The sequence below is a fragment of the Brassica napus genome, chromosome C3 (assembly GCF_020379485.1).
Source record: "Brassica napus cultivar Da-Ae chromosome C3, Da-Ae, whole genome shotgun sequence".
Taxonomy (NCBI): domain Eukaryota; kingdom Viridiplantae; phylum Streptophyta; class Magnoliopsida; order Brassicales; family Brassicaceae; genus Brassica; species Brassica napus.
In genome coordinates, this window is record NC_063446.1 from 47,413,262 (window position 1) to 47,485,350 (window position 72,089).

General features: G+C 40.0%; 3 protein-coding genes and 1 long non-coding RNA gene across 4 annotated transcripts; 2 read left to right on the forward strand and 2 right to left on the reverse strand.

Annotated features, from left to right (window-relative positions):
* The first annotated feature begins 24,007 nt into the window (after positions 1-24,007).
* On the forward strand, positions 24,008-27,452 carry LOC111207408. The gene is made up of 4 exons (XR_007321383.1): positions 24,008-24,603; positions 24,675-25,452; positions 26,770-26,855; positions 27,232-27,452. It is a non-coding gene; the product is annotated as an uncharacterized LOC111207408 (long non-coding RNA).
* On the reverse strand, positions 25,878-26,820 carry LOC111205725. The gene is made up of 3 exons (XM_048752952.1): positions 26,705-26,820; positions 26,538-26,622; positions 25,878-26,454 (listed from the first exon to the last, which is right to left on the reverse strand). Exons 1-3 carry the CDS (start codon positions 26,748-26,750, stop codon positions 26,238-26,240), a joined length of 348 nt encoding a protein of 115 aa, XP_048608909.1. The 5' UTR covers positions 26,751-26,820; the 3' UTR covers positions 25,878-26,237.
* Positions 27,453-29,126: 1,674 nt separating the features above from the next.
* LOC106406909 (actin-12) lies at positions 29,127-31,252 on the reverse strand. The gene is made up of 5 exons (XM_013847653.3): positions 31,116-31,252; positions 30,875-30,944; positions 30,383-30,776; positions 29,516-30,129; positions 29,127-29,393 (listed from the first exon to the last, which is right to left on the reverse strand). Exons 2-5 carry the CDS (start codon positions 30,932-30,934, stop codon positions 29,328-29,330), a joined length of 1,134 nt encoding a protein of 377 aa, XP_013703107.1. The 5' UTR covers positions 30,935-30,944; positions 31,116-31,252; the 3' UTR covers positions 29,127-29,327.
* Positions 31,253-57,724: 26,472 nt separating this feature from the next.
* On the forward strand, positions 57,725-58,433 carry LOC125583123 (uncharacterized mitochondrial protein AtMg00810-like). Its single transcript, XM_048749697.1, has 2 exons — positions 57,725-57,809; positions 57,919-58,433. The coding sequence occupies exons 1-2, from the start codon at positions 57,725-57,727 to the stop codon at positions 58,431-58,433; spliced, it is 600 nt and encodes a 199-aa protein (XP_048605654.1).
* The last annotated feature ends 13,656 nt before the right edge of the window (positions 58,434-72,089 follow it).

Genomic DNA, 72,089 nt, shown 5'->3' on the forward strand with positions numbered 1-72,089 from the left:
GTATAATGGCCATACATGAGTTTGGCACAAATACTCGACATTGGGTTCGTATGGTCATACCTACTACTGGTCTTGTACTTGTCTCCTAAAATCAAGTACTTACAACGATCAAGCCAAGTAACAAGTACCTTAAGTTGAAAACTTGCAAGCTGATATACTATGGATTTTACCGGTCTTTAGCCATAGTATAAGTCCTTTTTAGAGTCTTTATGTTATGTTTGAAATCTATTTTAGATTTTCTTTTCCAGTTTCATGCATGTTATGGAGCAATGTGGAGATTATGGAGCCTTTTAGAGCTTAAGGATGAGGAAACTCGTAAATGTTCAAGAAATCAAAAGTCAGAGTCGAGATTTAGAAGAAGCGTCGATCGACACCTCTTCCTTGGTGTCGCCCGACACCCGCGCGAGTTGACAGACCGACTTAGGCCCATAACCTCTCACAAATTACAAGATTTCCCCTGACCGACGTTATTATCTACTATATATATTTTTAGCCATTATTTAGGCTAAACACACATCTTTACCACACCTTAAATACACCATAGTATTAGGGTTTTTATTTAGAAGCTTTTGGAGAGAAGGTCAAAGACTTTTTCAGAGATTTGTATTGGAAGTCTAGTATTTCTTACTCTATCTATATATGCTATTCATTAAGCTTATCTTTATGTTTTGGTTAATTATGTCTGACTATTCACCTTGTAAGATTTAGGGATAATTATGGTTTTTATGGATTATTGAAACATAGAACTGCTAGGGTGATTTAATTGGATCCTTCACAAAATTGATACAACTACTTGTATTTTAGAGTAGCTAACTGAAATCCTGAACTTATGATAATTGACAACTGCAAAAGTAGATTCATTACCTGAATATAATTATGATGAACTAGGTTGTTAGGCGCACGCGAAAGATGGTTTAATTACTTAGTGAACATATCAATCAAAGCGTTAATGCTTTTCTAAGAAGTATCAATCGTCACTCTATAGTATCGATCAACACTCTATAGTATCGATCGACATTCTATAGTATTGATCGACACTCGCTCCTTATTCACATGCGAGAGCTGGAATATGAATTAGACGTCTGATTAGCCTCGCAGCGAGAGCTGGATATCTTACTATTTCATTTGAGTTCTAGGACGGTACATCACACACCCTTAGCATCTATAACTCATAATTCTGATTGTCTAAAACCCAAATTCTAGTGTCTTTCCCATATTAACTTACAACCGGCTATTTACTTGTTAACATTGGCATAGTTTTACAGTCTCAAAATCTTGGTTCACTTAATTTTAAAAATTAGCTGGCCATGCTTATTTTTGCTTGGCTTATAGTTGTTAGTTGCGATGTTTCACCTTGAAAAATCAAGTACTCGACATTGTCAAATGGGTAACAAGCCGTCAGATCTTATTATTTTGCAAGTATAAGTAAAGTATCAAGTATCTTTATATTTTTTACTTGTCTCGTTACTTTCTTTGTTACCTATTATTCGTTACTCATTCTATAAATTCTTGTTATCCATTAAAAAATATTATATGTTAAAAATATTTTATATTTTACTTATATTGTAACTGAAACAGATAAAAATATGAGATTTGATATAAGAAACCCCAATAGTAAAAAAGAGAGCAAAATTCATATACTTACTTTTGTACGAGATTTTATTTTTATTTTACTTACTTGCAAGTAATAAGTATTTTAGAAGCAACTACTTGATATTGGCAAGTAAAAAGCCGATATTAACTAACTTACAAGTATTAACTTTTATGTCAAGTACTTGAAATAACAAGTATTTTCTTTATCAAGTACCAAGCTCAAGCCCTAAATAAAATTATTCGAACGAGCCAAGCCGAACGAGCCAAGCCAAATACCAAGCTTCCAAAATTAGCAAGTAATTGCCTTATTCCCATTCCTTACTGGATACATGTTATATGATTCATGGATATCCAAATGGTTTTAAACATAAGATGAATCAAGTGTCACAGAAGCATACATATGATTTTTCAGAAGGAACTAGATCAATAAATCATGTGATTGTATACCATGCTCTTACATAGTTTTGTGTCAAATGGGATAAACAATCTCTCAAAGGTTCAGATTGAAGGAGTCATTGCATACTTTAACTAACAACTTCCACCTCCGAGTGCTCAAGTGAATTATGTGACTTCTTCTACTGGTGGAACCACATTAACACTCCCAAGTATAGCTTTATGTAACTCTACATTGCATTTCATTGGCATGTAATAGCCAAGAGAAATATGATTTTCACAGGATACACAGTGGAGCTAAATATCATGTCTCAAATGATAGACCCTTATTTACTTAACTTTCTGATCCAATGAACACATTTTTCACCTTACCAACATGATTTGGAGTGAAATTGCAGGGATATGCAACATTAGATTAAAGGATTTTCTGATATTAACTAATGTTTTGTATATACATGTTTTCAGACTAAATCTACCTAGGGTAAGCCAGTTGACCAAGGATTTAGGACGTCGAGTTACATTTGACATGGATTCTTATATGATACATGCACATACCAAGGAATTGGCGATTGGGAAGAGTGATCAGTTATTCAACCTTTACGTCTTTAATATAGCTGATAATAAAGGTTCTAACTCACTTCAACAACAATTTGCAGTAAGTTCAAATGTTGTTGTTGATGACAATATATGACATAATAGACTAGACCATCCATCAATTTCTAAAACCGATGTAGTAATAGATTACATGGATTCAGCAAAAGAATAAAAGATAATGCCTTTTGATCTTTTACACATTGATGTATGGGATACTTTCTCTACATCAATTGTGGAAGGTTATATCCATTTCCTTACTATTGTAGATGAAGTGCTACCTGGGTTTGTATTATTCGCACCAAAAGGAGGTCTTATATGTCTTTCCTGACTTTCAAAAGAAGATCAAGACTCAGGTCACTGTAGTGCGGTCAGATAATGCTCAGTAACTGAAACTTGTGGATCTGATTAAGAGGAAAGAGATTTTTCAATTCCACTCTTACCCTGAAACTCATGCACATAATGATGTGTTTGAGGGGAAACATCAACACATCCTTACTGTTCCTTATTCTCTTAAGTTAAAGCCTCAGGTGCCACTGGAATTATGGGAAAATATGTTCTTACTTTAGTTGTTATTATCCTCTGACTACCAACACAATTATGGAAAGAAAAGTCTCATTTGAGGTTTTTATCTTCAAAAAAGTGGAGTATAATGGTCTTTGGGTGTTAGGCTGTTTAGCTTAATGTTTAAATTTTTCAAAGAACAAAAACAAGTTCAGCTTCAGTCTAGACCTTGCATCTTCTTTGTTTATCATGCATGATATAATGGCTATACGGTCATGGATATGAAAAATAATAAGTCATACATATCAAGAGATTTGATATTTCATGAGACATCTTCTCTCATGCCAAATGTCATTTTATTTCCTATTCAGACTCATTCTTACCTCCACATGAGTCTACTTCTATGAATAGATATAGCAACGATATAATTCCTGTAGTAGAGATCGCTGCCCCAAATCTTGGTCAACCCTCTACGACCGTGAATGTACAATATTTCTTCATGATTCTATTCCTAATTCAGTTGGGATAATACTAAGCTGTTGTCTAAGCTGACAATTTATCTTCATGGCTATTATTGCAATATCTTTGATTTCGACACGAACATTCAACATCCTTTATCTGCATATATGTCCCTTGATAATCTGTGTCATTATTACATAGCATATATTTCTGTAGTTAACTTACATCCAAAGCCTAAATATTTCAAGAAAAGTAATACATTTGATAAGTGGTTAAAGGCAATGAATAAGGAACATCTTGATCTGGAAACAACCAACACATGATCTATATGGTCCTTTCCTTCAGACAAAAATGCCATGGGATGAATATGAGTCGATAAAGTGATATTAATGCAGATGGGAGCTTAGAAATATATAAGACATGTCTGTTAGCCAAAAGATATACACATTAATAAGGTATAGACTTTGTTGATATCTTCTCTCATATGGCAAAAATAAATACGATAAAAATACTCATAGTTATTTCTGCAGAAAATAACTGGAATCGAAGCCAACTTGACATCTCCAAAACTTTTTTGTATGGAGATTTGTTGGGGTCAAAAACGGTTATCTCGAAATCAACGTCTAAAAATTGCGCTTCTGTACGAAAGCTTTTTCAACACACTCTCGAAAAAAGTTCCAAAGCAGAAGACTCGAGAGAAATGGATCACATAACCAAACGAGCAGTCCAACTCGCCGAACAGGCGAGTTGGATCGAGCACACCGTCCAACTCTCCCCTTCGACGAGTTGGACCGAACGCACCGTCCAACTCGCCGAACGGGCGAGTTGGCTCGAACGCGCCGTCCGACTCCTCCCGACTCGCTGTAAGACGATGCTGACTGGACCTTATGCCTTTCACCTAACCTCGACGGATCAATTCCTCGTTTCGTATTGATCGAAGTTACCATTGGAGCCTTATAATAAGAACCGCGAAGACTCATTTTCCCAAATGAAGTCCATGTTTATCATATAAACGACAATGGTTAACTTAACACCACAATTGTCAAAACTATACAAGAAGTGTGGACTTCCTCGTTAAATAGGCATCGCGTCAAGAAACGTTCTTTCAAAGAACTCGTAAAAATGTCTAAGTCGAAAAACGGCCCAAAGAGGCCTAGAACACGGCTGAAGGTCCACTTGCGATTTCATACGAAATTTAGCCCGACAATGCTATGACGGTGTATCTTTGCCTACAGAGGAAGATAAATCTCGCGAAATCGGAAGATATATGTCAAGTTTCCAAGATAACGATGAAGATCGAGAAGTAAATGAATATTTCCGCGAAGCGATAAACTTGACCTAGGGCCAAAAAGGGGAACGTGAACCGATCCAGAAGGCATATATAAGGGGAGCTAAAGCAAAAGGCACAAGAGGAGAAGATTTAGACTTAGAAAAACTCTGCTAGTTTAGAAAAACTTAGAATTTAGGCGGTTTGATTTTTACTTAGACTCTTTTCGTCCTTGTTCTAAGATTAACTTGGCTAGCGAAACACTGTCCGTCTTGTCTTTCGAAAAACCTGTAACTTTTCTCTTGTCAATCAATAATACGCCTCTGTGCAACTTACTTTCGATATTCTGTTATCTTTGTCTCTTTCGTTTTCGTGTGTTTACGCATATAATCCGAGACCTCTGGGAAATTTAGTGTTTCCTATCTTTTCTTATTTTACGGAAAATCGACAGTGCGAATTTCGGTTCCCACTGTTTGGCGCTGAAAGGAGGTGGGGGGGATCGGATTCTCTAACTAAAAAAACATCGAACGTCTGAGACACGATATGCCTAATCAAACAAGCAACGAGGTCATCTCCTTCAAGGAAAGAGCAACGGCCAATCCGGTCAAACCTCTCAACGATCTCCTTGTGAAGCTCGGCCGATATCATCTTCAAAAACACCCTCGCAAAATTGGTAATCAATCCATCCAAAATCGCCCAAGATCTGAACCCGGTAGTAGGACTCTCGGGGGAAGCTACCATGACTCTCGGCACAATCATCCTCTCGGTTAAGGCCGACATCATGACGAAAATCGTGGAGTTCTTTTCATCGATCGGCCCGCATCGTATAACGTGATCGTAGGAACTCCATGGCTGAATTCAATGCAAGCAGTCCCGTCAACAGGCCACATGTGTCTCAAATTCTCAACCCCTCGCGGAATCAAGACCATCTAGGGAGATCGGAGAATCTCGCGAGTCTGCTTCACTGCAGAATTAAAGTGAAAAAACCCATCAGCGGAGGTTCCGCCTAAAAAGAAAAAGAAATCGCCAGCCGTTGACAACGCCCTAGAACAAGACGAAACTGAAATCTTTTGGCAGTCACGAGTAGCCGAAGCTTTGGAAGGAAAACGCGAGCTGGCCTGCGAGCCCGTTGTCTCGGTATGCTGATATCACTCAAATTACCCTAAAGAGTGAATTTACTCTCTCAAATAAGAGGTCAATTGCAGTACTTAGGGATCGAATCCACAAGGAGCTAGGGAACCTAATAAATCTAATGGAATTTGTTAAGTAGGATGTTTTAATGATTAAAATGTAAATTTGCAGGGTAAATCTAATGGAATTTGTTAAGTAGGATGCGCGCTTCACTATCGATCGATATTCTGATGTGAATTCCCTAAGTACTGCAATTTAACCTCTTAATAGAATCCACAAGGAGGTAGGGAACCTAATAAATCACATCAGAACATCGATTGATAGCGAAGCGCGCAGAAAGCCCGTTTGGTCACAACCGACTTGAAGCCCAAGTCTTCACCAATTTACAAGATTACCTTTGACGAGTTTTAACCTAATTATATAAGTTTTGCCACCATGTTAGAGGCAAAGTGTGCTTTCTTGTGTTTCTAGTTTTACTATTATCAGCAAAAGGTTTTTAGGATTTTGATAGATTAGAGAGAAGATCCAAAGTTATATTTGTGATTGGAACTCCATTGATATCTATTTACTATTGTAATGAAGTTTTTTTTACCTAATTGCTGTTATGAATTGCTTGGCCATGTCTGAGTAATTTCATTGTTAGATTTTAGGGTTATTATGAGGGATTAGCCCCAACTATAGATTGTTGAGATGTGATAATAATCATTAGGACTGTCAATAATACCTGATTCTAGATTAGCTACCTAGAACTTGACCTAGGATTGTTAGATAAAAGCGATAGCTTTATCCTCATCCTGAAACCATTCTAGTGAGCTTAGTGAGCATCATTCAACCCACGCATAAAGTTTAACTAGAAGCGCGTCGATCGATATACATATTGGATAATCGATCGACGGAGTGAAAGGTGTATCGATCGATATCCCTATAGGATAATCGATCGACACTTGCTATTGATCGAACACACTTGTTTGGGTCATTAGATCTAGTTAATAGACAAGTCCAGAAACACGAGAGCTGATTGACTTGTTGCTTAGTAGTTAAGCTCTACATTATCATGCATGCAACTCATTAGGCACCTGTAGGATTATAATTCCAAGTTTCCTGAATAAAAACCCTAAATCTAGCTATTTCCTTTTACACACCAAAACCTCAGTCAATCAATCGAGCAATTACTTGCTCAACAAAACTGCAAATTTACATTTTAATCATTACAACATCCTACTTAACAAATTCCATTAGATTTATTAGGTTCGCTAGCTCCTTGTGGATTCGATCCCTAAGTACTGCAATTGAACCTCTTATTTGAGAGAGTAAATTCACTCTTTAGGGTAATTTGAGTGATATCAGCATACCGAGACAACGGGCTCGCAGGCCCGCTCGCGTTTTCCTTCCAAAGCTTCGGCTACTCGTGACTGCCAAAAGATTTCAGTTTCGTCTTGTTCTAAGGCGTTGTCAACGGCAGGCGATTTCTTTTTCTTTTTAGGCGGAACCTCCGCCGATGGGTTTTTTCACTTTAATTATGCAGTGAAGCAGACTCGCGAGATTCTCCGATCCCTCTAGATGGTCTCGATTCCGCAAGGGGTTGAGAATTTGAGACACATCTGGCATGTTGATGGGACTGCTTGCATTCAATTCAGCCATGGAGTTCCTACGATCGCGTTATACGATGTGGGCCGATCGATGAAAAGAACTACACGATTTTCGTCATGATGTCGGCCTTAACCGAGAGGATGATTGTGCCGAGAGTCATGGTAGCTTCCCCCGAGAGTCCTACTACCGGGTTCAGATCTTGGGCGATTTGGATGGATTGATTTCCAATTTTGCGAGGGTGTTTTTGAAGATGATATCGGCCGAGCTTCACAAGGAGATCGTTGAGAGGTTTGACCGGATCGGCCGTTGCTGTTTCCTTGAAGGAGATGACCTCGCTGCTTGTTTGATTAGCCATATCGTGTCTCAGACGTTTGATGTTTTTTTAGTTAGAGAATCCGATCCCCCCCTCCTTTCAGCGCCAAACTATGGGAACCGAAATTCGCACTGTCGATTTTCCGTAAAATAAGGAAAGATAGGAAACCCTAAATTTCCCAGAGGTCTCGGATTATATGCGTAAACACACGAAAACGAAAGAGACAAAGATAACAGAATATCGAAAGTAAGTTGGACAAAGGCGTATTATTGATTGACAAGAGTAAAGTTACAGGTTTTTCGAAAGACAAGACGAACAGTGTTTTGCTAGCCAAGTTAATCTTAGAACAAGGACGAAAAGAGTCTAAGTAAAAATCAAACCGCCTAAATTCTAAGTTTTTCTAAACTAGCAGAGTTTTTCTAAGTCTAAATCTTCTCCTCCTATGCCTTTTGCTTTAGCTCCCCTTATATATGCCTTATGGATCGGTTCACGTTCCCCTTTTTGGCCCTAGGTCAAGTTTATCGCTTCGCGGAAATATTCATTTACTTCTCAATCTTCATCGTTATCTTGGAAACTTGACATATATCTTCCGATTTCGCGAGATTTTTCTTCCTCTGTAGGTAAAGATACACCGTCATAACATTGTCGGGCTAAATTTTGTATGAAATTACAAGTGGACCTTTAGCCGTGTTCTAGGCCTCTTTGGGCCGTTTTTCGACTTAGACGTTTTTATGAGTTCTTTGAAAGAACGTTTCTTGACGCGACGTTGATTTAACGAGGAAGTCCACACTTCTCGTATAGTTTTGACAATTGTAGTGTTAAGTTAACCATTGTCGTTTATACGATAAACATGGACTTCATTCGGGAAAATGAGTCTTCGCGGTTCTTATTATAAGGCTCCAACGGTAACTTCGATCAATACGAAACGAGGGATTGATCCGTCGAGGTTAGGTGAAAGGCATAAGGTCTGGTCCGCGTCGTCTTACAGCTAGTCAGGAGGAGTCGGACGGCGCGTTCGAGCCAACTCGCCCGTTCGGCAAGTTGGACGGTGCGTTCGGTCCAACTCGCCGAAGGGGAGGTTGGACGGTGTGCTCGATCCAACTCACCTGTTCGGCGAGTTGGACTGCTCGTTTGGTTCCATGATCCTGTTCTCTCGAGTCTTCTGCCTTGGAACTTTTGTCGAGAGTGTGTTGAAAAAGCTTTCGTGCAGAAGCGCAATTTTTAGACGTTTATTTCGAGATAACCGTTTTTGACCTCAACAAATCTCCATACAAGAAAGTTTTGGAGATGTCAAGTTGGCTTCGATTCCAGTTATTTTCAGAGCTCTGTAGATCCCTTCTACCGACTGATCTATCTCTTCCCTGGTTGAGACTTCATCGTATGTGAGTGTGGTGGATTGTTGTCGACCGATGCTTGGAAGCGGTTGTCGATCGATGCTTGGAAGCGACTGTCGATCGATGCTTGTTGACGACTATCGATCGATATAGGGTGAGAAACGTCGGTTGCACACTGAATTCTGGCTATGTCTTGCCTCATCTCTTCCATGCAAGTAGTTAGCCAACTGATACTATCATTCAATGGATAGTAGACTCCATCAAGCTTCATCTGGAAGTCTTCTTTGTTCTTCTCTTGTTCTACGCAGATTCCATTGAACATCTCATTGATCTAGTCCTTTGTGTAGATCTCTGGTACCAGCTTGGTTTGAGTGAATGAGCTAGCATGCTCTGGAAGATATATGTGGCTGTGCTCATCACTCGAAGCTCTTTCCATTAGCTTTCTGATCTCCTCCTTAGACACATTAATAATGTGTACATCCACATCTCTTGCACATCCCTGATCATCTCTGTAGATTCCATACTCATGTTTCTCTTCCTAGTAGAATTTTCTGGTTCCAAAAAGGTCAAAAGCTCTTCTGCCAATTTCTGGACGTGTGTCGACCAATGTTGGGACGTCAATGTCGATCGATGGTCGAGTAGGGTGTCGAGACCTCTATTTGAAGCGTTTATCTATGCCACCAGCTGTGTCATAGAACTCATTTGTAACCTTATGCTGGTGTTCTGGAATGGTGTGTTGTTGCATGAAGAGGTTGTCTGTAGCCGTCTGAAGGATGTCTGCAATATCCTCTCGGGATACGTGCAGTGTACGTCCATCTATTGCTTTTACGTAGCCATCTGGGTCTCTGAAAATCCAAATTCGTCTGGAGTTAGATACTGGTTATCAAATTTATCTTTTTCGCTTACAGTGATTTTTGGTTTTGGATGAATGTCGATCGATGTTGTATGGTTGATGTCGATCGATGTTGAAGGATTGATGTTGATCGATGGAGGAATAGCTCTGTCGATCGGATGGCGGAAATGTGTTCTTTCCCAAGCAGCTTCTGCTCATTTATGATCTGTTTCATCGCGTCTATGCATGATGAGAAGTTCCTCATATGTGAATCCCTCATGCAGTTCATCAGCTTCTTGATCACGGTATGCTGTCTCTACTGCGTAGCTCTCGTGATGGCGATCATCTGCCCAACTTCTAATTGAGTAATCTCCGTCTCGGGTAGCGTCGACGTTAGTGTCCATCGATGGGTAGTAGGCGATGTCAGTCGATGCTCGAAGGTGGCTTGGTTGATGAGGTTGAGTGTCGATCGATGTTGATATGTTCCTGTTGATCGATGGCGACTTCTTTTTTCTAGAGGAATGATGGAGACGTCTATCTTCCTCGTCCGGAGTCGCTCTTTGCTGTATAGCTCATTCTTTCTCATAATCTTCATCATACTTCCCCGTATGCATGTTGTGTGCTGCCATAGTGGGATTGTAGTAATCGTTTTCCCATTCTCCTTGATTACTGTCGGCCGATTCTTCTTCTGCTCCGTCGGTCAATTTTTGCTGAGCACTGTCGATCGATGTTGCAGTGTGAGTTTCGATCAACGCTGAGTATTCTGTCTCGTACTCAGCTCCACAGTGGCATGCTGCAATAATTCTTGGATCATTTATTCTTCTAGGAGTCGTCTGTGGCTTCTTGACTGGAATAGTGTTGTAGTGGACATGAGGATCTATGAGTGTTAGGCACAACTGGTTGGTTTGCAAGTTGCACACTGCTCCCACTGTTAACAAGAAGGCTCTCCCAAGTAATAGAGAAGATTTCCAGTTTAGCTTGATGTCCAAGACATGGAAATCAACTGGAACTAGGGCATTACCAATCTGCACCTCTAGGTCTCTCACAATTCCTCATGAGTTTCTCTGAGAACAATCCACAAAAGTGAACAATTCCTTGGAAGGCTCCACCTGCAGACCTAGATGATCTGCCATAACTTTAGGTAGGATGCTGACTGATGCTCCTGTGTCGCACAAGGCATGTGGGAATTCAATACTCTTCACCGTGCATGGTATTGCAAATTGCCCAGGATCACTCTTCTTCTTCAATGTAACCCTCTTCCTCATCTGTTCTATAGCTTCACAGAACATTCTCCTAATATCTTCTTCTGTCTCTCTGGTTTTTCTGAAGAACATCCACAATCTGTGGGAAAAATAAGCCTCCTCGAATGGCTTATCCAGAGGAATCCTGAAGACTCTTTTTCGGAAACTGTCCTTTTCCTTTTCATTAGCCCCCCTCTTCAAATGTTTCTCCACTTTTTCCTTTCTTTTCCTTAGGGTTCTTCCCGTAGGAACCCTATCAACTTCCATAGGATCTACTCCATCATCTGAAGGTGTCCTAACGGCCTCTGGTGGGTTTTCTGAAGGTTTGGGTTTGGGCATGAGTGCATTAAGACGTTCAACATCTATCTTTGGCATCTGCACTCGCTACGTACGAGGTGCTCATTGATCGATGGGCGCTGGCGGTTGTCGATCGATGGCGGTCGCCTGATGTCGACCGATGACGGGGTCAGAATGTCGATCGATTTTCACGTAGACAGGGCTGGGCGGATGTGGGTGTTTTGCTGCGAACTCCTCGTGGGTCATGATCCTCACGGCATTGCAAGATGCAGTTGACTCCATAGGTGTTGTTGATCGATGTCCAGGAGAGGATGTCGATCAGTTTTGGATGACTTAGGTCTACCGATGTTCATGGCTTGGCGTCGATCGACACCAATGCGATCCGCCGAAACTCATCAGACTCTCTACTTCGAAATCTCCTTCTTGCAGTTTCTCTTCTTTCATCACTTGCCAGAAATCATCTCCAATGATGGTATTCACGTGGTGCTTCATCACATCATCTTCTACCCCTCTAGTCAGGGCTCCCTGCCTCTTAACTGCTTCTCCTGTCTGAACAACCTGCATCTTCAGCTTCTTCACATGAGTGTTCAAAATCTCAAACTTTATGTTCAGGTTGGTGCAGACAGAATTAATCTTCCCATTAAGGTCCACTGTCATGCGCTGCTGTCCCTCGAGAACTCTATCAAGCATATCCTCAATCTTGCTCTCTTGAGTTGGTAGTGGTGGCTTCTGGTAGTAGAAGCTTCCATAACCCCTGTTGTTGATGTAGGGTTTCTAGTACTGCGAACTCTGGTTGCAATTGCCCCTATTTCCATAAGAGTTTCTTTTTCCACCCTGGTTTCCAGAACCTTGGAATCCAGTTCCACTGATGAAGTTCACATCTGCTTCCTCTGCTCTACAATCTGTGTCTACAGCCTCTGCATCTTCAACCAAGCAGACCTGCTTCCTGAGAAGCTTGTGAACACTGTCCAGCTTTGCCTTCACCTCATCCATCTGATCATTCCCAAGGTTGGTGGCAGATCTCTTCCTCTCAAAATCAGTGTTCTTGGTGCTGCTGCTAGATGCCAGGTTTTCAATGACCTTCACTGCCTCCTCTGGATTCCTGGTGTTGAAGTTCCCATTGCTGGAAGCATCAAGAGCCATCTGGTACTGCACCGTGATGCCTCTGTAGAAACTACTGAGCAGTTGTACTTCATTGAATCCATGGTGTGGACAATCTCTCTGGTAAGACTTAAATCTGATCCAGGAGCTTCTGAATGATTTTGCAGGCTCCTGAGTGAATGTAGCAATCTTGCTCCTCAAGTCTTCAGCATGTTCTTCATCAAAGAAGTTGCATAAGAATGCATTCTCGATGTCGCTCCAGGATGTTAGGGATTCTAGTGGTAGCTGCTTAAGCCAATGCGAAGCATCTCCAACAAGTGAATACTTGAAGAGCTTGCATAGGAGGTAGTCTACAGAGACTCCCTCGACTTTAATAGCAGATATGAGATCCTCGAACCTCTCTAGATGGTCCATAGGATGCTCCTGAGATAACCCACAGTAGGGTGTCTGTCCCACGAGTGTGTAGTACTGCGGCTTCAACTCAAAATCCCTCTGAATAGTTGGAGGTCGAATGGCTGATCTGTTGGTGTAGAACTGATCTGGACGATTGTAGTCAGCCAATATTCTAGGTCGAGCGGCCTCATCTACAGGTTGAGTAGCTCCTGTAGCTTCAGACTCAGGGATTGCATCCCCCTGAGTGTCTATCCTCTGACCTGTTGCATTACGCATATGACCTTCCTGGTCATACAGGTCTCCTCTCTCATCACGTACAAGAATCAAAGTCGCAACCATGTCTCGCGGCTCAGTATCGATCGATGTCCGGATTGAAGTATCGATCGATGTCGGATGGAAGATGTCGGTCGACGGGAGATGAGTGTCTTCGGTCGACGATGGTGAGCGAGTATCGGTCGACGGGACTAGTGCCTGGGTCGACGGTGGTTGACGAGAATCGAGCGACGAACAAGCGTTGTTGTCGATCGATGAGGAGCGTGCTTCTTTGCGGATTGAATGCTCCAAACTTGTCGGATCTGGTGAGAATAGCAGTTGAGTTTCCTTGTTACTTCTGGTACTGCTGGGCATGTACCTGAAAATCCAAGAAAAAATTTTATGTTAGAAACTTAACAAAATTAAATCTAATAGGCGATCAGAGCTCCCCGGCAACGGCGCCAAATTTGATATCACTCAAATTAGCCTAAAGAGTGAATTTACTCTATCAAATAAGAGGTTCAATTGCAGTACTTAGGGATCGAATCCACAGGGAGCTAGGGAACCTAAAAAATCTAATTGAATTTGTTAAGTAGGATGTTTTAATGATTAAAATGTAAATTTGCAGTTTTGTTGAGCAAGCAATTGCTCGATTGATTGGTTTAGGTTTTGGTGCTTAAAAGGAAATAGCTAGAATTAGGGTTTTTATTCAGGAAACTTGGAATTATAATCCTACAGATGCCTAATGAGTTGCATGCATGATAATGTAGAGCTCAACTACTAAGCAACAAGTCAATCAGCTCTCGCGTTTCTGGACTTGTCTATTAACTAGATCTAATGAACCGAACAAGTGTGTTCGATCAATAGCCAGTACCGATCGATTATCCTATAGGGATATCGATCGATACACCTTTCACTCCGTCGATCGATTATCCAATATGTATATCGATCAACGCGCTTCTAGTTAAGCTTTATGCGCGGGTTGAATGATGCTCACTAAGCTCACTAGATCAGCTCTCGCCTTACTCTAGCAAAAAACTTAGCTCAATTAGAATGGTTTCAGGATGAGAATGAAGCTATCGCTTTTATCTAACAATCCTAGGGTAAGTTCTTGGTAGCTAATCTAGAATCAGGCATTAATGACAATCCTATTGATTATTATCACAACTCAGCAATCTATCGTTGGGGCTAATCCCTCATAACCTATTTAAACCCTAAAATCTAACAATGGAACTACTCAGACATGGCCAAACAATTCATAACAGCAACTAGGTAAGAAAACTTCATTAGAATAGTAAATAGATATCAATGGAGTTCCAATCACAAATATAACTTTGGATCTTCTCTCCAATCTATAAAAATCCTAAAAACCTTTTGCTGATAATAGTAAAACTAGAAACACTAGAAAGCACACTTTGCCTCTAACATGGTGGCAAAGCTTATATAATTAGGTTAAAACTCGTCAGGGGTAATCTTGTAAATTGGTGAAGACTTGGGCTTCAAGTCGGCTGTGACCAAACGGGCTTCATGTGCGCTTCCCTGTCGATCGATGTTCACATCAGAACATCGATAGATATTTGTTCCTCAATATCGACCGATGGTCGAGCTCGATGGTCATCTCGGGTGCTTGCTCCAAATATCTCCAAAATGCTTTAAAATCATCACTTATCTCCAAATCACTCTTGATCTTATAAATATAATAAATAGACTCTATAACATAATAATTAATAGTTAAAACACGTATAAACCATGGGTGTAAGTGGGTCAAATTCATGGTCTATCATATGCTTAGACGAAGCATTCCCAGATCGATGCGTTGAAATTGGCGCGAACCTGAGCGAGTCTCTGAAAGTCGAGTTCATAGCTTGTTTAAAAACGAACATGAACACGTTTGCATGGGCCGCAAAGGACATGCCAGAGATTGATATCAACATCACATGTCACGAGCTCAACGTCAACCCGACTTTCAAACCTGTCAAACAAAAGAGACGAAAGTTGGGACTGGAGCGCGCTGGTGCGGTTAAAGACGAGGTCGAAAAACTCCACAAAGTCGGATTCATAACAGAGGTGAGGTATCCTGACTGGCTCGCTAACCCAGTCGTTGTCAAAAAGAACAATGGAAAGTGGCGAGTGTGTGTCGATTTCACCAATCTCAATAAGGCATGTCCGAAGGATAGCTTTCCACTACCACACATCGATCGCTTGGTCGAAGCGACGACAGGGAAAAAACTCTTGTCCTTCATGGACGCGTTCTCCGGGTACAATCAGATCATGATGAACCCCGACGATCAAGAGAAAACCACCTTCATAAATGACTGTGGCACTTACATCTACAGGGTGATGCTGTTCGGTCTTAAGAATGCTGGTGCAACTTACCAACGACTCGTCAACCGTATGTTCTCCGAACAACTCGGAAAACAATGGAGGTGTACATCGATGATATGCTCGTAAAACACCTCGAAGAGCGAGATCATATCACTCACCTCCAAGAATGCTTTGAAAGGCTAAACCTACACAATATGAAACTCAACCACGTAAAGTGTAGGTTTGTGGTAGCATCCGGAGGATTCTTAGGGTATCTCATCCCCTTCCAAGGAATCGAGGCCAATCCAAAACAGATCACCGCGCTGATCGAAATGGCATCCCCGAGAACGGAGCGGGATATGCAAAGATTGACCGGAAGAGTCGCAGCACCCAACCACTTTATCTCGTGGTCAACAGATAAGTGTTTGCCTTTCTACGATACCTTGAAAGGGAACAAAAAATTTGAGTGGACCGAAGAATGCGAAAAAGCTTTCCAACAGCTGAAACACTACTTGGCCACTCCCCCGGTGCTCGCAAAACCCGTAGAAGGGGAACCACTGTTCCTGTACATCGCAGTATCAGTAACGGCTGTGAGCGGCGTCCTCATCCGAGAGGAACGCAGCGAGCGAAATCCCATCTTTTACATAAGCATCACTTTGCTCGTTGCGGAGACACATTATCCGATGATGGAAAAACTGGCACTTGTGGTTGTAATGTCAGCACGAAACCTAAGGCCATACTTCCAGTCCCATACAATTGTAGTGCTCACATCATTCCCACTGCGGACGATCTTGCATAGCCCTAGTCAATATGGAAGATTAGCAAAATGGGCAATCGGGCTGAGAAAGTATGACATCGAGTATCGAGCAAAAGCTTACGCGAAATCGCAATTACTCGCAGATTTCTTAGTAGAACTTCCCGCGGGGTGCACGACTAACCAAGAGCCCAACTCGACCTGGACCCTCCACGTCGACGGATCCTCGTCCAGACAAGGCTCCGGGGTCGGGGTCCGACTCACACCGCCAACAGGGGAAACGCTGGAACAGTCATTCCGACTGATCTTCCACGCTTCAAACAACAAAGCCGAGTACGAAGCCCTGATCGCGGGCTTACAACTGGCTCATGGCCTAAAGATATGAAACATTCACGCCTACTGCGATTCCCAACTTGTGGCAAGCCAATACAGCGGGGAATACGAAGCAAGGGATGAAAGAATAGACGCTTACTTAAAACTTGTTCAAAACTTGGCTCAAAGTTTCGATCAGTTTGCTCTCACCCCGATTCCTCGCGCCGAAAACTACCAGGCCAACGCCTTAGCTGCCTTGGCGTCCAGTTCAGATCTGGGTATGAGCAGGGTAATTCCCGTGGAATTCATAGAGCATCCTAGAATCGGGCTGCCTTTCATCATAAACTTGATCGATTCACCCGACGGCGATGCCGACGAAATCAATGTCCAGGCAATTCAAGATTCCGAGCAATCCGAATACGTATTCGACAAACCTTGGACATAGACGATCCTTGCATACATCGCTGACGAAAAATTCCCAACAGAAAAATGGGCGGCCCGAAAGATTAACATCCAATCCGCACGGTACGTCTTGGTTGACGGAGAACTCTACAAGTGAAGTTTTTCTAGACCGTTCATGACCTGCGTAGAAGGGGAGAAAGCATGAAAGATAATGGAAGAGGTCCACTCTGGATCATGCGGAAATCACTCTGGTGGAAGGTCCCTTGCAGTCAAAATCAAACGCCACGGACACTATTGGCCAACAATGATTAAAGACTGCGAGAACTTCGCGCAAAAATGCGAAAAGTGCCAGAGGCACGCCCCTACAGTCCATCAACCGACATGCGATGGTCGATGGACATAGTCGGACCCATGCATAGGTCAAAACAAAAATGATTCTTGCTAGTTTTGACGGATTTCTTCTCAAAATGGGTCGAAGCAGACTCCTACGCAAGCATTAAAGACGCCCAGGTCGAAAGCTTCGTATGGAGAACCATCGTCTGCCGACATGGAGTCCCATACGAAATCGTAATGGACAATGGATCGCAATTTATTTCGACCAGATTCGATGCCTTCTGCAAAAAGTGTAAGATACGATTGACAAAATTAACTCCTAGATACCCACAATGCAACGGCCAAGCCGAAACTATTAACAAGACCATCCTTGATAGGCTTAAGAAACGATTGGACGCCAAAAAGGGTAGATAGGCCGAAGAACTTGAAGGAGTCTTATGGTCACATTGCACTACCTCGAGACGCGCAATGGGAGAAATTCCATTCGCCCTCGTGCACAGAGTAGAATGTATGATCCTGGCGGAAGTCGAATTTCCCAGAGTACAGAAGATTGCTCCCAGAACAAGAAGATTCAAACAATCTAATGTTGCTCAACGAGCTCGATATAATCAATGAATGTCGAGACCAGGTCCTTATACGAATCCAGAACTATCAACAGGCGGCCGCAAAGTACAATAACTCTAACGTACGCAGCCGCAGATTCAAAGAAGGCGACTTAGTCCTACGAAAAGTTTTTCAGAACACCGCCGAGCGGAACGCAGGAAAATTCGGAGCGAACTGGGAAGGACCTTACAAAATCATAAAAGTGGTCCGACCAGGCGCATACAAAATCGCGAACATGCAGGACATAAAAATTTCGAGAACTTGGAACACGATGCACCATAAGAAATACTACCACTAAGCAACACTTCAAACTGAACTATGAGACGGCTTGATCCCTGAAGAGGCTACGTATGCAATTCGTCCCACGACGAGCTCAGCCGCCCCCCTTATTAAAGGGGGGTGGGGTGGGTACGTATACGTATACCCGTATACTCCCAAAAATTCATATTATCCGCTCCCAGACTCCATATTTTTGAAACTTTTTTTAAGCTAACGCGGCGGAAAAACCTCCCAAAAATCCATCTATCATCAGAACGCTCCATCACTTGAAAACGACGTAAAAAGTTCAACCTTCGGAACAGCGAGACGTCGCTAACGCTCAACGGACTCCTTTTTCGTCAAAAACTTTCGGAAAAGGAATATTCATTTTAAGAATAGTCCATCCACGACTATAAAACACACACTCCTTAACAGGTATCCTTCGCGAAGAGTCAAAAATGGTAATATCTACCGAAAATTTTGTTGCTGATCACAACAAACTCTTAACGTCCTATATAGACTAAGCCATCTCGTAGAGATATCTCTCGTACACATGACACAAGGGTAATAGCGCTATATAAAAAATCATAAATTTTTGGTCAGCACTTTCGGGAGACTTAAAAATTGTCCCCGAAGAGATGCTAGATTCCTACCATACAAGTCACGTAAGCTGATAACATATCGCAGACTTTAAAGCGGGACAGAATCAGGTCGAAAACGATATGGGAAATGTAATTCGAAGTAGTCATCGCACCCCCTAAAACCGTGACTAGACCTAGGTCTTTCCCTAAACCCAACACACTGGTCTCTAACATCTCTAGGCATAGTATCAAACACCCTGATACGAGATCCCAAAACTTGTCTCTTGGCTGATATTCGAGCGTCTTCAGAAATTCCGCAAGTTTACGCACTACGGACAACTCTCGAAAAAGATCATGGATACATCAGTTCACCCAGAGTTAGATTACGAGATGACAACTCGTAGTCTTCCCTCTACATCCATATAAATGACTCGATAAGCTCTTAAAAATGCAAAAACGAAGTTCATTTAACATGGCAGAAGCGACGGGGGATTCAAAGCCATAATCGGCCAGTCCCAAGATAAAAACACGACAACACTTAGCCGGAGCAAAACATGAACAATAACATAAAAAAAAAAGTCTCACACGAGACCGCAAACTCAATCATCCTCCACGCGCGGAGCCTCGCCTTCCCCAATCACCCCTTCAGGGTTCGGAACCGCGCCCTCTCCGCCCTCTTCGGCTATGGGATCTTGACCCTCGAGTTCGTCCAAGCAAGGCGAAAGGATGCACTCGGACTTCAGGCCCGCGAGGATCAGGTCAAAGTCTCCTTCCGCATTCACTAACTCCGCTCTACGAGCAGAGAGTGTGGCCTCCTCGGCTCGTGTAGACGGAGGCACTTCACCGACCTCGCTCGTCCCTTCCTCGACGCCTGCCAAGGCCAAGTCCCTGGCGTGGACGACCGCCAAGAAATCGAGGGAATCGGCGATCCTCGCCAAACTGGTCTGAAACTCGATACACACGGCTTCCTTGGCCTCTTCGATCGCGCAAACCATCGATCCCTCTCCGCTCTTGACCTTCTGTTTTAGCCGACCCAACTCCGAGGAGTTAGCCTACCCAACTCCGAGGAGTTAGCCTTCTTCGCCTCTTCCGCCTTAAGCAAAGAGCATGCAGTCTTCCTAAGGTCACACTCAAGTTCGCTGATCCGAAAATCGAATTGAGTAACTTCGAGGGAATGAGCGTCCTCGATAACCTTCAACTTCCCTTTAAGCTGCGACGACTTTTATCGCGACTCCGCTAATTCCTTAGCAAGACGTTCAACCTCTGATCCGCACTCCTGATCATCCCATCGATCAACGAAACAAACCGCGAGACAAAAAGGAAATGGGTTTCAATCAAGAAATGGTCGATGTGCATTCACTAAGAAGGGGTGAAGGCTTTCTATCGATATAAACCTTGGCGCGATGTTGTGACGCCAAATCGGAAACAGATGCCTTTGCAGGAAGAGGATCAGCCTCGGAGTCCTTGGTGTATCTCCTCTTCTTAGCCGCGTCAGGGTTAGTACTCGGCCTCTTGCGACTCTTCGGCATAGCGGCCTGAATCACGCCTTGGGGCGGGAAGCCCCAAGACGATCACTCTCTTGGTTGGGTAAGGAGGCATCGACTCGTGAACCGGTTCGGCATCGACAACATGAACCGGAGTCGTAGAAGACCCTGATGGCTGAACTTTGACCTCAGGCGTCGACGCGTCTGAGATGACCACCCCTCCGGCGGGAACGTCATCACGTACTGGAGGAACCTCGGGAGTCAGGGCATCGACTGGAGCCGCAGGCTTCGGAAACACGCCACGTGTAGGGTTCACCGTCTCCTCGGCCTCGCGACGAGCCAACTCACTTTGAAAGGAAAGAAACTCCCCGATGTGAGCTGGAACGGCTCCGGTGGCAGGGGGACTCGACGAACTTTCACCGGCGGCATTGCTCATCGCGACATTACAACTCTTCTGAAAGATGCTAGAAGAAGACATCTTGGTGGAGAGAAATTTCTAAGAGAAAATGCAAAGAGAACTTGGAAGATTGAGAGAATGTGGAGAGAATGAGGAAGCGAAGCTCCATACTTATAGAAAAAACAAAAGTTGAAAGGATTTTCCGCATTAAAATAATCGGAAAAAACTTCTCGAGAAAATCAATTTTAAATCGCGGATTCCGATTAACACCATCACTCGCCCGCAAGAATCTTGCTCGAAACTTGCGTGCTGGGGGGCTAACTGTTGGGTCAAAAACAGTTATCTCGAAATCAATCTAAAAATTTCACTTCCGTACGAAACCTTTTTCCACACACTCTCGACAAAAGTTCCGAAGCAGGAGACACGAGAGAAATGGATCACGGAACCAAACGAGCAGTCCAACTCGCCGAAAGGGCGAGTTGGACTGAGCACACCATCCAACTCGTCCGTTCGGCGAGTTGGACTGAACGCACCGTCCAACTCGCCGTCCGACCCCTCCCGACTCGCTGTAAGACGACGCGGACCGGACCTTATGCCTTTCACCAAACCTCGACAGATCTATCCCTCGTTTCGTATCGATCGGAGTTAACATTGGAGCCTTACAATAAGAATCGCAAAGACTGTTTTCCCGAATGAAGTCCATGTTTATCGTATAAACGGCAACGGTTAACTTAACACCACAATTGTCTAAACTATACGAGAAGTGGACTTCCTCGTTAAATCGACGTCGCGTCAAGAAACGTTCTTTCGAAGAAGTCGTAAAAACATCTAATTCGAAAAACGGCCCAAAGAGGCCTAGAACACGGCTAAAGGCCCACTTGCGATTTCATACGAAATTTAGCCCGACAATGCTATGACAGTGTATCTTTACTTGCAGAGGAAGATAAATCTCGCGAAATCGGAAGATAAATGTCAAGTTTCCAAGATAACGATGAAGATCGAAAAGAAAAGGAATATTTCCGCGAAGCGATAAACTTGACCTAGGGGCAAAAGGGGGAACAAGAAACGACCAAGAAGGCATATATAAGGGGAGCTAAAGAAAAAGGCGCATGAGTAGAAGATTTAGACTTAGAAAAACTCTCCTAGTTTAGAAAAACTTAGAATTTAGGCGGTTTGATTTTTACTTTGACTCTTTTCGTCCTTGTTCTGAGATTAACTTGGCTAGTGAAACTCTGTCGATCTTGTCTTTCAAAAACCATGTAAATTTACTCTTGTCAATCAATAATATGCCTCTGTGCAACTTAGTTTCGGTATTCTGTTACCTTTGTCTCTTTTGTTTTCGTGTGTTTACGCAGATAATCCGAGACCTCTCGGAAATTTAGGGTTTCCTATCTTTTCTTATTTTACACAAAATCGATAGTGCGAATTTCGGTTCCCACGAAATTTGCCAGAGGAAATCTACGTGATGTTGCCTCCAAGGTGTACATAAAACCTGGGGAAACACTACCTAATAGTGTTGTTTGGAAACTTCGAAAATCACTTTATTGTTTGATTCTCAGCTTGATGCAGTTTACTCAAGCCATGAAACGAGTCGGTTACAGTGATGTGGAAATTGTAGTAGTGGAAACTGGTTGACCATCAGCTGGTGAACCGAATCAAATCGGTGTAGGTTTTGATTATGGCGGCGGCTTATAGTGTGAACCTTATAAAGAATGTGAATTCTGGTAAGGGAACTCCACTGATGCCAACCGGGTTTTCCAGACTTAAATTTTTCCTCTCTTCAACAAGAATCTCAAACCTTCCGTTTCCGAGCAAAATTTTGGTTTTTTAAACCAGACTTCACTCCGTTTTATGGTTTTGGTATCATAAAAACTGATCAGGTAGACGCTTAGTTAGACCACATTGATTGTCCAAAGGTCTATTAGAATCCGCAAGTGCTGTTTTGGCTTAATTAATTATTATCTCCGTATTTCCTTTCATCTCATACATATGTAATAACTAAGAGCACTTCCGACTGGGGTTCTTTCTGATGGAGTTCTTAATATATGTGTTATATATATATATGTTTATATTATATATGTATAAGTAATTGTGGGGTCCACAATTTTTATGGAATCCCATAGGTAAGAGCATGATTATTAGGAGTTCTTAGAATTAGGTTTTTAGCGGAATATAAGAACCCGTCTCTTAACTTTTAACTAAAAAAGTTAAGAACCGGCTCTTAAAACTCTTATTTAAGAACCGGTTTTTATCTTTTTTAGTTAAAATTAAGAGACGGGTTCTTATATTCCGCTAAGAATCCCACCCTAAGAACTCCTCAATAATCATGTTCTAAAGGTTTTTAAAAGAGGGTTTTAAGAATCCCTAAGAACCCTTATTTATGGATTTCCACAATAATTGTGGACCCCATAATTATTTATATATATATAATAAATACATACATATATATATATATATATACATAATACATACATTAAGAACACCAAATGGAAAGAACCCGTTGGAGATGGTCTGATAAAATTTATCAAATAATAATTCAAAACTTTAATTCTTTCACGTGACTCTGTTGGAATCTATATCATTGGTTCTTTATGATTTTCATTCTCTGATGTGCAATAGAGATTTTATCACATAAGCGATGAATGTAGCTTGGTTTCCCGTTACTGTTATGATAAGAGTAAGCTTTTAACCAAAATCAAGAAGAACATGTTTGTAGAAAGTGAAAAATAATTTTGAAGTCAATCCCAATTGACTAAAAAATCCGAAAAAGATTTCATATTCTGCTGCTACTTATGGGGGTTTACTGGAATAGGAGGAGGTTTAGATATGGTGGGATTTGAGTGGTTTTCAAGATATTTGGATTTCGGTGGAATTTAAAATTAAAAATAAAAATTATTGGTGATTTAACCAAGTGATATAAAATTTTAATAAAACAAACTAGACCTTGACCTGCACAACCGTGCGGGTTATTATTTTACTTTAAAAAAATATAAAAATTTAAGTATTTAAATTTTTTATTTTAATAAAAAAATGAACTATATATTTATATTGTTAATAAAAAAATATGAAAATATTTTATTCATATAAAATTTCAAAGTAAATATATAAATACCTATTTGATTTGTTTGTTTTAGAATAGTTCAAATATTTTAAATATTAATACAAAAATTAATTGAAACAATTTTATAAGTGGTGGTCCAAATTAAAAAAAAATTATACATGAATTAATTTATGACTTTTGTTTTAATAGAATAGACTAGATTTTGACCCGCGCTTTCAAAGCGCGGGATTGTCCATTTAAAAAAAAATTACATATATGCACTTTATAAATTATTTTATAATGTGTTTTTTATATGCGTTGTTGGTGAAACTAAAATAATGCTATTACATCAAAATTAATAAGTCTTCTATGATTAATTTTATAATTAATTACACAAATTTTAATTTTATGAATTTTTAAAATTAGTGGATATTTATTACATTCTAATTTTAAATATATACTTTCTTGAATTAATGAAATAATTATTGAACTATTGAAATAATATAGATAAAATTAATTTTTAATTAAGTTTAGTTTGTTATTATTCTAACCATTTAAACGAATTGGGCCTTTTAAATTTTTAATTAAGTTCATTTTAAACGAATTGGGCCTTTTAAATCTAACCATTGACTATTCGGCCACTTATCAAAAGTAACATTTATTAATTTCCAAGTTCAAAAAAAAAATAGAAAAGGAAAGGGGGAAAAAAAGGAGAGATCTAGAAACGGTCGTCTCTTCTTGGCCGACGAACAATCGATGAGATGAAGATTGAAATCGATGGTGCTATTCAAAGTTATACAACATATATTTGAGAAAGACAACTTCAGAAATAAGAAATCGAATGGTATTGATTAGTAATTAGTTTGTTTTGATTTCTCTTACGAAGAGTTGAAGTTTTGTTTTTTTTTGTCACAGATCCTTATGTAAAAGGCTTAGTTTTCACAGATGAAGAGTTTCTTAGATCTGAAATTATGTCACAGAAGAAGATCAACCGTATCAAATGTTGGGGACTTTAACACATCTGAAGAATCGAACAAAGGTAACCATTATCAAAGCTTTTCATATAATATTTGATAAACTCTCTGATTTCACAGAAGCTTTTGACTAAATTTTAGAAAGTCATTTAGGATAATATATGGTTACCATCGCCATGTTTTGTTGTTGTTTTTTGCAGTTAAATCAGACATCTAATCTAAGTTCAGATGTAATGGTGGTGCTGCTCCGTGGTGATACAAATAGCTGAAGAAATAAGTTTATAAGAAGTGTAGCATTACACTTGCGTCTTACAAAGAAAGGTTAATAATGCTAAGAAGATAAAAAAGCCTGATAATTCTTATAAACCCCTTATCTAAAATTTCTTAATAGTATAAGATTGCTTTGTATTAGACAATAAGTAACTCAATATTAAGTGATTTGCTTTAGTTGCAGTTTCTAGGTGGTTGAATGAGTAAGGAATTTTGATAGTGTGATTCGGCTTGCAGATAGGAAGGGATTGAACATGAACTAATACTACCACCCAAAAAGATAAGTATCTTTTTTTACTTTACCAGAATTTAAATATATAGTAACTTACTGTTATACTGTGTTCTTTTGACAGGACAATATGCGTAGTACATGGTACATCCAAATGGAAATTAAGAAGCAAATTGATGACAACGACTATTAACACAACTTTCTTCAGTGCATTTAATCAGTAAGTTAATATTCCTCATTTATAATGTTCTAGAATTTAGGATTGGATGTGATTATCGGTAGTTAGGATGGAAACCGGAGTTTGATTGATTTGTTTGTTATTATTTGAAATAGTGGAAAATATATTGATTACCGTATTCCTTAAGAACTTTTAGTAAAGTTCAAATTCTCTTGTAGATGTTGTCTTATACAACACATATAGCTTGAAACATTCTTTGTTTGTTCCTGGGGCTTTCTAGAACCTCATCAAGAATCATCTTTCCTCATCATAAAGCAAAAATATTTTAATCTCTTCATGTAACGAACTTTTCCAAAAGTTTCAATAATATTATAAGAGAGACTTATTAATATAAAACAGTAGCTAAACATAGAACCATAAACCGTATATAAATCCACGTTCCAACAAAGTTATAAAAGACAAAACAAATTGTCTGAAATCATAAATTGTCAAAAATCTCTCTAAAGACCACATTTTTTGTTTGACGTTGAGGTTTGCCTTCGCTGTCAACAATCAATATCTTCAAGCCTTTCTTAGAAGTGACTCTGGAAACAGCCACATATAGTTGTCCATGAGAGAAAACAGGCCTTGGTAGATAAATACCAACTTCAGACAAAGTTTGGCCTTGACTTTTGTTGATGGTAATAGCGAATGCCACACCAATAGGCAGTTGTCTCCTCCTCATCTTGAATGGCATCTTTTTATCTGAAGGAGTTATTGAAAGCCTAGGAATTAACACAGTTCGACCAACCTTTTCCCCTGTAATAACTTTGGCCTTTATCATGAAGTCATACATTTCTGTAATCTGAAGTCGCGTTCCATTCATCAATCCCCCAGTAGGATCTATGAGTTGACGCTACCATTTCTTGGATGGTCTTAGTGGGGAATATCAACCACTTATCACGCTGTACTCGCTTGCGTGGATGATTTACTTGCTTGTTGTTGTCCTCTTGACTCTCCTCATTACTTTCAAATGTAATTAGAGTTGTGTCATCCCCATTGTCGCTGATAACCATGAAAATTTTCCCAAATAATCAGTATGATAGGCAAATAACTACTGTAAAATAAGCAATGGATTATGGCCTTACATATCTTTAAATGCTTCAGCCTCTGGTATTGCCGGGTTAATGATCATTCGAGAGGCATCAAAGGAATTAGAGATTTGTAGTTCTCCTGTCATTTTAATAATCCAGCAGTGTATATGTAAGACAGTCTTATTTAGACTATATATATTTTGTTTACGCTAAATATGTACCTCTAAACTTTCCAAGTTTAGCAAACCTCAAAAGCAATGTAACCATTCCATCGTCTTGGTTGCAGGCAGAATGGAGAATATCGGTTAAGTTTCCCCAAATGCAGCATGGTATTCTTGAATCACTATAGGGTGGCGCCAGTCAAAAAGCGAGGTTAGTTGTAACATTATTCGACCAAAATAATGTCTTCAATTTTTTTTCATGTGACAGCAAACTTACTTGATGTCTCTTAGGATGAATTCCAGTTTTTTACGCTGGTTACCCCCAGAACACTGAATGGTTTCGACATCACCACAATCCAAAACTTGGCCAAGCACATCTGTTTAAAAAAACATTGCAAAAGATATTAGTAATAGCAAGCACAAAAAAATATTTTAGAAATCTATAGCTTATATATTTACCAATTAAGAGCTTATCATCAAGTGTGCCAGATAAAATTAACTGGAAATCGACCAAATTAAGATACAACTCATCATTCATGAAATTTGACCGAGTAACGTTTGTATTTGGATTAAAAACAATCTTGTAGGCATGGTTTGTTGTGCGATAAGCTCCTCCTGCAGGCCTAACATGGAAGTTTCGGATGTAGCGCCATGCTCCAACCGGAAGAAGGCTTCCTTTACTGTCAATGTAAGTTTTTTTGCAGGTTGCATGAATTTTATGCCCCTTTTACATGTTCCAAATACATTTAGAATATTAACATCATTTAGAATAATAACATTCTAATAAAAACGTTAAGGGAATAATTTAGGATTGCTTACATTCTCATCAGCCAGCCAAACGAATTCATGGTTTCCCCCCCTAGTTGAATGTTTTGTTTCCAAGAATGTAGAACCTTCGCATGAACCATCTTAGCGGTGTGCACTGGCTTCAAGTTGTTAATGGGATGGCTTGTTCATTAGAAACAATCGATGTTTCGATTTGCTTTTTAGAAGCCATTTGTTTGTTTGATGGTATGAGTTTGTTTAGGAAGAAGCGTCGTTATTTATATAAGGAAGTGGCGATGGGGAGAGTTGTTTAGGTTTTGAGGAAAACTTGGTGAATACTCTAAATATTGGAAAGATTTTCTAGTAGTATTTAATAGTAGTAAATTCAGTTACCAATTTGAAACCAAAGATATTATGTGAGCATTATATAGTAATACGATTTCTGCTTGTTTTTTTTTAAACCGTGAATGTAGCTTAAGCATAGATTCGTTTTCTATATTTGATGCATACTCTAGATCGTATCTGTCGAGATTTTATGGTTTTGATTTCTATATGAATAATTGTAAATATTAGGAAGGTTCAGTCCCCTAATTCGAAATCCAAAGATATTCTGTGGGTATTGCACAAGCATATGATATATGTAATTCTTTAAAGCGTGATTTTAGGAAGAGGAAATCATGAAATGAGCTAAAAAATATACTTGGAATGGATTTGGCATCTAATTTAATTTTCTGTTTTTAATTGATTACGAAAATTAGGGGATTAGTTGAAAAATAATTATATTTGTAAATAAATATTGTTATAAATTTTTTGAAACATACCATACTAAGTTGCGTGATTTTAGGAAGAGGAAATCATGAAATGAGCTAAAAAATATACTTGGAATGGATTTGGCATTCTAATTTAATTTTCTGTTTTTAATTGATTACGAAAATTAGGGGATTAGTTGAAAAATAATTATATTTGTAAATAATATTGTTATAAATTTTTTGAAACATACCATACTAAGTTGTGGTCAAATATATTTTAATTATTTTGTTTGATTAAAGTGTCGACCATTATATATTGCATTTTGGAAAGGAGACAACATATATGTAGGTTTCATGTTGTATGTAAATATAATTTAAATAAGCTTATTATTATTATGAACATTGATTCATCTTGGTTAGTGTTTTCATTTCAGGGCATAGGGTTTGCCAGTAAAAAGAAGATGATTTCGGTGGGGTTTCAATGGTATAGGGTGTTTCATCATGAAGATAGTTTCGATGGACTGAACATTCATTCATGTTTGGATTTTTTTTTTTAAAAGCCTAGACTTAATCGTAGATGGGCTTAAAAACGATTTGAATATGTTTAAAAAATCGAAGGCTTGAGATTTGTTTAAAATAACTGTCGACATTTAATTTTTTAAAAGGAAAAAAGGCTATGGCAGAGACTTGTAAATAACTTGAAAAGGTAAGGGCAGAATCCTAGTAGGTATTATGCTTTAATAGTATAGATGTATATACGATTCTTGAAGATGAGGAGAACCTGCACAAAGATACACCCACTCTTGGGTTGTAATAAAAGGGAGGATCAAGATATAGCAGACAAAGACGTGAACCATCCATTTACGGATGGTGAAAGTAAGAATATCGTCTCATTGCTTGACGAGGAACACTAATTGAATATATTTCAAATGAAATCTGAGAAAAAGATAGTGTGTGTATACCATTAATATGTATACAATATAAAATAGTAAATAATGTTTTTGACACTTGATTTACATCAAAAGCAAGATTAGAATAATAAACAGTGAGGAAGAAGAAGAATAAAAGAAACATACAGAGAAGCGAGGTAAGTAATGATGGCAACTGGCTTCAGGGTGAAAAAGGTTTATCAAAAAAGTTTATCGCACTTTTTTAGTTGATGACTTTGATCAGAAGCACTTCCTGTGAACGATAGATGGTCCAGATTCGTCATACTCGGCTTTCGCGATCCACATCTGAAAATATGAAACCACATAAGTGAAACACTGATCACACACAACAAAACACTAATAAAATATGATATAACGTTTGTATGTAATCAGTGTTTCAAAAAAAAAAGGGTTTGTATGTAATTTACCTGCTGGAAAGTGCTAAGGGAAGCCAAGATAGAGCCACCGATCCAGACACTGTACTTCCTTTCTGGTGGAGCCACAACTTTGATCTTCATGCTGCTCGGAGCCAAGGCGGTGATCTCTTTACTCATTCTGTCACCAATCCCACCAAACATTGTGGTTCCACCACTAAGCACAATATTACCATAAAGATCCTTCCTGATATCCACATCACATTTCATGATTGAGTTGTAAGTAGTTTCATGGATTCCTGGATTTTCCATTCCGATCATCGATGGTTGGAACAACACTTCCGGGCACCTGAAACGCTCTGCACCAATGGTTATCACTTGACCATCTGGCAGCTCAAAGCTCTTTTCTACAGATGAACTGGTGATGGAAGTCTCGAGCTCTTGCTCATAGTCTAAGGCAATGTAAGAGAGCTTCTCTTTCATGTCTCTAACGATTTCACGCTCAGCAGTTGTGGTGAAGGAGTAACCACGCTCAGTCAGAATTTTCATGAGGTGATCGGTCAAATCACGGCCCGCAAGGTCCAGACGCAGGATTGCGTGTGGAAGAGCATAACCCTCGTAAATTGGAACGGTGTGGCTCACACCATCTCCAGAGTCCAAAACAATACCTAACCAAAAAATAAGGAAAAAAGGAACAAGCAATAGATAATGATAAACGAACCATACCATAACAATCTTTTTATACCGAATAAAATGAACCAAACTCATGGAAAAAAAAAGCAAAATGTCTGAGGCATAATTATCCCAAACTAGCAACCGATCTCTTGATGCACCATTAAGCACAAAGCATAATTTTGTGATGTATTGTAAGGAAACGTAATTTAGGAAGCGTCTTTCTCAAAAAGGAACAAGGGTACTGACCAGTAGTACGACCACTGGCATAGAGAGAGAGAACAGCTTGAATGGCGACATACATAGCAGGAGTGTTGAATGTTTCAAACATGATCTGTGTCATCTTTTCACGATTTGCCTTTGGATTGAGGGGAGCTTCGGTTAGCAGAACCGGGTGTTCTTCAGGGGCAACACGGAGCTCGTTGTAGAAAGTGTGATGCCATATCTTCTCCATGTCATCCCAATTGTTGACGATACCATGCTCGATTGGGTATTTGAGAGTCAAGATACCACGTTTGGACTGTGCCTCATCACCAACGTATGCATCCTTTTGTCCCATTCCAACCATCACTCCCGTGTGACGTGGACGTCCAACGATGCTTGGGAATACAGCTCTTGGAGCATCATCACCTGCAAAACCGGCCTATTCGCAAGAGAGTTGTAACTGATCCACATTTAACCTATGGCATATAGTAAAACATTCAAATCTTCTTTCCGTTAATAATCCAAAGAAGTTTTTACCTTGACCATTCCAGTCCCATTGTCGCAAACGAGTGGCTGAATATCTTCACCGTCGGCCATTTTTAAATATCTAGCAGATCACATGAACATAAGAGACACAACAGTTATACATATACAAAATGAAAGTAGTAAACATCTCATGGAATCAAGAAAAGGAATCAGAATCCAAAATAAATAAAAATCGTTAAAAATCTCTTATATTCATAGAAACATTCAATCCTTTTTAGTTAATAATATCTACCTGAAGAATTTACGTAGACGAACAAGAAGACAAAGAGTTCTCAGAATTGGGTTTTACAATTTTCTGGAAAATGGAAGGAACTTTGGCCCTTAATATCATTCGACGATAAACGGATCTAGGCCGTTAGTTTCATTGATGAGGCCAATATCTCAGCGTGTACGAACATATGTCCACCTATTTTTGTTTTAGAAACAACAGCCTGACCGAGGTATACGGTTCCATGCTCTGTCTTACCGGGAGAAGCGGGACACGGGAAGGCATTGGGCCTTTTATATTTTTAGTAAATAAAACCACATCGCTTTGAATTTTGTCTTTCTTCCCTTTTTTTGGTTCAATGTTTTTGTTAGTGAATATGTAATTTTTTTAGCTATTAATCATATTAGAAATATAAAATTCTGCTTTCTTTATAATAATTGACAATCAACTAAATAGCAAAATAGCTCTCAAAAAGAGATGAGTTCGAAAGAGAACCCCTGGCTCTCCCCTGAACGCGCCTCCAGCCTGATTCCACCGCAAGCTACTGCTGGTAGCTTCTTCCTCCGCCATCCCCCTGACCCCCATTCCGCCTTCAATTTCCAATTCCCTTCGTTTGCCTCTACTGTTGCCTCTTCCTCTTTGACCAAAAAGCAAATTTCTCTACGTAAAGAGACTGCTCCTCTGGTCACTGGATCTGGTGATAACTCAATTCTCTCCCTCTCAACTACTACAAAATCCACCACTCAGACCCCTGAGACCACCGGATCTTGATCTGGAAATAACACTATTTCTGAAGTTACTATTCATGACTCTTTCAAGGGTTTCACAGCTCCCCCCCTAAAACCTCTCTACTTCCAAGCAAAATCCCAAACATAAACAATTCCGTTACCTAACCTTAACTAAAAAAATCCCCCTGCAAACCAATTTGCCAATCCCTCTCCGCCCGTGCCCACTAACCAAGCCCCCCCCCCCCCCCCCACCGAAATCCTGGGTCCATAAAGCTAGGCAGATAGCAGACAAGACACTAAAGAGGCTCACCCCTGTTTCTTATTCAGTCACTGGCATCCCTCAAGTTACTGTGCCAGAAGAAGTTTTCCTGCGAGGAGCTAAAATGCATAAAGAGTTCGTTCTTGGTTCATTCCTCGCAAAAATGCCTTCTTACCAAACTATCCAGAGTGTCTTGAACTTCATGTGGTGCAACGGACACAAGATGGAAATCCGCACTAACCAGAAAGAGAGGAAAATCATGGTAAGGATACCAAACGAATACATCAGAACTAAAGTCCTAGAGAAGAAGATATGGTATATAGGAACATCTATGTTCTATGTCTCTCCATGGACTGCATCGGGTGCTACAAACACCCTTGATCTCGGTTCGATTCCTCTGTAGGCACATCTCAAAGGTCTCCCGCTTGATCTCAGAGGCCTAGAGGGACTTAACTTTGCTGCAGGCCTGATAGGAGAACCAAAGGAGACTGATGAATTCACAAAAAACCTTACAGATTTAAACGTAGCACATGTGAAGATTGAAGCCAACCTTACCACTCCTCTTCCCGCTTTGATTGATCTGCGCAGAACCACAAGAAAAGTCTACCCTGTCGAAGTAAAGTACCCTTGGGTTCCCCCATCGTGCTCTTTCTGTCACCAGATTGGTCAGATCTTAAAGGACTACTTAACAACACCTCCCATCCCCCCTGTTAAAAAACCTTCTCAACCTTCTCTCCCAGAAGATCCCCCGGCACCTGCTCCTACTTCTCAAACTTATGCGAGCATGGCCAATCAACAGCCGGAAGTAGAAAATACACCAACTGCTGAAGAAAACCAGCAAATGGAGTTTGAAACTGACCTGCAAGAAATCCTTTCTCCGCCCACCATTCAATCTCCTCCAAAATCTATGGAGAAAGACACCATTATCCCTACCACACCATCCTCCCCTCCCTCTTATTCAAACCCCTCTCCCTTCCCCATCCCTTTTCCTTCCTCACCCCAAGACTCCTCTCTCCAAGACCTTATATCCTTTACCAACTCCCCCTCTGTAGCTTCCGTCATTGTTGGGCTTGCTGCAATACCCCCTAGACGACACTTCCCTTTCAAACATAAGCCATTTTAAAAAAAAACCCTTCCTCCCTCTCAAAAACTGCCTTTAAAAAATTTTTCTGCGATCTTAGAATCATCTGATTCTTCAGACCCTGACTCCTCTCAAATCGATCTAAACCCATCCCAGCCGCCACCACCCATTCAAACCGAACCCTTTGAGCCACAAACTCTCCCTGTGTCTTTAACCCTCCCATTTAACTCAGCCCCTGTTGCTTCTGTGTCTTCTACCGAGGAACCTCTCCATCTCAATGGAGAGGAACCAGACCCTTCTCTATGAGTAATAAAACATTTTTTTTTGGAATGTCTGTGGCCTAAATGACCCGTATAAGCACCCCTTTTTTGTAAATTGACTGGCCTCTCAACAGGCCCACTTCGGTGCTCTTTTGGAAGCTCATATAAAGGAACCTCAGCTGACCCATGTGATGACCAGAACCTGTACAGAAATTCGAACAAAATGAAGTGGTAGAAATTCTCCAGAAAACGAAAACGGCGAGACTAGAGTTTTCTCTCAAATCATAACTCTGATCCCGATGGCAGAATCATTATCATCTGGAAGCATCCGGTCTATGTCTCCCCCTCCACCAATCACGCCAATCAATTACCTGTGAGATCAGTATCGGGAACTGCCAAAAGTTTATCTATACTGCGATCTACGCTGCAAATACATGCCCTGAAAAACTCACACTTTGGGTGGACCTCATCAATCTACACCAAACTTATAGCCTTGACATATCCCCCAGGGTTGTTGGTGGAGATTTCAACCAAACCATCCACAGCTCTGAACATTCTCTCCCTGCTGCAAACAACTATGATACGCCGATGTTAGAATTCAGAGGCACTTTGTCTGATCTTGGCATCTTTGATATCAGATTCAATGGTCTCCTGTTCACTTGGTCGAACAAATGCCCAACCTTCCCCATCGCCAAAAAGTTGGACCGTATCCTGGTAAATCACCAGTGGATTGCATCCTTTCCCACAGCCAAGCCTCCTTCCTCCCCCCAGACTTCTCAGACCACTCCCCAGCCCTACTAGACCTAGCTGTTTCCCTACCTATCTCTGGAACCAAACCCTTCAAATTCTACAACTACCTAACCAAACACCCTCTCTTCTACCAGACAGTACACACTGCTTGGAATCAGGCCGGAGGCATCGCTTGGGATCTTTCTCATCTCTGTGTGAAACTGAAAAAAAATAAAGAGAGATCTCAAAACACTAAATAGAGACAATTTCTCAAATATCCAAGAAAGAGTAAGAGAGGCTAACATCTTGCTTAATGTTGCGCATGTGAATGCTCTAAACGACCCAACCAGCGAGAATTTCAAAGGGGAAAAAGACCTTCGTGATAGATGGGAGTTTCTAAGAATGATAGAAGAAAGCTACTTCCGCCAAAGGTCTAGGATCAACTGGCTGAGAGAAGGAGATCAAAACACTACTGATAGACTATGGATTTTACCCATTTTCATCCATAGTGTATATGTGTTTTTACTAATAATTATTATATTCTAGAGTCTATTTATTATATTTATATGATCATGAGTGATTTGGAGATAAGTGATAATTTTGGAGCATTTTGGAGATATTTGGAGCAAGCACCCAAGATAACATCGAGCTCGACCATCGGTCGATATTGGAGAAGAATAATCGATCGATGTTCATGTCTTGACATCGATCGACAGCGAAGCGTGCAGAAAGCCCGTTTGGTCACAGCCGACTTGAAGCCCAAGTCTTCACCATTTTACAAGATTACCCCTGACGAGTTTTAACCTAATTATATAAGCTTTGCCACCATGTTAGAGGCAAATTGTGCTTTTCTTGTTTTATTATTTTCACAGCAAAGGTTTTTAGGATTTTGATAGATTGGAGAGAAGATCCAAAGTTATATTTTGTGATTGGAACTCCATTAATATCTATTTACTATTCTAATAAAGTTTTCTTACCTAATTCCTGTTATGAATTGCTTGGCCATGTCTGAGTAGTTTCATTGTTAGATTTTAGGGTTTAAATAGGTTAGGAGTGATTAGCTCCAACTATAGATTGCTGAGTTGTGATAATTATCATTTGGATTGTTCATTAATGCCTATTTCTAGATTAACTACCTAGAACTTGCCGTAGGATTGATTGATAAAAGCGAGAGCTTCATTCTCATCCTGAAAATATTCTACTGAGCTAAGTTTCTTGCTATGAGCAAGGCGAGAGCTGATCTAGTGAGCTTAGTAAGCTACCATTCAACCCGCGCATAAAGCTTAACTAGAAGCGCGTCGATCGATATCATTATTGAATAATCGATCGACGGAGTAAAAGGTGTATCGATCGATATCCCTATAGGATTATCAACGACACTTTCTAGTAATCGACATACGAGAATTGAGATCATTAGATCTAGTTAATAGACAAGTCAAAACATGCGAGAGCTGATTGACTTGTTGATCAAGTAGTTGAGCGTTACATTATCATACATGCAACTCATTAGGCATCTGTACGATTATAATCCCAAGTTTCCTGAATAAAAACCCTAAGTCTAACTATTTCCTTTTAAGCACCAAAACCTCAACCAATCTTTTGAACAAACACTTGTTCAATATAAAACTGCAATTTACATTTAAATCTCTAAAACCATCTTGCTTAACAAATCATATTAGATTTCTTAGGTTCCCTAGCTCCCTGTGAATTCGATCCTTAAGTACTACAACTCGACCTCTTATTTGAGAGGGTATAAATCACTCCTTAGGGTAATTTGAGTGATATCAACTACTTTCTTCCATCGCCTCACACAAGTCTGAAACTCCATCAACTCCATAAGATAATTATGTCTACCTTCTGGTGATATCATCACAGACCCGAGTATGATGGGTGCGATTGCAGTATCCCATTTTCAGCAACTACTGGCACCTCAAACTCAGCTAACAGAACCAATCTCACCCATCTGGATACATGGACTTACCAACTTCCGCTGCTCACCAGACATCTCTACCTCCAAGTTCGTTTTCCCATCCCCGGAAGAGATCAGATGCGTCCTTTTCGGACTAAACAAGAACAAATCCCCTGGGCCAGATGGCCTCACATCTGTCTTTTTCAAAGAGTCATGGCAGACACTAGGAGCTGAAGTGATAAGAAGTATCCAAACCTTCTTTGTATATGGGTTTCTTCCTCCACCATCAAACGCAACCATACTCACCCTCGTCCTAAAAAGAATAGGAGCTTCCACAATCACGGACTACAGACCAATCTCATGCTACAATACACTATACAAGGTAATCTCTAAGCTTCTTGTCAAACGCCTGAAACCAATTCTTCCTACCCTCATCCTCCCAAATCAAACCGAATTTGTCCATGGAAGACTTCAAGTGGAGAATACAATTCTTTCCTCAGAGATCATACATGGCTATCATAAGGACAGAGGGCCTAAGCGCATCACTCTAAAGGTCGATATAGCTAAGGCTTTTGACACCGTAAAAGGGACTTCATCTTCAACCTTCTTCAAGGTCTTGACATTCCACACAAATATCTTGTATGGCTGTATCCCTTTGTTACTACCCCCTCCTTCATGATAGGCTTCAACGGCACAGTGCAAGGGTACTTCAGAAGCAAGAGAGGCCTAAGGCAGGGTGACCCTCTCTCCCCATACCTCTTTGTGATGGCCATGAACTGCCTCTCCCTCCTACTGGACAAAGCGGCAGAAGAAGGTGCATTTGGATACCACCATCACTATCGAGAATCGAAACTGACGCACCTCTGTTTTGCAGATGATCTCCTCATTTTCTGTGATGGGTCAACTGAGTCAGCTTAGGTCACCAAAACCTCAACCAATCTATTGAACAAACACTTGTTCAATATAAAACTGCAATTTACATTTAAATCTCTAAAACCATCTTGCTTAACAAATCATATTAGATTTCTTAGGTTTCATAGCTCCCTCTGAATTCGATCCGTAAGTACTACAACTCGACCTCTTATTTGAGAGAGTATAAATCACCCCTTAGGGTAATTTGAGTGATATCAAATTTGGCGCCGTTGCCGGTGAGCTTTGATCGCTTATTTATTCTAATTTTTGTTAAGTTTCTGACATAAAATTTTTTCTTGGATTTTCAGGTACATGCCCAACAGTACCAGAAGCAACAAGGAAACTCAACTGCTATTCTCACCAGATCGTGCAAGTTTGGAATGTTCGATCCGCAAGGAAGCGCGCTCCTCATCGACCGATAACAACACTTGTGCGTTGCTCGATTTCGCTCAACCACCGTCGACCCAGACACTAGTCCCGTCGACCGATACTCGCTCACCACTGTCGACCGAAGACACTCACCTTCCGTCGACCAACATCATTCATCCGACATCAATCGATACTCCATCCCAGACATCGATCGATACTGAGCGGCGAGACATGGTTGTGACTTTGATACTTGTACGAGAAAATAATGGAGACCTGCATGACCAGGAGGGTCATCTGCGTAATGCAGCAGGTGAGAGGATATATGCTCAGGGGGCTGCAATCCCTGAGTCTGATGCTAATGCTACAGGTACTACTTTACCTATAGATTAGGCTGCGCGACCCAAAACCTTGGCTGACTACAACCGTCCAGATCAATACTACACCAATAGATCACCCATCCGTCCTCCCATTACTGAGAGTGATTTTGAGTTGAAGGCGCAGTACTACACGCTTGTGGGAAAGATACCCTACCATGGATTATCCCACGAGCATCCTATGGATCATCTGGAGAGGTTCGAGGATCTGATTTCTGCTATTAGAGTCGAGGGAGTCTCTGAGGACTACATGTTATGCAAGCTCTTCATGTACTCACTTGCTGGAAAAGCTCTGCATTGGCTCAGGTAGTTACAACCGGGATCTCTTACATCCTGGAGCGACATCAAGAATGCATTCTTATGCAATTTCTTTGATGAAGCGCGTGCTGAAGACTTGAGAAGCAAGATTGCCACATTCACTCAGGGGCCTGCAGAATCATTCAGAGGCTCTTGGATCAGATTCAAGTCTTATCAGAGAGACTGTCCACACCATGGATACAATGAAGTACAACTGCTCAGTGCTTTCTACAGAGGCATCGCGGTGCAGTACCAGATGGCTCTTGATGCTTCCAACAATGGAAACTTCAACACCAGGAATCTAGAGGAGGCAGTAAAGGTTATTGAAAACCTATCATCCAACAACAGCACCAAGAACACTGATTTTGAGAGGAAAAGATCTGCCACCATCCTTGGGAATGATCAGATGGATGAGGTTAAGGCAAAGCTGGATAGTGTTCACAAGCTTCTCAGGAAGCAGGTTTCCTTGGTTGAAGATGCAGAGGCTGTAGAGGGTAGAGCAGAGGAAGAAGAAGAAGATGTGAACTACATTGGTGGAACTGGATTCCAAGGTTCTGGAAACCAGGGTGGAAACAGAAACTCCTATGGAAATATGAGTAATTTAAACCAAAATTCACAGTACCAGAAACCCTACAACAACAACTACAGTAACAACAGAAGTTATGAAAGTTTCTACTACCAGAAGCCACCGCCTCCTACTCAAGAGAGCAAGATTGAAAAAATGTTTGATAGGGTTCTTGAGGCACAACAGCGAATGACAGTGGACTTCAATGGGAAGATTGATTCTGTCTACACCAACCTGAACACAAAGTTTGAGACTTTGAGCACTCATGTGAAGAAGCTGGAGATGTAGGTTGTGCAGACAGGAGATGCTATCAAGAGGCAGGAAGCCTCGACAAGAGGTTTAGGGGATGATGTGATGAAACATCACGTGAATGCCATCATTGACGATGATTTTTGGCAAGTGGTGAAGGAAGAGAAGCTGCAATAAGGAGATTTCGAAGTATAAAGTTTGATGAGTTTCGGCGGATCGCATTGGTGTCGATCGACGCCAGACATCAAACATCGATCGACACACAACAGTCCAAATCGATCGACAGGACCTCCAGAGCATCGATTGACGACGCCTACGGGGTCAACCGCGTCTTGCAATGCTGTAAAGATTCTAACTCACAAGGAGTTCATAGCAAAACACCCACATCCTCCCAGCCATGTTTACGTACGAATCGATCGACATGCTGACACCTCCATCGATCGGCAAACAGAGGCAGCCATCGATCGACAACCTCCAGCGCCTATCGATCGACGAGCACCTATTACCTACCGAGTGCAAATGCCAAAGATAGATGTTTCACGTCTTAATGCACTCAGGCCCAAACCCGAACCTTCAGAATACCCACCAGAGACCGTCAGGACACCTTCAGGTGATGGAGAGGATCCATTGGAAGAGGATAGGGTTCCTACTGGAAGAACCCTAAGAAGAAGAAAGGAAAAAGTGGCGAAACATCTGAAGAGGGGGGCTAATGAAAAGGAAAAGGAAAACTTCCGAAAGAGAGTCTTCAGGATTCCTCTACATAAGCCATTCGAAGAGGCTTATTATACCCACAGATTGTGGATTTTCTTCAGAGAAACTAGAGAGAAAGAAAAAGACATCAAGATAATGTTCTGTGAAGCTAGAGAAAAGATGAGGATGAGGATTACATTGAAGAAGAAGAGTTATCCTGGGCAATTTGCAATACCATGCACAGTGAAGGGTATTGAGACACAAGAGCATCAGTCAGCATCCTACCTAGGGTTATGGCAGACCATCTGGGTCTGCAGGTGGAGCCTTCGCATGAATTATTCACTTTTGTGGATTGTTCCCAGAGGAACTCATGAGGAATTGTGAGAGACCTAGAGGTGCAGATTGGTAATGCCCTAGTTCTAGTTGATTTCCATGTCTTGGACATCAAGTTAAACTAGAACTCTTCTCTACTACTTGGGAGAGCTTTCTTGTCAACAGTGGGAGAAGTTTGCAACTTCAAACCAACCAGTTGTGTCTAACACTCATCGATCCTAATGCCCACTACGACCCTATTCCAGTCAAGAAGCCACAGACGATCTCCAGAAGAATCAATGATCCAGGAATCATTGCAGCTTGACACTGTGGAACCGAGTACGAGACGGACTACTCAGCGTCGATCGAAACTCACAGTGCAACATCGACGACAGTACCAACAGAAAATCGACCGATACAATAAAGGAAGAATCGGTCGACACTTGTCCAGATGATTGGGAGAACGACTACTACAACCCCCCACTATTGCCGCTTACACCAAACAAAATATGCATACAGACGAGTATGATGAAGACTATGAGGAGAAACAAGCTACTGAGTACAGAGTCATCATTGATGGGGAAGAGAAACTCTTACATCATTCCTCCTGGAAAAGGAATGCACCATCGATCGACATGACAAGATCGCCATCGATCGACACTCAACCTCATCAATGATACCGAAAACGAGCATCGACCGACACTGCCTACTACAAATCGATCGACACTAAAGTCAACCGTGTACGAGAAGGAGACTACTCGATTGGCAGTTGGGTAGATGGACACCACCACGAAAGCTTTGCAGTAGAAACATCAATCTACGCACCATGAGAAAATAAACTACAAGACGGTTTCACAGACGAGGAGCTTCTCAACATGCAAAGACGCGATGAAACAGATCAGATTCAAGCAGAATCTGCTTGGGAAACAACTCGTTTCAGTCATCCGATCGATAGGGCAATCCATCCATCGATCGACACCCATCGTCCACAATCGATCGACATCAACAATACAATGTCGATCGACAACCGTTCAATACCGATAACCACTGTAAAGTGAAAAAGATAAATTCGATAACCAGTATCTAACTCCAGACGAATTTGGTATTTTCAGGAACCCCGATGGCTACGCAAAAGCAATAGACGGACGCACACTATACGTATCTCGAGAAGATATCGTAGATATCCTTCAGACAGCCAATGGAGCAGACAATTTGTTCATGCATCAACGTAACAATCCAGAACAGAAGACTACAAAGGAGTCCTATGACACAACTGGTGGCATAAACAAAAGCTGCATACAAAGATCTCGCCATACAACTCCACCATCGATCGACGTTGACGTCCCAACATCGGTCGACAGACAGCCAGAATTCGGCATAAGAGCCTTTGATTTCTACGGTACCCGACGATTCTACTGGGAAGAGAAGGATGAGTATGGAGTTTACAGAGATGATCGGAGATACGCCAGAGATCTAGATGGACACACCATTCCTGTTCACAACAAGGATATCAGAAGAATTCTGGAAAGAGCTTCAAGAGATGAGCCAGCCTACATCTGTCTTCCGGAACATGCTAACTCATTCACACAGACAAAACTACTACCAGAGATCTGTGGTGAACAAGAGAAGAACAAAGAAGCTTTCCAGATGAAACTTGATGGTGTCTATACTATCCATTGAATGATAGTATCAGTTGGCTAACTACTTGCATGGAGGAGATGAAGCAAGACATAGCCATAATTCAGCACGCGACTGACGTTGCTCGACCTCCATCGATCGACATAAGACAACATATATCGATCGACAGGCATCACCATACGTCGATCGACAACCGCATGCCAGAATCGGTCGACGACAATCCACCACACCCACATACGATGAAGTCTCAACAAAAATTTTACACCAGGGAAGAAATAGATCAGTTTGTAGAAGGGATCTATAGAGATCTGGAAGCTACAGAAGAGAGGCTTGATGGGAGATGTGATGACATCTATTTCCCAATGGATCTTAACATTAGTGCTTTGACTTTCAAGATTGAAGCTATACAAGGGGAATTGGTGGAGATTCAGAGTTACATTTCCCGTCAACCAGAAGCATCGTCATCGATCGACAGACCCAACAACAAATCGACCGACATTCATCATCGAACATCGGTCGACGACGCTACAAACCGAGGCCGGCTAGTACCAAAGAGGACATCAGACATGTCCGACACAGTACCATGGAGAGGAGATCTCAGCTACACTTACGCCACAATTAGAAGACATCAGTTCAACCTTGAGAGTCTTGGGGAAAGATTGAAGAGGATGGAAAACACAACTGCAACAATGAAAGAAAAATGGCACAGAGAGGATGACGCAATGAGAGACTTCACTGGTACATGGTTCAACAAGAGCAAAGAAGAGATGGATACCGGTTTTCCAACAAGTCCCAGTTCTCAACACCACTAGCCCAATCACCTCCAAAGTCAAGCTAAATGACTATGACAAAGCGCTAAGTGGGAGAGAACCCACTATTAGGTAATATTTACTAAGTTTTTATTAATATACTATTTATGTTGGTTTTTAATTATTGCATGTCATAAAAATAAAACCGAGTAGACGATTGCCGCAAGTATCGACCGACGAAAAACTGTCGACATCGATCGACATAGTCTTTCCTGCGGCGACCGATATCAACATCCTTACATCGGTCGACATCCATTCCGGTCTGGTATATCGTTCTTACTTATTACATTGAGTCTTTATGATTTAGTTATAACCATAAATCCGACTGAATTTACACTGGGGACAATATAGTTTAAGTCTAGGGGGAGGTTTACTGATATTTATTTACTTATTAGTCTTATTAAAATGTTTTTCAAAATAAGTTATTATTGAGTCAAGAAGGGGATTATGAACTTTTAGATTTTTGCTTGATATCTAACCACTCTTTAGCACCATTCTAGACTTACTAATTGCAGATAGTACTAAAGATACTAAAGTGGATCAACATGTCAAGTATCCACTCTTGCTGAGATTGTTTTGAAGGAACCAAAGCTGACCTCCAACACTAAAACTTGACACAACTGCTTGTCTTGGGGCTTGGTATACATGGGATCGGATTCTTCAAACAAGTCTGGAAGGTAAAGCCTTGTGTAGATAGATTTATCACCCTTTCTCTCTCTATTTTCGAATTATAAAAAAAAATATTTTATATACTATATATAGAGATTAATTAGGAAGGAATTCGAACAGGACTTGGTGGCTACAACCATTAAAGCTTGCTTCATAAGAATTCTATAGGTAAATGATTAGAACAAGACTTGGTGGCTACAACCATTAAGGCTTGCTTCACAAATAATCCTAGGATATAGGTAAAAAAGAAGTGAACAGGACTTGGTGGCAACCACCATTAAGGCTTGATTCATGGAAGTCTTTCCAATCTTGGTCAATGATCTTGCATATAAGCAGACTTTGACTAAGAGAGAAAATTAGTAGAGAGAGAGAATATGAACTAATGTTTACCTGCAGGTCCAGATACTTGTTTGAAAATCCTTGCATCATGTGATCGATACTCCCAAGGTAAAGCTTGCACTTTTACTTATGCTAAGAAATGAGGTTGGTAGAGGGGAATGTCAGACAAGATTTGCTAAGTTGTTGGCTAGATGAATTTGGTTGCTAAGATAGGATATGGTATAATTTGCTTTTGTGATTAGGACTTCTTGGATGTGGATTGCAATATTGCAGAGGTAATGATTCTAAGTTTTAAATCATGTGAGTCCTTGTTGTTTTAAACCTCTTTCGGAGAGACTGCCTGTTTGATTTGCTTGAGGACTAGCAAAATTGTAAGTCTGGGGGAGTTGATAGATTATGGATTTTACCCATTTTCATTCATAGTTTATTGGTGTTTTTACTAATAATTATTATATTATAGAGTCTATTTATTATATTTATAAGATCAGGAGTGATTTGGAGATAAGTGATGATTTTGGAGCATTTTGGAGATATTTGGAGCAAGCACCCAAGATGACCATCGAGCTCGACCATCCGTCGATATTGGAGAAGAATAATCGATCGATGTTCATGTCTTTACATCGATCGACAGAGAAACGCACAGAAAGCACGTTTGGTCACAGCCGACTTGAAGCCCAAGTCTTCACCATTTTATAAGATTACCCCTGACGAGTTTTAACCTAATTATATAAGCTTTGCCACCATGTTAGAGGCAAAGTGTGCTTTTCTTGTTTTATTATTTTCACAGAAAAGGTTTTTAGGATTTTGATAGATTGGAGAGAAGATCCAAAGTTATATTTTGTGATTGGAACTCCATTAATATCTATTTACTATTCTAATGAACTTTTCTTACCTAATTGTTGTTATGAATTGCTTGGCCATGTCTGAGTAGTTCCATTGTTAGATTTTAGGGTTTAAATAGGTTAGGAGGGATTAGCCCTAACCATAGATTGCTGTGTTGTGATAATTATCATTAGGATTGTTCATTAATGCCTGTTTCAAGATTAGCTACCTAGAACTTGCCATAGGATTGATTGATAAAATCGAGAGTTTCATTCTCATCCTAAAAATATTCTACTGTTTCTTGCTATGAGCAAGGCGAGAGCTGATCTAGTGAGCTTAGCAAGCTACCATTCAACCCGCACATAAAGCTTAACTAGAAGCGCGTCGATTGATATCATTATTGAATAATCGATCGACGGAGCTAAAGGTGTATCGATCGATATCCCTATAGGATTATCGATCGACACTTTCTAGTGATCGACATACGAGAGTTGAGATCATTAGATCTAGTTAATAGACAAGTCAAAACATGCGAGAGCTGATTGACTTGTTGATCAAGTAGTTGAGCATTACATTATCAGGCATGCAACTCATTAGGTATATGTACGATTATAATCCCAAGTTTTCTGAATAAAAACCCTAAGTCTAACTATTTCCTTTTAAGCACCAAAACCTCAACCAATCTTTTGAACAAACACTTGTTCAATATAAAAATACAATTTACATTTAAATCTCTAAAACCATCTTGCTTAACAAATCATATTAGATTTCTTAGGTTCCCTAGCTCCCTCTGAATTCGATCCCTAAGTACTACAACTAGACCTCTTATTTGAGAGAGTATAAATTACTCCTTAGGGTTATTTGAGTGATATCTACTACTTTCTTCCATCACCTCACACAAGTCCGAAACTCCATCAACTCCCTAAGATCATTATGTCTACCTTCTGGTGATATCATCACAGACCCGAGTATGATGGGTACGATTGCAGTATCCCATTTTCAGTAACTACTGGCACCTCAAACTCAGCTAACAGAACCAATCTCACCCATCTGGATACATGGACTTACCAACTTCCGCTGCTAACCAGACATCTCTACATCCATGTCCCATATCTCATCCCCGGAAGAGATCAGATGCGTCCTTTTCAGACTAAACAAGAACAAATCCCCTGGGCCAGATGGCCTCACATCTGGCTTTTTCAAGGACTCATGGCAGATACTAGGAGCTGAAGTGATAAGAAGTATCCAAACCTTCTTTGTATCTGGGTTTCTTCCTCCATCATCAAACGCAACTATACTCACCCTCGTCCCAAAAAGAATAGGAGCTTCCACAATCACGAACTACAGACCAATCTCATGTTGCAATACACTATACAAGGTCATCTCTAAGCTTCTTGTCAAGCGCCTCAAACCAATTCTTCCTACCCTCATCCTCCCAAATCAAACCGCATTTGTCCAGGGAAGACTTCTAGTGGAGAATACAATTCTTGCCTCAGAGATCATACATGGCTATCATAAGGACAGAGGGCCTAAGCGCATCACTCTAAAGGTCGATATAGCTAAAGCTTTTGACACCATAAACTGGGACTTCATCTTCAACCTTCTTCAAGGTCTTGACATTCCACACAAATATCTTGTGTGGCTGTATCCCTGTGTTACTACCCCCTCCTTCATGATAGGCTTCAACGGCACAGTGCAAGGGTACTCCAGAAGCAAGAGAGGCCTAAGGCAGGGTGACCCTCTCTTCCCATACCTCTTTGTGATGGCCATGAACTGCCTCTCCCTCCTACTGGACAAAGCGGCAGAAGAAGGTGAATTTGGATACCACCATCACTGTCGAGAATCGAAACTAACGCACCTCTGTTTTGCAGATGATCTCCTTATTTTCTGTGATGGGTCAGCTGAGTCAGTGAAGAATGTCCTACAAGTTCTCCACCGGTTCAAATCGCTATCTGGTCTTTCAGTGAATATCTCCAAAACCTCTTTCTTCACCTGCGGTCTAACATGTCTAGAGGTTGCTCAAATAGCTACAGATACATGCCTCACTCAAGATGTGCTTCCTGTTAGATACTTGGGAGTGCCTCTGTGCACGAAAAAGCTCACTCTATCCAATTGCGAACTCCAGATCCAACAAGTAAAAAAGAAAGTTAATAGCTGGTAAGCTAAATCCCTCTCCTTTGCAGGAAGATTGCTCTTAATTAACACCGTCATTGCAGGAATCTCAAATTTCTGGTGCTCCACTTTCACAATTCCTAAGCAATGCATCAAGATCATCAACTCATTATGTGGCGCTTACCTATGGAGACGAACTACTGAAGGCCACCATTCTGCGAGAGTCGCATGGGAAACCGTAACTCTAACGAAGACTGAAGGGGGTCTTGGTGTACGTGACCTCATCTACTGGAACAAAGCATGTTTAATTAAGCTCATCTGGTTGCTCTTCTTCAAGGCGGGATCAATTTGGGTAGCTTGGTTCACAAAACACATTCTCTCAGGAAACATAAGCAACTTCTGGACCCTGCGGGAAAAGCAAACTCATTCTTACACTGTCAAGAAGCTTCTCAGGAGCCGTGACTTAGTTTTCAGTTGGATTAAGGTCAAAGTAGGTAATGGGAGAAATACCTTGTTCTGGTTTGAAAACTGGTCTCCTTTTGGAAGCATAAAAGATTTCCTCTGTCTGCCCCCAACTTCCACTCTTGGCACCAGACAATACACAACAGTCTCAGACATCAACCGTCATGGAGTTTGGTCGCTTCCGAGCCCACGATCGGAGGAGCAGCTGGCGCTTCATACATACTTAACAACTCTCACTCTCTCCTCGGAAGAAGACTCCTACATTTGGTCACCTGAACACAAGCCGTTGACAACTTATTCAACTGGTACGATTTACAAACTTATCAAGCTTCATAAGCCTCAACTACCTTGGTTTACTGCAGTGTGGACAAAAAAAGGAATCCCAAAGCAAAATTTCCTTGTTTGGCTGATGGTGTTAAACCGAAGCCCGACAAAAGACAGGATGCTGAGCTGGGGGCGTCAATCAAATCCAAACTGTCTTCTCTGCAATAGCGCTCCTGAAACAAGGGATCATCTCTACTTTGACTGCCCTTACTCCTTCGGAATTTGGGTCTCACTAGCAACCAAATCTGGCTGTCCGCCGGTCAGAAAATGGTCGTAATCACTCACCACCATGCATTCGCTCACCCTCCCAAAGCATCAGAAGCTACTAGCTCTCCTATCATGGCAAACATCGATTTACCTCCTTTGGACAGAAAGAAATCACAGACTTCATCGCCAACAATTTCACCAGCCAAGCACGATCGGCACTGCTGCGATCGGCCTGATTAAAAACACGGTTTCCTCTCTTCGGAATTCAAGTCCTAAACTCGCCTCCCTCATGATCCAGCACTGACTTCGTGACTAGAAGCATCGATGATCGCTATGACTTTTCCCCTCTCCGTCTCTATTTTCTGATCATGGTTCAACTGAGTTTCCTTAATGTATTATGGGCCTGGCCCAAATGAAAACTGCCTTCCAGGCCTTATCATATATATACATATAAAAGCCTTTTTTCAAAAAAAAAAACTAAATAGCAAAATAGAATTCAAAACAGAAAACTCATTCTTAACTGAAATGTAAAACATAAACTCTTTTATAGCTGTACTCTTTTTTCCAATTATAATTTTTTGTAGGTAAATATCAATCTTACTAGGTTAAGATCCGTGTCTTGTGCGAGACGAACTTTCGGTATACAAATCTTTTTACGTACACTGTTATTTATTTTGCATTTTTACATATTATAAAATGATAAAATATATTAAATAATTGAGAAGCAAATAACTAAAACATATAGAATTAAATTGGCATGAACACATTAATCAAAATATTCACTCTTTTATTTACAATCTTTTTATGATTATTCAACAAAACAATTATATTTACCTGTTTTCCGTGGTATATAGTTAATTGAAATAATATTAACATACATATATAGTATATGTTTTATATGGTTATCTATTAAATAACTATATAATTTTATGTTCGTTTGTATTTCTTATAACAGAAAATTTAAACTGCTCAAAACCAAAATTTCAATGTACCTTTTAATAATTTTAGTAATATATGATCATATTTAAAAATTCCATAAAAATTTCAAAATTAAAATATTAAGTTATCAATACTTTTTAATGCATATTTGAGAACTAAGATATTTATTTTATATGGTATATAATTTAATTTAACCAGTATTAAAATATATATTTTTAATATGAATATCGATTAAATGAGAATTTCTTTTCATATAATTTTATGATCATTTGTATCTTGTAATAACAAAATTTTAAACAATTGATCACAATGTTTTAAATTTAGAAATGTTTAAAAAAATTATTATTTAAAGTTTTTTTTTTAAATTCAAAATGTAACATATACGAAAAATCTAATATTTTTTATTATATGGTGTATATGATTGTTTAATTTATCCTAATAATATAAATTAAAAAAAAATGATGAAGGATATAAAAATTGTTATGAAATCTTTCTTATTCAAATCATTGATTGCAGTATATAGTTTAATCATTATTAGGTAATTCCATATCTTTTATTTGATGAAAGAAAGAAAAAATTCTTTTGATGAACCAACTTAATTCTCTAGTGATTATAAAATTCATTTTAGTGATGACACGTGTCATAGATAATAATGGTAATGTTTTTCTTCTAATATGTAAGAGATTAAAACATGATCATTGTTAAAATTTGCCTTTACAGCTCGTTAGAATATTTTCTTTTTTTGCCATTAGATTTTCAAAGGAAGTTATGATATTCATTAATGGCACAACAGTAATTTGGCTAATGGACTTACACCCCTTTTATGAGATAATATGTGCACGTGCCCCATCCAATACAATAATTAGGGATTTACCCTTTGCATTAGAAACACTGTTTCCTTTCCCGTTTAACCCCTCTGTCCTTCCGAGTAGGCATTAGTAGACCCTGGCATTTGTCAGGTAACTTGCAAGCATTAGTAGCCTTTCGGTTCAATCGATGCATCTGTTGAGTAACTTCCCTCCGAACTTACTCCTTTTTATTGTATTAAAAAAAATCGACACTTTCAATTCCCAAACCAAAAACCAGAGAGAACATTCTTCCACCGTAACTCACCCCTTATTCCGGCCACTTTTTCTATTCTACGTAGGTTGATAGGCCTTGGATTTTACCCACTTTTAGCCATGGTTTATATACGTTTTTAGAGTTTTTTATATGCATTTTGACCATTTTTAGAGTAATTACAAGTTCATGTACTTACTAGAGGAAAAAGAGGTATTTGGAGCAATTTGGAGACTATTTGAGAGCTTTGCTGGAAAAAGAGGAAGAGTCGATTATTGTATCAGAACATCAACCGACGATTACCAAGCATAATTAATCAATGGAAAGGTCGTAGCATCGATCGACGGTGAAGCCACCCACGAGTTAATAACAAAATTAGAAGATTGCAAGTTTCACAAAAGTTCCAATAATTACATGTTAAGTCCATGGCCGCCAGTTAGTCTATATTATCAGGGTTTTGTATCATTTTAGAGGCAAACTTTCCTAGAGACCTTTTTAGACCTAGTTTGGAGAGAAGCAACAGACTACCATTGGAGGAAGAGAGAGCTTAGGATTGGATAAATAGATCTGAACTACAAAACAAAGAAGATCTTGAACTCTCTTGCTTTCACTTACTATATTGTTTACTCTTTTTATTTTATTTAAGTATTAATCAGACCATCATAACCATGTGCTTTATGAATATGTCTGAGTAGTCTTACTGTTAGATCTATGTATTGTTAATTTAAACTGTTGCTAGGGTGTTTAAAATATAGTTCTTCATCTAGTTGTTCTTAAAGCTAAGTTTAGGATTGATCACCCTTTAACTTAGATCTTAGGATTAATTGAGAACAAACCACTGCTTGACTTAATACCTGAAACTAAACTAGTATGATCTAACTAACTAGATATACACGAGAGTTAGTCTAGTAAGTTAGAGAACACAATCAAACCCGCTCGTAAAGCTTTCTAGAAGAAGCATCGATCGACGCAACGATAGTTCTGTCGATCGATATTTTAAAAGGTATATCGATCGATACTCTTTACGAATCATTGATCGACACTTTCTCGTGATTAACATACGAAAGTTGAAATCCGAGATCAAGATTAGATAATCTCATTGATTTTACGTAAGTTTGAGTTCGAGAACAATTAATATTAATAAACCCCTGAAAACTCAAATTAAGTTACTTATTTATCATACCTGAGAATATACCTGAATCTAGCTATTTTCCCAACTGTTAACAACCTCAAATCAAACCAATCGAGCAACTGCCTTGCTCACCATTTCATTTATTGCCTAAAACCTGTCAATCTAGCTTTATTTCGAGGACTATAAATCTATGGTGTAATCCTGGAGTCTCTGTGAATTCGATCCCTAAATACTACATTTGAACCTCTTATTTGATAGAGTAATTCACTCCTTAGGATAATTTGAGTGATATCAAATTTGGCGCCGTTGCCGGGGACTCTTTCTTATTGCCATTAGATTAAGTTTAGAATATAGTCTAGAGTTTGTTACTGAATTTGTTAAAGTTTTCCTTCATTTCCATGCTGACACAGGTACTTTAGATGGAGGACATGGATTTCGGCCAGACATCGATCGACAAAATAACAACAACATCAAGCGACGTGTTGACAGAAACATCGGTCGACGCTATACTCCAGACATCGGTCGACGAGTCGACGGAAACATTGATCTACGATACCCCACCGGAAGCAGGTAAGTTTTCTCTTACCAATCATGCTAATGAGGAAGTAGTCCAAGGTGAACCTAAAGGTCAACTAAGCAATACGATTAACCAAATCATAAATGAACAGGGGACTGCAATCCCTGTTAAAATTAATTCAACCTCGAATAGAGAAAAAGAAACAGAATTTCCTTTGCAAGACTACTTAAATCCTGGCAGAACCTATTCCAATAGGTCAGCCATTAAACTACCAAAAGACGATACCAAGGAATCTGGGCTCAACCTTGAATACCTAATCTTGGTACGTCAGAACCCTTTCCGTGGAACCACCTCAGAACACCCACACGATCACATCGAATACCTAGAAGACATGATGAATGACGAGTACAATCGCTGTAAACTCTTCTCATTTTCCTTAGAGGGCGACGCTAGAAAATGGCTAGACCAACTACCAGCAGGATCTCCGACCTGCTGGAAGGAAATTAGGAGTGCTTTCATTAATCACTTCTTCGATGAGACGCGTTACTGGGATGTAAGGAAGAAAATCTCCACATTCCGCCAAGATCCACGGGAATCATTCAGAAATGCCTGGGAAAGATTCAAGAGTTACCAATTTGAATGTCCCCACCATGGTTATTCAGAACCACAACTTATTAACACCTTTTACGGGGCTGTTAACCTTCATTACCAAATCACGCTAGACACAGCCAGTGAAGGGAGCTTTAGTACCAGGAGCCCTGAAGAAGCAAAGCGTTTGATCAAGAATGTAGAAACGGTTAGACCCTACGAGATGGTGTACGTAGAACGAGGAAGAAGAGTTGATTCCATAGATGGGCCACGTTTCGCTGAAATTAAAGAATCTCTTGACTCACTTCATTATGTTCTAGATGAGCAAAATCAATTTGGGATTTACCAAATTGATGATGATGTCCTTTCTGACCTAGAACAACAGGTAAATTTTGTGGATATTCCAACCTTGAAAGATCGGTATCCCAATCCTGACACTGACAGCTTCACCCGAAATTATGATGCTACTATTGGATCACGCTGAGGCAGAGCGAAATTTAGGTTAAACCAAGCTTTCACAGGAAATCGAAAAATGGCCACTGACCTGAACGGAAAGATAAATATAATCTACAGTGAGCTAATGAGGTAGTTTGACGCTCTAAGTGAATACATTAAGAGACTGGACAGTCAAGTAGCGGAAAATACGACTGCCATCAAAAGAGAAACATGACTTCTCCCTAGGAGAACTGACGCAAATCCGAAACGTCAAGTTAATGTTGTGTTACTAAGAAGCAGAAAACGCCTCACCCCGAGCACCATGGAAATTAACTATGCGGAAAACCCTGGTGAAGTTGAGAAAACCGGCGAAAGTAGATCACGACCGATACTTCGCGATAATCCTGATCCAGGATCAGAACCTTCTCGAGAGAAGGTTCGGTCCAACACTGGAAAATCTGAGGAGGCGACAATCAACCTCGATGAAGAAGAGGAGGAGTCGGAAGAAGATGAGGAAATCGATTGACAAGAAGGGAACAACGTCGATCGAACGACTACGGTAAATATCGATCGACAAACTGGAAACAATGTCGATCGACACTCGACTCCTGCCAAACCACCAGTAGATAGAGTGTATAGGACTTTGCCGCCCTTTCCTCCCAACAAGTCGCAAACTAAGCGAGAACTGGATAAAGCGATTTGCAAGAAAGCATTCGATAAAATCACGCTAGAAATGCCACTAAGTGATTCCATAAAAGTATCACCCCCAATAAAGAAATATGTAAAGGACATGGTATCCAACAGTTTCCCAGCTGTTGAACACAGCGTCATGATGGTTTCAGAGGAAGTAAGTGCTATAATCCAAAGCGAAACCCCGATCAAGAAACCTGATCCTTGTAGTTTGTTCTAGATTGCAACATACGAAATAAAAGTTTTCCTCGATCCCTTTGTGACCTAGGTTCCAGCGTAAATCTCATGCCGCACTATGTTGCGATATCATTGGGATACAACGAGTTTAAACCAACCAAAATAACCTTGGTTCTTGCTGATAGTTCCGTTAGAGTACCTGAAGGAGTACTAGATGACGTGCCAATAAAGATTAACGACTGTCACGTACCAACGGATTTCGTTGTGTTGAAATACCAGAATGAACCAAAAGACCCCATAATTTTAGGTAGGCCATTTCTAGCCACAGCTGGTGCGATCATCGACGTCAAGGAAGGCCGGATATGTTTATACATTGGAAACATCCCAATGACTTTCGATACGGAAAAACTAATAAGACGACCTTTAATTGACAAAAAGCCTTTTATGTGGATGATATCTCTAAGTTGGCTGAATAATCTTTCATAGACCTATGCTCAGATGATCCCCTGGAAAAAGTGTTTAGATTTACTGAAAAGGAAATGTTCAGCAATTACAGCAGGGCTGATGAATACGCGCGATTAATGAACGCAAGTGTAGAGATAACAAATGTCGATGACGTGGAGAATGACGATTCAGAAATCAATCTCGATCGATATTTAAAAGACGCCGTCAATCAACAACCATCCTCTCTAGAAAATTGGAACGCCGAAAAAGCACCGAAATTTGAATTGAAGCAACTACATGCGGACTCAAATATGCTTTCCTTTATAATAATTCCTACCCCGTAATCGTAAACGCAAACGCCAAAAACATTATGCCTTCAAGCCAAGCCAGCTCCACTGCACAAGTATAGGAAAGCCTTCGGATACTCTCTCGAAGATATTCCTGGTATCTCTCCAGATCTGTGCTTGCACCAAATTCACTTAGAAGACGATTCCAAATCTTAAGTGGAACAAAAAAGGAGGCTAAACCCGAACTTGAAGGAAGTTGCTAAGAAGGATATTATCAAACTTCTAGATGATGGAGTCATCTACCCAATTTCGGATGGTAACTGGGTGAGCCTTGTGCATGTTGTGCCTAAGAAAGGTGGAATTACAGTGGTGAAGAATGATAAAAACGAACTCATTCCTGTTGAGATGAAGCAATAAAGATCAAGAGATGAAGAACCAGAAGTTGTGTAGATAAGAAGAGGAGAAGCATTTGAATCAAACCGTACAAGTTGCCCTACAAGTGGCTTGGAAGGCAAGTAAAGGAGTGGGCAGATTTAAATACATTGCCATCAGTCTCCATAAGGTCAGGAGGAGTTTAAACAAGTGGGAGCAAGTGGATGGAGCTGTTGGAGTTTAAGGACAACACAAAGTCACATGTTGAGCTAAGGATGGATGAGAAAGAGGAGATGTCACTTTCATAGTACATCCGAGAGTGACTTGTTCCTGATCTTGTCTAGAATTGTTTATTAGTTCCTTTTGTCTCATTTCCTATCCTTGTATCTATTTATGTAACATGTCCAAGATATAAATCAGTAAGGGAATAAGAGATTCCTTCTTCTTACTCTCTTAATTTGCAACATACTCTCTATCTCTCTCTCTCTCATTCTTACTTTTATGTTTCTCACTTAATCCCCTTAATCTCTTCACACAATCATCTCATAAATCACTAAAACTCACATGGTATCAGAGCACTAAGCTCTTGAAACCTATTACTTCTGCAAATCTTTCACTCTGATTATTTCTTTTTCACAAACCTTTTCTATTTTCTCTCACTGTTCTTGAGCTGTTCTTGATGGATTCAGCGGAAAACTCAAAAATGGTTGTGATTCCGGTTACTTTTAAGGGAGCTAACTATCTGTTGTGGGCAAGGCTTACTAAAACAGCTCTTGGAGACAGAGGCTTCTGGGATATACTTGAAGATGGCATGAACCCAAAGAAAACTACCCTAGGAGAGGATGGTAAAGAAATTCTGGTAATTGAGGCTAGTGACAAGAAGAAGAATCAAGAGGATCTCATGGTGCTGTCCATCCTTAACTCCAGCCTTGATGCTTCACTCCAGGAAGCTTATGGCTACTGTGAAACTTCCAAAGACCTATGGGATACACTCAAGAAGGTGTATGGCAACCAGTCTAACATCAGTAGGGTGTTCGAAGTCAAGAGGGCTATCAATACTCTCAGTCAAGAGGACAATGACTTTGATAAACACTTTGGGAAGTTTAGATCTCTATGGGCCGAGCTAGAGATGCTGAGGCCAGGGACTATTGATCCGGATGTGTTGAATGAAAGGAGAGAACAAGACAAGGTGTTTGCACTGCTCTCTACTCTCAACCCTGGGTAAAATGATCTAATCAAGCACATCCTAAGAGACAAGGAACTCCCATTCCTTGAAGAAGTTTGTGCTCGGATTCAGAAAGAACAAGGATCAGTGGGGCTCTTTGGAGGCAAGCGGGACTTGGTTCTGGCAAACCAAGCTGAAGGAGTTGCAAATAAAGGCACCTACCAGACTGAAGACAAGAAGGTGTGGATCTTCGACCATTGCAAGAAGAAAGGCCATGAAAAGGACAAGTGCTGGATCCTCCATCCTCACCTCAAGCCACAAAAGTTCAGAACCAATTACAATGAGGCAAGAGCCAACTTCTCTGGTGACATGGGTGAGCCATCTACTCCAGCAACCATGCGCTCTGCTCCAGAGGGTGGTGAAGGAAAAGCCCTAGCTTCCAGTATATATCTGACCTTGAGGAACAATCAAGATGAAGCCATCAGACGTTCTGACATTGAGGCTCTTATCAAAATCCTCAAGGATAACTCTGGTAACACACTTGGTACCTATTTACATGTCTCTACTTGTGGTATCTTGCTGAATGCTTTAACTGAACCTAAAATTACAAAACCTTTAGTTATAGATTCAGGGGCAAGTCACCACATGATTAGGGATCTTAGCTTAATTAAAAACATTGTTCCTGCCCTAGGAAATGTTATGATAGATAATGGAGAAAAGGTACCAATTAAAGGAGTAGGTGATCTTAGGCTATTTGATAAAAATTCTAAAGCTTTCTATATGCCTAGCTTTACCTCAAACCTGTTATCAGTTAAAAGAGCTACTAATGACTTGAATTGCAGTGTTACCTTCACTCCTAATGATGTCTACTTTCAGGATATTGAAACTAGTAGGTTGCTTGGCAAAGGTGTAACCAAGGGAGACTTGTACTTACTTGAAGACACTAAGCTATCAGCCGATTTATCTTACTTCTCTAAATTTCATTTCTACTTTACCTAAAGATGTATTATGGCATGCTAGATTAGGGCATACCCATTCTCGTGCTTTGAACATCATGCTTCCTAGTATTTCCTTTAAAAGTGATTGTGGGGCTTGTATCCTAGGAAAACATTGCAAGAATGTGTTCTCTAGATCAAGTACTATTTATGAAAATTGCTTTGACCTAATTCACTCTGATGTATGGACTGCTCCATGCATATCTAGAGAACATCATAAGTATTTTGTGACCTTTATAGATGAGAAATCAAAGTATACATGGATCACATTATTACAATCTAAAGATAGGGTCTTAAAAGCTTGCATAAACTTTCAAACCTATGTATCTAATCACTTTAGTGCCAAGATTAAGATTTTGAGATCAGATAATGGAGGAGAATACACAAGCAATGCTTTCAAACAACACTTAGCCAAACATGGGATGATCCACCAAACTAGCTGCCCATATACTCCACAACAAAATGGTGTAGCTGAGAGGAAGAATAGACATCTCATGGAGGTGGCAAGGAGCATGATGTTTCATACCAGTGTGCCCAAACGATTTTGGGGAGATGCAGTCTTAACATCTTGCTATCTAATCAACAGGATCCCCACCAAAGTCCTTCAAGATCAATCCCCTTATGAGGTACTTAACAAAAACAAATCATCTATATATATGTGTGTGTTTGGGTGTCTTTGTTTTGTTTTGATACCAGGAGAACAAAGAGATAAGCTGTCACCCAAGAGCACAAATGCAGTATTTATTGGGTACTCTTCTTACCAGAAGGGCTATAAGTGTTATGTACCAGAGACCAGGAGGTTCTTAATCTTAAGGGATGTGAAGTTTGTGGAATCCAGAGGCTACTATGATGGAAAGAGTTGGGAAGAGTTAGAGAATCTGTCCCAATTAGCCTAAGATAGAGCTAACAATCTTAGGAGAGTAATGGAGAGACTTGGAATCAGTATACACCAAGAGAAAGTGGCCACTTCACCTGAGGTGACTCCCCACCAATCCACTCCATCTACTGAATCTGAAACTGATGTGATTGAGATTCCTCACCTTGATCCTGAGGGGGACAATCAAGCTGAACAGAATCAGGAGGTTTAGCAAGTCATGATCAAGCTGAGCATCATGCGCAAGAGGAGCAGGATGATCACACTACTCAAGAGGAGCCAGTAGTGATTGCAAGCCAGCCTCAGCCTAATAATGATCAAGTAACAATTGAGGACAGTAGTTTACAACCGGCCCTAAGAAGGAGTACTAGGATCAGAAAGTTTGTTGATTTAAACTGGAAGAACAACAGAGTCTACTTCAATTCTCAAGCTGTAGCCCATCCTATACAAGCAGTGTACTCTCTAGCTCATTATCCCCAAGAACATGTGGTGTTTATTGGAGAATTGGATCAGGAATACATTCCAAGGTCTTATGAGGAAGCTATGGAGCATGAGGAATGGAAAGAATCAGTGGGCAGTGAGACTAATGCCATGATCATCAATGATACATGGTATGAAGCTGAACTACCTAAAGGAAAGAGAGTTGTAACAAGCCGCTAGATCTTCACCATCAAGTACAATGCTGATGGAACAGTAGAAAGGCTCAAGGCAAGACTAGTAGCAAGGGGCTTCACTCAAACATATGGGGAGGATTACCTAGATACCTTTGCACCAGTTGCTAAACTCCACACCATAAGGATAATCCTATCTTTGGCAGTCAACCTAGAGTGGCATCTATGGCAAATGGATGTGAAGAGTGCTTTCCTACAAGGAGAACTGGAAGATGAAGTCTATACTCCTGGCCTAGAACCTAGTAAATCCTGGAAAGGTTCTTAGACTCCAGAAGGCTATTTATGGGTTAAAGCAATCACCTAGGGTCTGGTATCACAAGCTAAACACCACACTCAATGGAAGGGGCTTTGTGAAATATGAGGCAGATCATACTCTCTTCACACTCACCAGCAAGCAAGGAATTGTTGTGATCTTAGTATATGTGGATGATATCATCATCACAGAGAGTGACAAAGAAGGTATACTCCTAACGAAAGCTTTCCTTAGATCATCTTTTGATATCAAAGACTTGGGAGAGTTAAAGTACTTTCTAGGGATTGAGATATGCCGATCCAAGGATGGGCTATTCTTATCCCAAAGAAAGTACACACTTGATCTTCTGAATGAGGCAGGTGATCTAGAAGGAAGAGCAGCCAAGACTCCACTAGAAGATGGGTATAAGGTGCTGCGTGAGGGGGAGATTGAAGACAAGCCCTATGCAGATGTTAAACACTATAGGAGAATGGTGGGAAAACTGATATACGTCACTATCACCAGACCGGATGTATGCTTTGCAGTTAACCAAGTAAGCCAGCATATGCAAGCTCCCAAGATACACCATTGGAACATGGTTGAGAGGATCCTAAGGTACCTAAGAGAGGCGCCAGAGAAAGGAGTATAGATGGGATGCAACAAAAGCACAGAGATAGTTGGGTATTGTGATGCTGATTGGGCAGGAGACAGAGTGGATAGGAGATCCACCACAGGCTATTGTACTTTTATTGGAGGCAATCTGGTCACTTGGAAGAGCAAGAAACAGAAGATAGTGTCATGCTCAAGTGCTGAAACAGAATATAGGGCAATGAGAAAGTTCACTAGTGACTTGATTTGGATCAGAAACTTACTTCAAGACTTGGGTATAGAGACATCAACTTCAATCACCATGCATTGTGATAATCAAGCTGCAATACACATAGCATCTAACAGTGTGTTCCATGAGAGGACTAAACAAATTGAGGTGGACTGTCATAAAGTTAGGCAAGCAGTGGAGCAAAGGATCATCCTACCTTGCTACACAAGAAGTGATGATCAATTGGCTGACGTCTTCACCAAGGCTGCGAGCACCAAGGTTTGCGAGTTCATACACTCTAAGTTAGGACTCGTGGATCTTTCATCACACTGATCCTCTTAGCCATGAGGTGTTCTACTCTTTCTCCTTGGCTTGGTTTTTATCCCATGAGGCTTTTCCAAGCTAAAAGTTTTAATGAGGGAATGCTTCATGGTTTCCAAGCTTGAGCAGTTCTTATGCTCAGCTTGAGGGGGAGTGTTGAGATGAAGCAATAAAGATCAAGAGATGAAGAACCAGAAGTTGTGTAGATAAGAAGAGGAGAAGCATTTGAATCAATCCGTACAAGTAGCCCTAGAAGTCGCTTGGAAGGCAAATAAAGGAGTGGGCGGATTCAAATACATTGCCATCAGTCTCCATAAGGTCTGGAGGAGTTTAAACAAGTGGGAGCAAATGGATGGAGCTGTTCGAGCTTAAGGACAACACAAAGTTACATGTTGAGCTAAGGATGGAAGAGAAAGAGGAGATGTCACTTTCATAGTACATTCGAGAGTGACTTGTTCCTGAACTTGTCTATAATTGTTTATTAGTTCCTTTTGTCTCATTTCCTATCCTTGTATCTATTTATGTAACATGTCCAAGATCTAAATAAGTAAGGGAATAACAGATTCCTCCTTCTTACTCTCTCAATTTGCAACATACTACTCTCTCTCTCTGTCTCTCTCATTCTTATTCTTATGTTTCTCACTTAATCTCCTTAATCTCTTCACACAATCATCTCATAAATCACTATAACTCACAATTCCTACGCGAACTGTCACCGGACATCGAATGTGTATCGATTATAGGAAATTAAACGGCGCCACCAGAAAAGATCACTTCCCTTTGCCCTTCATTGATCAAATGTTGGAAAGATTGGCAAATCACCAATATTACTATTTTCTTTAAGGATACTCTGGATTTTTCCAAATCTCTATACATCCTAACGATCATGAAAAGACCAACTTTACATGCCCTTACGGAACATTCACATACCGCAGAATGTCATTCGGTCTTTGTAATGCCCCTACCACTTTCCAACAATGCATGATGTCAATCTGTACGGATATGATAGAAGATTTCATGGAAGTCTTCATGGACGATTTCTCAGTTTATGGATCCAGTTTCAAAAACTGACTCGATAACCTGTGTAAAGTTTTGGCAAGATGTGAAGAAAAGAACCTCGTTCTGAATTGGGAAAATGCCACTTCATGGTTAAAGATGGAATTGTCCTAGGACATAAAGTACCTGCTGCTGGTATAGAAGTAGATCGAGAAGAAATTGAGGTAATGACCGGTTTGCCTGCGCCCACAAACGTAAAAAATGTTAGAATTTTTCTCGGGCATGCCGGATTTTATAGGAGGTTTATACAAGATTTCAGCAAAATCGCTAGACCACTCACAACCCTCCTATGCAAAGAAGTTAAATTTGACTTCACACCAGAAAGCGTAAAGGCTTTTGAAGAAATAAATAAATCTTTAATAACTGCCCCCATCGTACAAGCACCTGACTGGAACCTTCCTTTCGAAATTATGTGCGACGCGAGCGATTTCGCTGTGGGACCAGTTCTAGGCCAAAAGAAAGACAAAAAGCTACAAGCTGTCTACTATGCCAGTAGAACTCTTGATGAGACACAAAGGACTTATGCAACAACGGAAAAAGAACTACTTGTTGTAGTTTATGCATTTGAAAAATTCCGCCAACACCTAGTCGGTTCGCGAGTCATTGTTCATACAGACCACGCTGCGATAAAGTATTTAATGCAGAAGAAAGACACGAAACCACGACTCTTGCGATGGATCCTGCTACTCCAGGAATTTGACATATAAATTAAAGACAAACGAGGAGTGGAAAACGGAGTCGCAGACCACCTTTCCTGGATACGAATAGAGGATGACGTCCCCATCGACAATTTCTTTCCGATATAGAACTTTTACCAAACGGATTCATCATTCGTTGATAACATATGTCTCACATCCGTGGAGCCATCGATCGATGCCAACGATGCTATGTCGATCGACACTCCCGATGATCAAAACCAAAACACTTCCCCCACGACCCATTAATTTCAGTATAAAAGTCAGCGTCGCCTGCAACACCTTGCATCCTGAACATGACTCTCTCGTTGACAAAAGTTTGGGTCGAGAGGTGCACGCAGTCGAAAGAAGTTTAAAAGATAGACCTAGGTACGCTGACATAGTGAACTATCTAGCTGCTGACGTAGAACCCGAAGAGCTAAGAGGTTACACAAGAAATAATATTTTTAGAAAAGTTAGAAGATATCACTGGGACGAACCATACCTCTACAAACATTACTCTGACGGGATATATAGACTCTGTGTCGCCGAAACTGAAATCCCAGATATCTTATACCATTGCCATGGGTCCGAGTACACTGGACATTTTGCAACCTTTAAAACAGTATCAAAAATTCTTCAAGCAGGATTCTGGTGGCCAACCATGTTTCGCGATGCTCACGCATTCATAGCACAATGCGACTGATCTCACTCAAATTGCCCTAAGGAGTGAATTACTCTGTCAAATAAGAGGTTCAGTTGTAGTAGATAGGGATCAAATTCACAAGGAGCTAGGGAACCTAATAAAGCTAATCAGATTGATTAAGCTAGGTTGATTATGTTTAAATGTAAATAGCATGTTTGTGAGCAAGGTAGTTGCTCGATTGATTTGATTGGGGGTTTTGGTACTTAGATGAAAGTAGCTATACTTAGGGTTTTTGTTCATGTAATCAGGATTATAATCCTACAGTTGCCTAACAAATTGTATGCATGATATTATAGAGCTCAACACTTATAAACAAACCATTAGGCTCTTGCTTTCTAGGTTTGTCTATTGACCAATGTTGATCGATGATTTTCTAGGAATATCGATTGGTACACTTGTTGAACCGTCGACCGATTATTCAATTGGAATATCGATCGACGCGTTTGGTCAAGCTTTAATGCGTGGGTTGAATGTGCTCACTAAGCTTCCTAGATCAGCTCTCGCCTTACTCTAGCAATCTTAGCTAAGTTAGGATGGATTCAGGGTGAGATGCAAGCTATCACTTGTGTCTACAACTCCTAGGGCAAGTTCTAGGTAGCTAATCTAGAAACATGCATTAATGACAATCTTAATGATGAATATCACAACTTAACAATCTATAGTTGGGGCTAATCCCTCATTACTTATTTAAAGTTTAAACCCTAAATCTAACAAGAGTACTACTCAGACATGGCTAAGCAATTCATAACATCAATTAGGTATAAAAAATGCATAGATAAATAGATACATATCAATGGAGTTCTAAATACAAATCTCTTTGGATCTTCTCTCCAATCTACTAAAAATCCTAGAAAACCGTTTGCTGTGAAAGTAGTAAAACAAGAAAGCACACTTTGCATCTAACATGTTGGCAAAACTTATATAGTTAGGTTAAAACTCGTCAGGGGTAATCTGGTAAATTGATGAAGACTTGGGCTCTAAGTCGGATGGGACCAAACGGGTTTTCTGCGTGCTTCGCTGTCGATCGATGAAGATGTTAAAATCGATCGATTATTCCTCTTCAATATCGACTGATGGTCGTGCTCGATGGTCAGCTCAGTTGCTTTCTCCAAATATCTCCAAAATGCTCCAAAATCACCACTTTCATCCAATTCACTCATGATCCTATAAATATACTAAATAGACTCTAGAATAAAATAAATATTAGTTAAAACACCTATAAACCATGGGTAAACTGGGTCAAATCCATGGTCTATCAGCGACAGATGCCAACGAAGAGGAAAGATCAGTAAAAGACATGAAATGGAACAAAAGTCTATTCTAGAAGTAGAAGTCTTTGATTGATGGGGGATAGACTTTATGGGTCCTTTCCCTTCCTCATACGGTAACAAATATATCCTAGTTGCTGTTGATTATGTATCAAAATGGGTCGAAGCAGTAGCTTCCCCAACAAATGACGCGTCTGTAGTTATCTATTTTGGAGAGAAGCAACATACTACCATTGGAGGAAAAGAGAGCTTAGGATTGGAGAGATAGATCTGAACTACAAAACAGAGAAGATCTTGAACTCCCTTGCTTTCACTTACTCTATTGTTTACTCTTGTTATTTTATTTAAGTATTATTTAGACCATCGTAACCATGTGCTTTATGAATATGTGTAAGTAGTCTTACTGTTAGATTTAGGTTTCTCAATAGGATGATATATATATTGTTAATTTAAACTGTTGCTAGGGTGTTTAAAATATGTTTCTTCATCTAGTTGTTCTTAAAGCTAAGTTTAGGACTGATCACCCTTTAATTTAGATCTTAGGATTAATTGAGAACAAGCCATTGTTTGACTCAATACCTGGAACTAAACTAGTATGATCTAACTGACTAGATACACACAAGAGTTGGTCTAGTAATTTAGAGAACACAATCAAACCCGCTCGTAAAGCTTTCTGGAAGAAGCATCGATCGACGCAACGATAGTTCTGTCGATCGATATTTTAAAAGGTGTATCGAATGATATTCTTTACGAATCATCGATCAACAGTTTCTCGTGATTAACATACGAAAGTTGAAATCCAAGATCCAGATTAGATAATCTAATTGATTTTACCTAAGTTTGAGCTCGAGAACAATTAATATTAATAAACCCCTAAAAACTCAAATTAAGTTACATATTTATCATACCTCAGAATATACATGAATCTAGCTATTTTCCCAACTGTTAACAACCTCAGATCAAACCAATCAAACAACTGTCTTGCTCACCATTTCATTTACAGCTTAAAACCTGTTAATCTAGCTTTATTTCGAAGACTATAAATACATTGTGTAATCTTAGAGTCTATGCAGATTCGATCTCTAAGTACTATATCTGAACCTCTTATTTGAGAGAGTAATTCACTCATTATGATAATTTGAATGATGTCATAGGTGCATTTTTTGTGGGAATCAATATTTTCTTTTTGATTGTAGAGGTCAAATGGAAGAACCCAATTTACTCATGAGGATGTTTGCTGCCGGTGACGAACCCCTCGGTGAGAGTAAATTCTTACCACAAGATCAGGAGGACATAGTCCATTAATGACGCGTTAGAGCCGGAGGAGTTAGAATTTTTCCGTAAGTCCTCCTTTGCTAAGACTATAGTCCTTGATGAAAACCCTCCATTTTCTGGTGCTTTTGGACAGTTTGTGGTTGTTTGCATTCTAAAGTGAACAAGAAGTATTAGATATAGTGTTTGTTTGCCGGGAGTGGTGGTCGAACCTGCTGGACGAGATGATTAGCCACAACAAGCACCAAAATTTGGTGTCATACTTGGACATGTCCGTGATATTGATAGTGAATTCCAGGTTTGTCTTGACATTTTATTCCTTAAGGCCTAACTAATCTACTAACCGATAGTATTTTAGCTTATTAGTTAATCAATTTTTTTATTAAGTTTAGATTATTTAGCTTCTAGTTATTATTTCATCTTTATCGGCTGGTTGTTATCAAATGTTAGGTTCTATCTGAAATTAGGTGGATAATGTGTTCTGTACACGACAAATTTATTTTGTACACGTTAAATTTTCAGATATCAATATGGTAGACTAGTCGATCATCCTAATCTTGATTAATACCTATGTTACACGAAATCGTTGCTTTGGCCATGATTCCCGCTTCGGAAGTGCAAGCGGGATCGGAAGCGTCCGGAACCGCTTGGAATCGTGATGGAATTGTGATTTTAGAAAGGGCAAATCTCTAAAATAGCACATTTATAAGTTTATGTCACAAAAATAGTTTTCAAAAACTAAAATGACCAAAATAGCATTTTATCTTTTGAAAAATTTAAATTTTTTTTATTCTTCAAAATCTAAAATCTTATCCCAAAACCTCACTCCCCAACTCTAAACCCTAAACCCTAAACTTTAAACCCTAAACCCTAAATCCTAAACCATAAACTCTAAATCTTAAACCCCACCCCTTAACTATAAACTCTAAACCCTAAACCCCACCCCTAAACTCTAAACCCTAAACCCTAAACTCTAAACCCTAAACCTCACTCCTTAACTCTAAATCCTAAACCCCACCCCTTAACTCTAAATCCTAATGTCTAAATTAATTTATCATTATGATATAAGTGTATATTTATCTCTTTTGATAAAACATTAAGTGCTATTTTAGTCATTTTTATTCTTAAAAACTATATTTGTGACAAAAAAAATTTTAGTGATATTCTAGTCATTTTCTCTTCTAGAAAAGCTGAATATGGAAGCTCAGGAGAAGCTATGATTCTGATTTGGAAGCGCATGATTGAATGAGTAGGAAACATTCAACGATATAAAAGTATTTGACAAATACTCTGCAACTGAAAAATGTACATAATTTATCGTGTGTGAAAAAGTAGTTTCAAAGGTGGAGAATAAGCAATTAGGATTTTCAAGTTACATGTGTTCCTAAATTATAATTTTATTTGAATTATTGTTTTAACCAACATTAGAGGAAAAATAAATATGGATATTCTAATCTTATCGCTCATGGTCTAAATAAACCATAATGATGCATTTCATGAAATTAACAAAGGAGAAACACTAACGTTTGTTTGATAAAAAACAATATGCTTTTGGTATTTTTTCCTTTTTTGATAATATATAATAATATTCTCTTAATATATAATATATATTTTACAAAACATTAACTTAAATTTAAAATTTCACTTTAGATTTTTATCTACATATTAAAACTCAAAACATCAAAATATTAACAATAAAGTGATATTTATCTAGATTAATAATAGTAATAATATATATATATATATGAAAACGCTTCCAACACGGTTCCGCTTCCTAAAAATTTGTAAAATAGCGAGTCCGCGTTTCCAAACGCATCCGCTTCCTGTTACCCGTTTTCGATTCTATGCAACATAGATTAATACGTGGTTGTGGGCTTTTGCTAATACCCTAATACAAGCTAACAAAAACTACAATACCAAACCTAATTGGTGTCCATTTTTGTAATCAAATACAAAAACTGAAATTAAAATCATTATATTATTTAATTTTCATTAATGGAAAACTACCTCCTTAATGTCAAATGCTTAGATCCGGACTATACACTAGAGCTCATAGATTTGATTATCAAAACCTAAAACATAATTTCAAGAGCACATAAGCAATGCAACCAGTGAGACTAAGAACTTCAAAATAGGTTTTTACATCAACTCTTTTTCAGTCAATGCAGATGATCTGTGATTTAAAAATGACTCAGACCTTCTCTGAGACACCTACAACAGCAAACAAAATGTAAAGATTTCAACTATGACACAGAAAAAGAAATGATTCCATTTAAACAGAGTCAAAACAGTGTGTAATGTTGTAACCTTTTGTGTCACGTTTGAAACCATATGAATCATAACCTTCTGTTGTTTCTCTCTAAAGCTTCACATATCCACTTTTCCTTTGCCGGATGTTCCCCTAACGATCTAATAAGTTCACAATTGAAGATGTGAAGCATAGGACTCCAAAAATGTGAGATCTTCTAAGAGAAGAAAAAAATACTCTTTCATTGAAAGTTTTGTTTTCCAAATTACAATTGATTTTGGTGACTCATATATCTATGAAAGTATAAACGAATACAGGTGCAAGAGAAATGGTGGATAGGAAAGCCATAGTATTCCATCACTTTGAAGAAAGCTACGAAGAAGATTGACAGAACCTAAATTGGCGTTTCATGTATTGGCGGAGTCATGCACTGAATTTGAAAGCAATCATCATTGTAAGATATGTGGATTCTGCAAATGATATGACTAAAGAAGATAGAATTATATAAATTAAACTCTATGTAAACGCTTAGGAATCGTCCATGAAATTGATTTGGTTTTGACTAAAGAAGAACGCCAAAGAGTAGGAGGACGGCCATAATCAAATTGATGTTGTGTGAAATTTAAGATGACATGCTATATTGAAATGTTTTTATTGATTTTTCAAGTTTTTTTCATTTATTGAAGTTTCAATCTCACAAGCTTTTTTTTTTTTTTTTTTTTTTTTTTTTTTTTTGGCGGCAAACGGCTATTCTATTACTCAAACTTGAGGTGGTCTGGGGAGTCAGACCGGAATAGAACAACCAATAAAACATAAGAATCTATGAAAAGAACGTGCATTCTTAGCTAGCGAATCCGCAATCTCATTATGCATCCTTGGGAAGTAGCTGATCTTGAAGTCTGAAAAACACAACCGAAGAGTTTGAATGATCTCCAGCTCTGTTGAGAAGTTGGGCCAATCTTGTGGCTGTTCTAACATCGCAATCAGGTCCGTGCAGTCCGTCCCAAACCTCTGACAGTACGAGTGCTGTATCATGCTCTCCATTGCCCACTGTAGCGCTTCCAGTTTCGAGTGTAACGCTGTCTCCCTCCTCTGCAAGTTCCTTGATCCCATGAGTTGTATCTTTCCCATTGTATCCTTCCAAACCCGTCCCATTCCACTGAATTGAGCTGTAGAGGTCCATGAACCATCCACCATACAAATATCACCCAAGCTTAAGGCTTGTGTTTCTTCATTAGTCTGTACCTGTGGCGATACCGGTTCAGTGTCTCTTGCATTTTACCAAGCTTGGCACTCACTCTCTGCATACCTGACTAGTTCCAGTGGATCTCTATTTATGCCTCTAAACAACTTATCATTTCTAGCTTTCCATATGTACCAAATTATCCAAGGTTAAGGATCTCTATCATCTTCTGGCTCCAGAATACCATTCTTTCTCCAAAAAAGATAGTCCATATTAGCGTAAATACTTGGTACCGGGAAGATTTCAGGGCTCGATGGCGTTGATGATAACTCCCATGCTTGTAAGGCCGGTGGACACTCAAAGATAGCATGAGTAACGGTCTCTTCTGGTGCTCCACATCTTGGACAATAATTGTCGCATCGCATGTTACGGCGTACCAGATTCCTTGTTACCGCTACCTGTCCTGATATTAATTGCCATATAAGATGGCAGATCTTTTGTGGCGCTTTTACCTTCCAAGCAAAGGCTTGGAGTTTTGTAATGTTGGGTTGTAGAACTTCTAAATCCTCCTCATCCCTCATCAAGTTTGTAGCAACCCAATACCCTGATTTAACAGTATACTGTCCATTCTTTGAGTAGCTCCAGCAAAATGTATCACGTCGATGGGTAGGGCTTATGGCCAAACTCAGGATCAGCGGAATATCTTCTTGAGCTATATATTGTTCCAGTAAACGAACATCCCATTCCTTTGTAGCTGGATTGATAAGACTGCTTACGATCATCTTTGGGTTCACTGCTGGAGCCCGGGACCGAGCCGATCTAGCTGGCGTCGAAGGGATGCAAAGGTCTTCCCACACATTAATTTCATACCCTGAGTGCACCTTACTTACCTTACTTCTGATGCCCAAAAGTAATAGCTTCCTCGCTGCAGTCATACTTGTCCATTCATACGATGGGGTATCTGCTGTGCCCATTCGAAATGGCGAACTGAGACGATAATATCTCCCCCGAAGAACTCTCGCTACTAATGAGTTCGGAAATTGCACAAGTCGCCAAAGCTGTTTAGCTAAAAGAGCTAGATTAAATTCATGGATCATGCGGAACCCAATTCCCCCTCCTCTCTAGGCGCACACATCTTTTCCCATTTTGCCCAATGGATTCCTCTTTTTGGAGGGTTCGAGCTCCACCAGAATTGTGCAATGGCACTCGCTAGATTCTCACAAATCTCCAAAGGAAGAAGAAAGGTGGACATGACATAGGTCGGAAGAGCTAACAATATCGATTTAATCAACACCTCATTTCCTCCCTTCGATAACCATCTACCAGTCCAGCCATTCACCCTATGTAGGAGCTTCTCCTTTAAGAAAGCAAATAATTTTCACTTTGATCCACTAATATCCTCTGGGATTCCTAGATATGAGCCCATCTCGCCTTCGTTTTGTATACCAAGAGTATTCTTGATTTGCTGCCTATCATTCGCTGGAACCCTTTTACCAAAGAGTAATGAGGATTTGTCAAAATTAATGCGTTGGCCTGATGCTTTCTCACATTTCCTTACTACTTTCATAACTTCTTCACATTCACGGGGCTCCGCCTTACAGAAGAAAAGGCTATCATCAGCAAAGAGAAGGTGAGATACCGAGGGGCAAGCGCGAGCGGCTCGCATCCCCGTTATCTTCCCTTGATTCTCTGCTTGATTAAGAAGGCTAACGAGCGCTTCCGTGCATAGAATAAATATGAAAGGAGACAAAAGATCTCCTTGGCGTAAACCTCTCTCAGGAACAATGTTTCCCCTTGGTTCTCCATTCATGAGGACTTTATACTTGACCGAAGTGATGCATCTCATAATCCAGTCAATCCACATTTCTGCAAAACCCATCTTTCTCATAACTGCCTCAATGAATGACCACTTCATCCTATCATATGCTTTGCTTATATCTGTTTTTATGGCCATCCGTTTAACCCATCCTCCTGGTTTAGTTCTCAAAGCATGGAACATCTCATGAGCTATCATGATATTATCCGTAATCTGTCTCCCAGCTACGAAGGCTGATTGGGTCTCTGATATTCTCTGTGGAAGAACCTTCTTTATTCTTTGGCATAAGACCTTAGAAATTATCTTGTAGCTGACATTACATAGACTGATAGGTCTAAATTTAGTCATCTTATTCGGTTTTGTCGTCTTAGGGATTAAGCAAATATTTGTATCATTAAGGCAATGTGCCATTGTCCCTTCGAAAAGGAATTGATTAACCATACGAGTTAAATCATCTTTGAAAATATCCCAAAACTTCTGGTAAAAGAGTGCTGTCATTCCATCTGGTCCTGGAGCTTTTTCTGGATGCATAGCGAACAACGCCAATTTAACCTCCCATTCAGTTACTGGGGCTGTAAGCTCCGCATTTATCGTCCCATTAATAGTTGTCGAAACCTCTGATAGCGCCTCAGCTATATCCTCAGCTATATTCCCCACTTGTGGTGGATCTCACAAGCTTTCCCCCACCGGTTTGATACTCCAACGTCAGTATCAATCCAGACTTCACCGTGTTATTTCGAACAATAGTTTTAGGAGATCAAGTCAACCTTCTCTACGGTTTAACAGTTTTATCTTTCGTTATACTTTAGTAATCTTCGTTCTAGTAATCTTCGTTCATCGTATTATATACCGTCAAAATTATCTCCGGTTATAACCATCTAAGCCCATTGGACCTTTAAAGTAATATAAGCATTTGGTGTTAAAAAGCATAAAATTAGAAGAACTTTCTTTGTTAGGAGACCATTAAATTGCAAAATATAGGAGACAAACATAAATTAGTTGAAGCCAATCGATTTTAACACGGAAGGAATGAGGGTTAACAACTATAAATCTTGTATCCAAGTTCTTTTTTGTTTCTAACTATATTCGAAGCAAGCTTGAAACCTTGTACAAACCATGTAGATAGTCGTAATATCCATTTTATTCAAATGTAAAGATGAGAGACAGCTACTTAAAAAATGGAAATAAAAAAATGGACTTACAATGCTTCTTGATGATATTTCTTCATGGTCTCCCTCCATCCGGGCAAAACATATACCATAAATATCAAATTTTACTCAAAGAAAATATATTATTACGATATATACGATATATGTTATATCGTATATTCTTCTCATACGATAAAGTCTATTTTCCTATTCTCTAGTTAGAGATAAGCATAGTTTCCTATTCATCAAAAGGAAAGGTTTATGTTAAACCGTCATTGTCTCTTGTATAAATACTCAGCTTGTATAGCTTAATGAAATCAAGTCAGTTTGATATCCTATTCTACATGGTATCAGAGCTAAGATCTCTTCAGGGTTTTCACAATCAATTTTTTTTTGTTCTTGTTCATAGTTTGAACAATAGTTTGAACAAGTTGGTTCTCGTCTGTGACGATGTCTGATAGAAGTTCCAAAGATACGCAAGAGAAGAATACGGGTGATGCTTCGTCTCTTCCTTCTCCATATATTGCTGTATGGTTCCGACAACCCCGGAGCCATGATTACTCCATTCATGTTGAATGGAGAAAACTATAACCAATGGGCTAACGAGATGCTTAATGCTTTACAAGCAAAGCGTAAAATTGGCTTCATCAACGGTACTCTGAAGAAACCCAACAGTGACGATGGAGACTATGATAACTGGATAGCAGTCAACTCCATGATTTTCGGATGGATCCGGGCTTCTATAGATCCAAAGGTGAAGTTGTCTGTGACGTTTGTGAACGAGGCAAGTGTGATGTGGTCGGAGTTAAAACAAATATTCTCGGTTGGGAACAAAGTGTGTATTCATCAACTCAAAGCGCGACAAGCAGCATGTCGACAAGAGGGTCAAGGTGTTCTTGAGTACTATGGGAAACTGTGTTCTCTGTGGGAAGAACTTGATGCCTATCAACCTTTGATGATGTGTACATGTGGTGCTGCCAAAGAAATCAGAAAAGAATGAGATGATGACAAGGTCCATCAGTTCATTATGGGTCTTGACGACTCTAGGTTTGGGAGCCTCTGCATGTCTCTCATCGGGTTGGACCCGCTGCCATCAATCGGAGAGGTTTACTCCAAAGTAGTTCAAGAAGAGCAGCAGTTAAATTCTTCGCAAAACCGTGAGTTGCAACAAGACGCAGTGGGATTTGTTGCACGACATCAAGATTCATCAATCCTTCGCAACAGACTCTGCTCTCACTGCGGACGTCGAGGGCATGAGAAAAAGGATTGTTGGCAGATCGTTGGCTTTCCGGAGTGGTGGAATGACCGTGCTGATCGCACTGATGGTGGCGGTTCTGGCCGTGGAATAGGACGTGGCGGTCGAAACTCAAACTTAGGAGGACGAGGTCGTTGTGAAGTTACTGCAGCGCACACCACAAGTTCAAACCTATCCGCTTTTCCAGATTTTACACAAGATCAGTGGAAGGTTCTCACTCAGTTGATCCAAGAGAAATCAGGGTCTTACAAGTTCTACTGTAAGGAAAAATATGGCGATGTTATTCTAGATACCGGGGCTTCTCATCACATGACCGGGAAGCTCTCTCTTTTGCAAAATATTGTCTCTATTCCGCCGTGTTCGGTGGGTTTTGCAGATGGTAGTCAAACTTTTGCCATGAATATGGGCGTTTTTCCTCTGTCTGGAAGGGTTTCACTGACTAATTTCTTATATGTGCCATCCTTAAACTGCACCTTGATCTCAGTTGCAAAGATTGTAAAGCAAACGAACTGTCTCGCAACTTTTACTGATGCTATTTGTG

What these genes read in the sequence shown, in the direction of transcription:
- LOC111205725 (XM_048752952.1), bottom strand. Translation starts at nt 26,750, where the DNA reads ATGGTTACATTGCTTTTGAGGTTTGCTAAACTTGGAAAGTTTAGAG. An exon ending in TAAACTTGGAAAGTTTAGAG is followed by an intron (nt 26,623 to 26,704) that starts GTACATATTTAG and finishes TTAAAATGACAG; the next exon opens with GAGAACTACAAATCTCTAAT. An exon ending in GCTGAAGCATTTAAAGATAT is followed by an intron (nt 26,455 to 26,537) that starts GTAAGGCCATAA and finishes CATGGTTATCAG; the next exon opens with CGACAATGGGGATGACACAA.
- LOC106406909 (XM_013847653.3), bottom strand. Translation starts at nt 30,934, where the DNA reads ATGGCCGACGGTGAAGATATTCAGCCACTCGTTTGCGACAATGGGACT. An exon ending in TGCCAGTGGTCGTACTACTG is followed by an intron (nt 30,130 to 30,382) that starts GTCAGTACCCTT and finishes TTTTTTGGTTAG; the next exon opens with GTATTGTTTTGGACTCTGGA. An exon ending in CCCTTAGCACTTTCCAGCAG is followed by an intron (nt 29,394 to 29,515) that starts GTAAATTACATA and finishes TCATATTTTCAG; the next exon opens with ATGTGGATCGCGAAAGCCGA.
- LOC125583123 (XM_048749697.1), top strand. Translation starts at nt 57,725, where the DNA reads ATGGATGTGAAGAGTGCTTTCCTACAAGGAGAACTGGAAGATGAAGTC. An exon ending in ACCTAGTAAATCCTGGAAAG is followed by an intron (nt 57,810 to 57,918) that starts GTTCTTAGACTC and finishes AATATGAGGCAG; the next exon opens with ATCATACTCTCTTCACACTC.